A 72,089-nucleotide genomic window follows, 5' to 3' on the forward strand; every position below is an offset into this window, starting at 1 on the left:
GCACGAATCCTTGCAAACATGGAGCAGATTCAAAATTTGTAGGCACGAGTGAACCCGGTTCAACATTAGGCATGTTCACTTATACGAATGTACGAATGAGAAGATGGACATCATCCCCAATGTAGAAAAGGAAATGGAGCACAAGCTGTCCAACAAAAAGGTGTATCAACCAAGCCCAACGTGCAAAATCTTAACTAAAACTTTGTGACGTCTCGTTGGCTCAATAATTAGAGACTAAGCTAAGGTATCAAATATTCGTGGTACAACTTTTGTTATGAATCCTGAAACAATGAAGTACTTGCAGTTTTGCTGTACGGAGAATATTTCTGTGTCACTGTGCCGTTCACATTATAGTGCTTGGATTGCTTAGACACGACTTGGTTATGCGTGTGACAAAAAGGCTTGATTTGTCAATACTCAAGCCATCTTTACTCATACTGCGTACAGAATCACAACCTGCGAAAGCCTGATTGGGCAGCAAAGCCATCTTTGGCCCTTCCATTATTTGTCGCTTCTGTGAAGGTACAGAAGCGTTGGAACACTTTCTGATCAGCTGTAAGGTGGGCATCGCTGTTTGGGGCGCTCTACAGAGGGTTTTTAACCAACAACTTTATTCAAATTATTATAGCATACATTATCTCCTGCCATCGAGAAACAATGCAATGCCTGTTGACATGATCTTACTAATAGTTATGCCCGCCTTATAGGAAAACGCCGCATGCCATACAGGCATGCGGGTACAATGGTATCATCGCGGTCGCATTTCATACAAATGACTTTCCAGCCCGAAGACTTATTCAAAACCACATTTTAAACCACGTAGGTATCGAATCTTCGTAGGATCAATGCACTGCTGTAATACGCTTTTATAACGTAGTGATAACATAGTGCTATGGGAAACATATTTGTGCGTAACGCTTGTTGTATGTACAAGCAGCCTTGGATATTTTGCTCGCTGTGTTTGTTCGTCATGTAAAGAAGCACTGGTGGGGCTCTATCGCAAAAGTACTTTTTGTTACACGCTATGCTGTTCTTCGAATCCAACTCGAGCTGAAATGTTTCATTTCTTGCTGACCCGCAGTTCGCGGGATCGAATCCCGGCCGTGGGGGCAGCATTTTCAACGAAGGCGAAAATTCTCGAGGTCGCTGTACTTAAGACTTAGGTGCCCGAGGTGGTCGAAATTTCCGGAGCCCTGTCTTACGGATCCCTCATAATCGTGTCGGGGGTTTGGGACATAAAACCGGGTATATTATTGTTAATTATAGAAATGTGTCATCATTCTTTATAACTTGCACCTATACCAATTTCCAGCTCGCAGCCATCGACGCAGACAACAGAATCGAAGTGGCGCGGGTATTTAAAGGTATTTAAAGGTACATAAAACTGTCCAGATATTGACAGCGTGCTTCGGCGGCAAGCGCCATAAAGCCATGTGGATGCATTGTCACAACATGTGAGCTGAATCGGCTCTGCTGAAGAAGGTATCTTTATGTCTTCCGCCGCTGGCATACAGTGCGTTGTTCATACATACACCACAGTGTTTTTTCAGGTAGCAAATACAAGACTGTGATACGTACACCGCTGAGTATCTTGTCGAGAGTAAACGTCCAGCTAAGTTAAATTATTTGTTAGTAGTAGTAGTAGTAGCAGTAGCAATAGTAATAGTAGTAGTAGTAGTAGTAGTAGTAGAAGTAGCAGTAGTAGTAGTAGTAGTAGTAGTTGTAGTAATATTGTTGTTTAGTCAGATAAGCAAGGTGCATGGCTTTTGTTTCGTTGTCATTTTTTCCTAGTGCGCCAGTGAAGCGTGAAGCCTGTAGTGCCAATTGCAAAGCTTCTCAGCGTCTTGATCGAGACGCTATCAGCTCAACACTTAACCTTGGAACACTTAACACTCAGTTTTTTTTAGCTTGACCTTCTGACGTAGTGATAAGGTCAGTGAAGTTATGAGTGCAACAGGTTAGCTTTGTATACTTAGAATGCCGTAATCGCATTCCAGATTTAGTACTTCTTGGATTGAGGCTTAACATGCAAAAACTTGAAACCCCGCTTCAGTGTTGGAATGTAGCCGTAAAAGTACATACAGACACCGGGAGTAAGCAATCGAATAATGTTAACAAAGTACAAAATACTGCGTGCAAGCAAGACAAGTTTTAAAGTAATTGCGGTAAAGGTCCCCAAGCAACTGTCAGTATGGAAGCCAATCGACGCGAAATTACGTTACTATCGTCTTTGAGGGAGACGTAGCAATCCTCATTGCCAGCATGCCCGTAAAAGAATATGATTCACGTCAAAAATAAAATTGTTGACTTGAACGGGGCCGTACAGAATACCAGATCAAGGATGATGAATTAAGGTAAAGCTTTCAGGTAAGCGATTTAGTTTTGTCGCTAAACTTTCGAGAAGTCGCACTGCGTTTTTTTTTCTTTTCATTTGTTGAGCCATGTAGTAAAATACGCGAGTCGAAGACGTTCCTTGTATGGTATCATTGCTTAGCGGAACGAACTTACCGAAAACCACCAGCGGTCATTGACCCCACGATGCCGGACCGGGAAGAAAAAGAATGCTGTGAACTGCCAAGGTATACATATAAGATCTCTTACGCAGTACGGGCAAGCTAATCGGAGAGTAGTCTGACGGTTGACCTTCTTGCCTTTCCACGTAGCGTTTATCTCTCTCTGTGTCTTTAAAAACAAGTCGAACACCACTAGCTTCGGATTCACAGTGAGATGCGAAGCACACGAAAATTCTCTTTTGTTTTTCTCTCCTGTATTGTTTGGCCCCGAAAGTGTACCTTGATGATTCTGTAGCAGCCATAGCTCGATGCTATGTCTTCTTGAGTGATATATTGATATTCTCTAGTCATGTACCCATGTATAAAAAAAGCAACCCTGGCGTTCATTCATAATTAAGTGCTCACTATGAAATATTTACACCGTAAAAAGTGCATGTCAGGCCGGGCCTTATCTCATGTTGTTTTCTTTACCGGCATAAAATTAAACAATTTACGTAAAGTTCAACAAAGAGACTTATTTGACAGGTACAAAGTAAGTAGTTATTCTAATATGTGAGAGTGTGAAACCATGTTTCATCATGTTTCCTCTATTGAAATATATTTTAAGCCACGATAACTATTCTTCAAATATTACGTCAGTCCACTCCCACAATTTTCCAAGTCAGACCAAAAAAACAAACAAAAAAAAAACGTCTGCATTCCCCTAGACTACAGAGGTGTATGCTTTTATTAAATCCATATGCGGCGAATAATGGTTTACATCATAATAAAACAAGCTGTTCGGATGACGTAACTTTCAAACAGGTTCCCAAGACGGAACGTCCTCAGATGTTACTTTCCTAATAGCTTCAAATACTGATTACCAACATTGTGCATGGGAGGCCTGAATGGAGCCTACATTGTTGTGCAATAATTTCGTCAAATATTGCACTTCTGATATCATCGTGTGTCGTTTACCAAATATGCCGCGAAAATGACCTAAAAACTATTTATTTGATTCCAATGGCAAGCTTGGTGTAGATTTTCACAAAGTAATTTTTTTCCCAACTCAGGCTTTAGAGGTTTTCAAAAACATTTAGGCGCTTGTAGAACTCGTCGTTTTGTTTTTTGGTGACAAAAATAACTACTTTCTTAGCGGGGCTATGCGAGGAGGCTCTGCGTTTTGAAAGGGCCACCTAATTTTTAGAGACAGCGAAGAAAGAAGTGATGTATTTAAAAGCTCTTTAATAATAGCTAAATAAATGAACAAACACCGCTATTAACGAGTACTAACGACTTCCATTTCTCTCTGTCCTTAGGATTTAGTATCATTTCTCGTTCCGGCACACTTAGGGTCGTTTATACATTATTGGTTTTTTGGCCACCTGTGTTGCCGCTTTGGTCACTGCTATGATAATTTTTACTGATGCTTTGGTTCCTGAGCCAGATAAATTCTGGCGCTTCAAACGGAGGTAAGTGCGGATGGTTTACGTGTGAAGATATTAATAATATTGAGAATGATTGATTGTTATGTAGGATTTAACGTGGCAAAACCACCGTATGATTATAAGAGGTACCGTAGTGGAGGGCTGCGGAAATTTTGACCAACTGGGGTTCTTTAAATATTGAGACACGCCGTAACCACGAGCCCCAGATTAATTTAGAACATCTCTGTTTCTTCACGCTGCAGCTCAATCTATATATATAGATATGTTTGTATATCACTGCAGTTGAAGTGCCTTGGCCAGGAACCAAACCCACCGGCTCCGGCTCTGAACCAGAACTTTAGCTGATTCATTGCACCATGGTATGCAAAATGTTGGCGTTAGGGTATAGCAGAATTTTGCAAACACGTCAAGGGGAAAGTTTGATTCTTGCTCTCATATGTTATCTCCGGATTCAATCTGGAAGCTCCCAGTTATTCATCGGCCGCAATTCTTGAACATGGAAGAAAAGTGTTTACCCGAGACATGTAAACAAGTTTCAAGCCGCAACCGACATCACCCTCTTACGCACGCTACTAACAGATAACGCTGCTTCTACCTAAGAGGCACTGTGATGCCCAAGATGGCTCGTTTCCCAGCGAGGCGAGAATCCCGGAGTAAGGAGAACGAGATGACCGCGATTCTAGCTAGAATTATTCCGGAAAACAAAGAATAAATGACTGCACTCGTGTGTCAGCGGAAGGGCCAGCGTGGCGGACCAGTCGTGTGCCAGCCGCCTCTCGCCTTTCGTGGTCGCGGGCGTGGGTAATTTTTGGCCCGTTCGGCGAAAGTGGCGGTCCTTCCTTGTTGGGCAACCGTTTTTACGTTGTGCTGAACAAAGAGCACGCACGCGACGACGCCGACTGGGCAGGCGCGCCACCGCGCGTGAGAGAAGCCGGAGTATAAACAAACACAGACCGACGCAACCGCGGAGCCCTTCTCGCACAGATTCCCGCTACGTCGGTGAACGGGTTTTCCTGACGCTGACTCGTTCACTGTCTGACGCTCCGGCGACGGTCGCCGAAACGAAGCCGCTCGTCTACCCTCCTCATCCTCCTCCCGCTCTTTTGTAAATCCAGTTTTGTGGCATCGCAGCCGCCTCGTCCGCCAATCGGGAGCGTTCCTGCGTTACTGCCGTGATGTTTGATAGGGGAAAGAAACCTGTGCGCTACACCTGCCGCCTCGCCTTCTGTCAAGCACATCCTCGCCACGACGCGCGACGCAGCGCACGCACAGGCAGCTCATTCTGACGGCGCCGGGCGACAGTGTGAAAAGGGGCACGCGCTGGGTGCCGAGTATGCACCTTGGAACACCCCATGTTGTACGGGCGATGATGATGACGTCACTGACGTCTCCGACCAACCAGCGGGCTCCATGGTGTCAGACACCTCGCCCTATTGGCTCGGCAGTACGCGCGACACTACGACGCGTACGCAGGCACTTGCTACGGCTCGACTTTGTCTGACGTCAGAGAGCCAACCGAGACCGACCGTCTAAATGGCGTCGATCTCATTCGGGAATCGCCAGTGGCGGCTGAGCGCTCTACAAAAGCGGGTACACGCCACGCACTGCTATAATATACAACGCCAGTTTGACCAAACCACCCCGGCCCGCACCGTGCTACAGCCATGGCCCTGTTGGACGAAGGGTTCCGGTACATGTCCTCCCTCGCCGACCCCCGGGTCCAGGGTTGGCCATTGGTCGATAGCCCTGTCACCGTGGTTAGCATCGTGGCTGTGTACATCGCGTTCGTAACTACGGTGGGGCCACACTGGATGCGGGACCGCAAGCCCTACAGCCTGAAACCCTTGATTATGGCGTACAACTTGGCCAACGTCCTGGCTAGCGCTTACTTCGCCGTCCAGTTCTTCCGGCACACTTACCTAGGGGGTGGCTACAGCTGGGCCTGCCAGCCGGTGGACTACTCTGACAGCCCCAATGCTGTGGCCCTCACCAACCTCGCGTGGTGGTACCTGATGCTCAAGATCGCTGACCTGCTGGACACCGTCTTCTTTGTGCTCACCAAAAAGCAAGGTCACGTGACTGTGTTGCACGTTGCGCATCATGCTATGGTTGTGGGCACCGTGTGGCTGGTGCTGAAGTACGCCTGTGGAGGCAACAATATTATGACAGCGGCCGTAAACAGCTGCGTGCACGTGATCATGTACGGCTACTACTTCCTCTCTCTCATGGGTCCCTCGGTGCAGAAATATCTTTGGTGGAAGCGCTACATCACCCAGATACAGCTCATCCAGTTCGTCGGTCTCGTAGCGCATGCCATCTTGCCCTTGATCGTGCGATGTGGCTTTCCCGTTTTCTTCAGCTATCTGTGCATCGGCGAGTGCGTTTTCTTTTTCCTCATGTTCTTCCGGTTCTACCGCAAGAGTTACAAGAAACTAGTCAAGGACTGTTAGTGCCAAGTCATCGAATACTAGAATCACTTCAGCAGGGACTATTGCCAATCAGACGGCGCAGCAGGCTGTTTCCCGGCATGATCGGGTGAGCGTGCAATTCACGAGCATCGCCGGAACATCAGCTCGACGTACATTTTCTTGGACTTCTTGAGCGTTTCATCGGACAAATCATGGTGACGAGCACACTCGCGAGTATGCCTCACTTTTTCGCTAGTGTCACAGCTCGCAATGCTCGCACTGCGCAGCTATGCACAACACTTATCCATGACGGAGAGTGAATGTGGAAAGGCCATGTCAAACCCGAGTACTCTTGACAGCTGTACGCAGTACAGGAGCCATCAACATCGACGGGATCGTTCGTCTTCGCATCGAAGGTTGCAGCGTGCACGCACACATACTCCCTGACTTTTTGTATATACTACGACTACAATTCGCAAGATAAGCGTGGCAGGCCGTGAAAGCAAGAGGCGGTGGCTGAAAGGCGTATTGCACATACGACGTGCCAGGCGGAGGAAACAGCGTTGGCGGTTTTTTTTTTTCCTATTTTCGTTTGCCGATTTTCATATTTTCTCATTGGCGTGATCCGCGTCCTCATTTCGGTCTCGCTTCGCAGATGGCCTCCCGTTGTTAGCTTTCATTGCCACTGTCACAGCTTCGTCGGCGCGGACAGGCAGGATTGTGCCCTCGTGCACTTTCAGCACGCCCTTTCCTCTTCCTCCAGGCGCTTTGTGCCAATAGGTGCTCCCGTCGTCATAGGAGCCATTTGCGTAAAGGTCAAGCTGTCCTTATGCCGATTGCAATAGTAAGTTGACTCACGGTCCCAGGAGAGAAAAACAAGAATAACACTGACGTCGCCGGAAGACACAATCTCTAAGACACGCTGAACGACCCCGTTGAATGAGGTCGCGAGCGACACCCTTTCTGCTGTGGAGAGATTCGTATCGGCGCTGATCAGGAGAAAAGGTCGAGCGGTCATAGACGATTCTCTTCTCCTCGCGAGTGTATCTGCCGTTCTCCAAAACAATGCGAGGTCAATCAACAGCAAATGGGTGCCATAGTGCATCCATTCAGTACAGGGAAATTACGGAGAGCCGTATCCAGGAATGACATTTTTTTTTCCTCGTGTGTCCACATTGGAAAACAAGTACGCTTCCTCAGTGGACCACAGTGTAAGTTTGAATACTAGTGCGAAGGGCAGAAAGCAGGGACATAGTGGTGACGAATTCCTATTTGAGGGGGTCGGTTAAATGAATGGTGTAAATTGGATTGGCTTAGCTCAATGATTTCCCGCAAGACAGCGACGAATGAAAGTTGCTTTTGAATTGAACGGTCGGTGGATAGACAACCCATAGTTTCCTAAAGGTAACCAGTACTTTTGACATTGCAGCCATATGATGATAAAACCTTCCAATGGTGTAGCGAACTGTCTTCTTTCCGAGAGCAAACTGAGCATTGGGATTAGAGAGCCGGTTTAGTACTGGTCACGTCGTACTCCTGCACCGAGCCGTGCTCTGAAAATTCCGCTCAGGCTCCATGTGATATTTTTTTGACCAGGTTCGTCAACCTGAATTTATACGAACGTACCTCGAATGCTCACTTCGAGCTGCTCTGGATACGAATGCTTGTATTTTTAGTCTTCGCTTGTGTTTTAAAGCAGTCTCTCGCAAGGCCCGATTCGAGCAATGTAACCGGGACTCGAGAGAGACTCGCGTCCCATCACTCATCGAAAGTTCACTCCCGTTGGTGAACCAGCCGCACGTGCTGTCAGGTCCTGTGGTTGTGGAGAACGACTACATTCAAGAAGCGAGCTCATCACATTCCATGCGTTCTCGCTCGTATCGAATGTTTTTATTCCTGTAATTATTTATTTTCGATATTGAGCTTACTCGTCCTATCATGTGTACATAGAGCGCAACTGACTTTCTATTGTTGAATGTTTTGAACTATGAGAGAATGGAATTACCCTTGTTCGTGTTTTTTTTATCATGAAGCATGTTGACGTGACGAATTAAAGGAACGTTGATGATACGGAAACTCGTTGTTTTGGTTGTTCTCTAGAGCTTAGCGGCACGAATGCTTTATACACGCACTTTTAATGTCCACGCAGCGAGGAGCCACCGAAAAGGAACGACTATCAAGGAGGCCGAGACGATCCCAATGTGCTCGCTAAAGTCAATTGGTCTTACCAAACTCTAGTGCTGCCCATGCTCGGGTGCTAACAAACAACACTATATACTGTTTTTCGTTCGTAGGTAGCCTTGCTGTGCGTCTATACAGCTAGGCTACCTCAAGTGGTGCACGACGTGTGCAGTGCGGAATGCTCTTTAGCGGGTACCACCTCCTGACGTTTTAGGCGCACAAAAAGAAAAAAAAGAAACCATTGCATTTTTACTATGCTTGCACATTATGTATCTTTAATTGAACTGACAACAAGAACGTGCTTTTTGCAGTCGATTGCTCTTATCAAACTCTCGCGTATCCCGCTTCCGAATCATAATAAAGAACAGTGTATATGTTTGATTAAGCAAGTCAGTGAGTGGGCTAGTAATAGATACGAACTGCTATACTACATCTGTACAACTAGGCTACATCATGTGGTCCACGGAATGTGCAATGCCGATTGGTCTGTAATGGCTGCCCCAATCTAATGTTTAAGTCCGAAATATAGGAAAAGAAACGCTTGTACTTTTGCTCTGCCTCCTTGTAGAATTATATGTTTGAATGAACTAGTTTACATGTGTTTCGAGCATAATTAGGCTAGAACACATGAGTTGAGGTGAAGTAATTTTAGTTCACAGTTTTATCATACTTGCTCACTTTCACTAGCTATTTCAGTGTCTCGCCCTTCACGAACATTCCTTGAACATTTTCTGTTACTCCAAAGAGGACTTCATTAGCACGAAACAATTACCTTTGAGCCAAGCCTCTTTTCAAAGCAAGAGTCTAAGCTCTATTGTGCTTAATTTCATCTTAATTACTTCCACCTTATGTCTGACGTTTTCTTTTGGCTCGGTCAGCACACTTTTTTCTCAGCTTGATTTCAGTCGGTCCACAAGACTTCAGGCACACACCTGTTGTTTTCAATTACTACGTGAAGGACCTCTGAAAATGCGAAGGAAGAATTATCATGCGCAATCTCATTGACGAATAAAAATTAATTGGAGTACAGCACTGCACATGTGGCCGAACAAAACGTTCTCATTAAAGCGAAAATGAGTGCAGGTATACATTGCTTGTACTCGAGGTCTGAGGATATCATTAGGTGACTGTCAGTTTAAAGACTAACAAGCCCGTGCCAGCCTGTTTCATACCGTTCATGACAGCTCCCTGGTGAACGACCTGCAGTGGTGCAGTAAATTTACCTTCCCTCAACTTGATTATCCGTCGTAATTCACGACAAACACTCACTCGAGTGAGAAGTGCCACAATTGTGTTGAGGAAAAAGCAGTGAAAATAATAATAATAATAAAATAACGAGTGCACTCTTTTCATTTTGGTGGGACAACAGCACAGCGCTTCAATTTGCAAGCATACTGTTTTATTATATATATATATATATATATATATATATATATATATATATATATATATATATATATATATATATATATATATATATATAGGGAACGTCCGTTCCTACTAAATAGTTAGTTGCTGATGGGCTACATGTTTAACCTTTATATTGGACGAAGCACCTCGCAGGAAAAAATCCTATAGCACAAATGTTTGTGTGATTGCTATGCCTGCGTGATTGTTTTCTTTGTGCGCTGCTTCATCAAATACGTTTCATGGGGCAGGTTTTTTTCGTAGAGGAAAACTGAATCAGATGCTTAAACTATGGCTTAGGAATGAGTCCTGAGACTATGAGCTTTCGGAGCAAGACTCTGCGTTCGGACAACTGTGCTGCGAAGCCATGTCGAGTGATGTTTCCGGGCTTAGACCAGTATTCACAGTTTCGGTACGCTTCGCATCGCACGTTGCTATAGGGTAATAGCATTGATATCAATACATCAGCTTATGATCGTGCAGATTTCGGTTCTGCTTCCAACACTAACGAGATTCCGTGATTCATGCACGTGTCCGCTACTTGGCAGCGCACTTTCGTCTCTACGTTCCAACGCTCATTTACGTCCGAGCGGTTTCGCATCGTTCCCAAACCTTCGTCCAAAAAAAAAAAAGTGAACACCCAACACCCTTCATGTCACTCTTCCCATACATGGCAGCTCGTCAGATGGGCCTAGTACTACTTCCTTTCTTCGAACCATCTCAGGCGGCACACAGCGCAGACTTCCTGCGCAGGCTTGAGTACGTGAGATCGACGCGCTGCCAAGAGACTTTTGCCTCTTCTTACAGCTGCCGCGGTTCGAAAGACCATGACCCGTTATTTCTGCCGATTGGCTTGGCTTTTTTGGCAATGCGAGGTAGCGCCTGTCGGCGGTAGACATTCGGCAATCGCTGTTTGTAATCTCCATTCTTGTCCCTGGTTTTTTGGCAGTCTCGAAACTGATAGTGCGATGCAGAGATGGCTATCGTCGCGAGGCTGTTCTCGTTTTGAACCAACTTGACGACTCGCCAGGCAAGAATTGCGCCGTGCAGGCTTTATATGGGACGCGTTTCTGCCTTGGCTGTTTGTATAGTTTGCGTAACGCAGTGTAACACGTGGCCAGAGAAGGGGGCGGGTGGTGGTGCCAAGTTGAGCAACCTGATGCAGTTTGTATGACCGTGAAGATATATGATATGTAGGTCTGTGTCTGAGTGCCTAGTCTCTCAAGGTCGACATCGAGTGACGCTTACACGTGCATATATAAATTATGTCGTAAAATGAGTGTGCTATTTGGATAAGAAGAATCGGGCGCGAAACTTTGCCAAAAAAGTGCGAAAATGCTGAGAACATACATACGCAATGTCAAAAGTAAAGAAATAAAACTACTCAAAACGGGCCCCGCAGGATGTATCGGTCGTGTAGTCCTTCCTTTAGGCGGGACGTATGCTTCCGATTGAAGTCACAATGTGATTGGAGTCTATTTCCACATGGACATGCACGTTCATGAAGCAGGCCTTCAGTCAGCAATGCTTTTTTTTTAAGTGGAAAGGGGGTGGGGGGTCGCTTGCTGAAAAGAGCGACTGTTTGATAAATGCATGAAACTGTCGCTACAATAGCGGCGTAATAAATACATGTCATATTTTTGTCATGTACTCATGCCCAGTCGGTCTCATTATACTTGGCAGATGCACAAAATTTGTCATTCGATATAAAAAGTTTCCGAACCCTCTCGTACCGAAATTTTCTGAGAAAAGGAAAAGAGGGGTGCAGAAGTGGTGTCTCTGTACCGAAGTACATGCAGTTTTACCCTTTTGTAGAAGGAATGCTCCGGGAAGCAGTTATTTTCTTTTATATAAAATGTATCTCATAAGCAAGGTGCCTCGTAGGCATTTTCTTATCAACCCATAGTTTACTGTAGGCACAGGAGTGTCTCTTATATCTGTATCTTACATCAGTGTATCTTATAAAGCGGTTCGACTGTAATGCATGCTGTGGGGCTAAATTGATTTTGGCGAATTCTGTGTTTCGTGGGTGCGTACTCTGTGTTTAACGTGCTTTCTTCACGTAGTTAAAACATGACGCTCCATGGACGCAATAACGGCTTTATGCTATGTGTAACATTCGGCCAGCAGCGCTTGTAGCCTTCGGGAATCGCTTTTGAGTCAGAACTTAAGGCATCGTGGTACTATGTTTTCTTTTTCTGGGGTCTTTGGTGATTGTGAGGTTCCACTTTCCTTCACTTCACTTTCTCACCTGTTCGGTGTAGTGTACTACCATGACTTTACTGTACACATGTCTATGGTATGATCTGCTCGCATGCCGGGATAGCCGAGTTAGTTGTGACGTTCGTTTTCGGATCGTTAATACGGGGGCTGGTATCAAGGGAAGTCGTTTGCCACCTAGAATTCTTTTCTCTCTTCCTTTTTCTTTCTCTCCACTCGTTCTCTTACTCATCGGAGCTCAATCCCATACCGGAGAAATTGGCACGTGTGTTCTGGCAGCAATGCAGGAGATGAAGAAGACGATAGAGAGGACAAAAAGGACGAAGATAGCACGTGCTGGTTCAGGTTGATGCTAGCCTTTGCATAGCGGATTACGTCCACCGGCAGGCATTCATTAAAAACTTGGGAGGACCCTCAAGCGTAGCTTTTAAGAATTCAACACGATAGCCATACACTGTCCCTATAGTGCGTATTGCAGTTCCTTACGCATATAGTTTTTTATTGTGTGATGTTGCTCGAAAAGTTTAAATTGTAGGTTACTACATTGTAATTGATAAATTTGAAAGTGGTTCGCGTCTGTGAAGTTTTCGCATATGTCTTCATTATGTGTTATAGGTAGCATGCTTCAAACCACGAGCGATTAGGCGCCTCAAATGTTTCGGAACCTGCTATGCACCTTCTGCATGGTGTTTAGGGAATATGCGCCATAACGTGCGTGTCTTTTGTAAGGGGTCACTGGCTCTCAATAACGAAATCTTTGTGACAATCACATATTGCGACGCCCAATGACAATTTATGCCTGTAACACGCAATATTACAACAATATTGCATGTCGTATTGTGAAGCCTGCATACAGGACGAATGTGTTTGGTAAAGCATGATTATGATTTTCACTCTGTTCCCAAACAGAGGAAGTTACTTTAACTCTATTTTCAAACAGACGCGTGGTTGTGGGGTAGGACGCCTGCTTACTACGCAAACAGCGCGGGTTTGATTTTCGTTCGGACCCAGAAATTTTCATTGTTTATTTTATCTGCATGTTTTTCGATTGTTCGTTTGCGCACACGATGGTTTCTCGCTCACAACCAACTATGCCCCCACCCACACGGACGCCAACGCCAGAATTTCGGAGCAACGAGCACTGTGACGCTATCGCGTTAATCGCTCCACTGTGCAGTGCTGCTGAGCTGGCCGAACTGGTACCACCAGTTAGAGCTACAGGGTAGACGCATTTTGGAGTCATGATTCAGAAGTGACGAAGGTCTGTTCTCCATACACGGCAAAGGAGGGCATTCGCTGCACTCTATGAAATTCGTCTGAATATCAATCACATTTACTTCATGCGCGAATCAACTATTTATTGGACAGCATTGTGCGTGTCTGCCAAAACGTTTATTCTTTTTACGCTCAACCCTTCAATCTTTCTTTCTTCTTTTTTTTTTCTTCCCTTAGGTGCACTCCAAATGCTTACCCTGTTACCTCTGTAGCGGCAGTGTTCTGACTGCGTGGCGTCACATATCACCAGGCAATTACAGTAAGTTACGCCAGTCAAACTTGTGGCGTACATAGTTCCACAGGTGAAGTTTTTCTGGATTTTTGTCTATTCTAACAATAAAAAAAAATAACAAGTCACTATAACACTCCTTGAAAGGTAGGGCTGAGCGGGTATCCTATGTAATGAACTCTGCTAAACTTTTATTTTTTTGTCGAAAAAAATCCAGATGAGGATGTTTGATCTGTGCGATACAGCTTCACTGAACGTGACGTAGTCTCGTCAGAGGCGCCTGGACATGAGTAAAGTGTCAATTATATATACAAACGGGTGTTGCGCCCGTTTTTATCTAATGCATCAGAAACGCTCTAGTTTGAGAAATTTTAGGTTGCTCTTCATAATTTGCGCTCTTAAACCTTCGGGCGATGCATGAAACATGTGTGCGTTCGAATGGTACCTGCGATGAAACGTCACCAGGACCACTTCCAGCATCAAACGTGGCACAGAATGCCCCCAAATCTTCCGACTCAATGTCATGCCTGTTAAGGTAAGGTCAGCCAGTATATAACGTCTCGAACTTAGTCGTTTGTTTAGAGTATTGGCAGAGCTATAGAAATAACCAAGTTATTTTGAAGCAGGGTATCACTGAATCAAATGAATATTTTTTCTATTAGTGTAGTTTGGCTAATGAAGCACTAAGTAAAAAAGCTATGCATATATTTTGAAGTCATCCTGGCGCTTCGCGACGTAGCATATCCCTAGCGTTAGTTAGAAGTGTGTAGCTGAAATGTGCACCAGAACATCTCGCCAGGTAGACAAGGCGTCTATAGGCAGACAAGGTTGCGCCAGATCTCAGCTACGCAGCCTACGGTGCGGACGGTTACTTTCCTTCAGAGCCTGTGGAGCGGCGCCCCATGTTTGCAGAGTCTTTCGACATCACCTTCGACACTGTTGGTTGCGTCTGAACTCGTCCCCAGGGACCTGTGACGTAGAATTTACTATTACGCGAAAACGTACGTATACAAAGCAAGAGTTTAAACAGCTGAGTGACGTGCATACGTATCGGTACTTGGGATAATCAGTTTTGCGGCTTATCAGCAAAGACACTTGCTGCGGTGCGGATGCTGCCAACACTGCGTGGATTAGAAGAATGCCAAGATGACTCTAAGATGATTATCATTAAGGGACGTTCTATTTGGCTCGGACACATAAAACGTATCTCTCCCAGAGATCGCTTCAAAGCACCCGCCTCATGGGAACTGTTTTGGCAGCAGACACCCCTCGCTGCCCATGGGACCTTGAAGGCTGCGCCGTATATTGCATATCGCCACATGGGTCTCAGCGTCCCGTAAATGTGGAAGGAGAGCAGCAGAGCTGCAGTGCAAGGTCTGCCTGCATTATCCTAACCTTGCTGATGTGTCGGCCGACGAGCGCAGTACAGCCAATCTGTGCGGTTGTCCTTAGTCGGTGGAACGCTTCGGATACCGCTGAACTTCTCCGTAGCTGCGCTAACCACCATATACTGATATCCGTGATAGCTCACCCGTAGTTGTCGCAAATAATAGCATTAGGCTTTTCGGTTTGCAGCTCTAGTTTTATTGCTTTTTGGAATATATAAAAAAATAATTCTAGTTTCGGTCCGACATCCCACCTTTCTAACACCTTTCTCAAAGAAAGGAACACACAGAATGTTTGTCCCAGTTTTAGTACCATTAGTAGCGCGTATTTTAGTCAGAGCCAATCAGCCCGAATTTCGAATTAAAGCTCTACGACCCATAAAGTTCCTATCGTCCGATACTTTCATTTTTGCATCTCTTGCTTCATGGCTACCTTTTTACGGTAATAAACGTGTCTCCGTATTATGGCTGAATGAAATTTTTGGCCGTTTTGAGCCTTGGATCCCTTAAGGTTCGTGATATTTCCACTAAAATATATATTCATAGTACCAGCTACACACACCAAAAAGTATAAAGTATAGTCGTACAGATAGTAGGTCTATTTCATGAAAGGCGATCATGTGCGTTGCACATGTGCTGCACGAGGGATGAATAATTTAACACGACAACGTTTTGAAAAGCCGTAGTTTAACAACTAAAAAAAGAAAAAAAAAGTTATTGGGGTCATAATAATTTGTCGTAATTGAAGAAAAAAAAGGATGGAAACATTGTTTTAAAAGAGGATTGACGGGCAGACATAAGATCAAGACTGTACGAACGTCGGTGAAAGCTTTCCCATGTTGGTTAGCCAATAATAAACTCACGCATAACGCAAGAAACAATGACCCAGAGTCATGGCCATGAGTTCTCTTTCCTTTCCACCAGACCTTATTTATGGCGCTTTTCGTCCGTTTATTATATAAGTTTAGAAACATGTGCGTGACCGTATGAGGGCTATTGGCAGAAACAGCATAGTGGCGAAAGAGTACTCCATTCGGGTGCTATTTAGTAAAAACAAGTCAACAAAAATAAGGTGGTAGAAACTTTAAAAACCAAAAATGTGTGCCTGCCAGGGATCGAACCTGGGACCTTCCGCGTGTTAGGCGGATGTGATAACCACTACACCACAAGCACAGCTGGGACATGGTGAATGCGACGTGTATTAACGGGGCTCCCGTGTGGTGACCTCGTTTTTCAACCGGTTTTCTCACTTTGAATCCCGTCGTTCGCTTTCACGCGGCGGTCTGTAACGGATCATTCGGAAAACTAGCGCCCTCTAGCACGAGAACTTCGCAACGGCACCAAATAGCTGCTTATCCCGAGAACCATCTTACTCTCTGCGTAGGGCGTTTCGCGCATCTCCTTGCTGTTTTTATTGTGCAGTTTTTTTTCACACTCATTTTTTTCAAATCAATGAAGACAGCTCTCGCGGCAATATAGGTGATCAGCTGGCACGCTGAGCCGTTGCGAAACCATGTCGTTACCATATCTTTCGTTAAACGCACACGCAAGCAACAAACAAACAAACAATTACAGGATATTCTTTTGCCATTTCAAACTCGTTGTTTATCCTATATTTAGTCTGGAAATAATTCACAGCATATGCTGGGACGCACGTAAAGCTTCACTGCGGCACTGCGAAAATCACTTCTACCCCACGTACGTGAGCGACTAACAAGGATTGACGTTGCGCAAAATGCTATACCACATTTCAGTGGCGAAGGTTTGCGTGTATAACAGAACATTTGCAGGTACCTGCATATTTATTGGGATGAAGCGAACACGATTTTATTTTTAGTTTTTTTGTGTGTGCGTGCAAAATTAGCCGTGTCTTCAGTGTTTTGCTTTTTGTGCTATTGCACAGTTGGGAAACGTATTCTCTGGTCGTCTGCCTGCCCTCCCCCCCCCCCCCCCCCTTATCTAACTGTAGTGGAGGAAGTCATGCTCAGAAAGCTCCGAGCTGGGATGGCCCTTGCACTTGTGAATTCAACTTAGAACTGGCCGCATTGATCCCTGGGTGCTATAGGTATCCATACGGCTCCAGTGATCGGCACGCATGAGCGCCATATACTATGGGCAAGTGCTGGCTTATATAGGATTGCTTCAGTCTCCTACTGTACTGCACGCCTGCCTCCCATACAGTGTCACGACCTGCCATGTGTCCAATGAATGCGTGTCCAATCAATACGTGGTAACAGATTCGATATCATACTGCTTCAGTTTATATACCACGCGGATCTCATAACACGCATGTATTACACATATGTTGAGTACCAACCGCTGGTTAAGGAAACGCTGTGATGAGCACCTGTCATACCATGGGCCTCATAACTGCAAGTAGACATAGAAACATTGCTCGTGCACTTGTCTACCAAAAGGAATCAGAACAGTGAACCAGCAGTAGTTTTATGCAAATATAAGCCACTCTTGTTCGCAAGAATGTGACGTCCGGACATGGTGCACACGAAAGAGTTTCCTTTAACTGTGATCCCGTCTATTTATCAAGTATTATGCCTTAAGGGTGAGTCTTCATTCCAACCAAGTTAAGAAACACGGGGATTACAGCTCAAGGATTCCAACGCGGCACTTTGCCTGCTTTTCTGGCCTCCGTGTTATTTCTGACGAAGATGGATTTTGGTTAAGCCCGGAGGAATTCAAGTCATCGGCCAGGGTCATTGACGACTGGAAGTCCTGCTGCCAAGTGAACGTTGTCGTTCTCTAAGCAAGCAGACACATCATGTACATCGCTAACCACCCACAGCACAGTAGACACCTTTTAAAATCTAGTTTCTTTATTGGGAATTTATATCCGTTTAAGCCTTCAAGATCTTATTTATCCATTTTCGCCGACAGTTTAGTACGACCTTCACGGGCGCGTGGACAATAATAATCGCAGGTCTTATTGCTGTTATTGTATGTGGAAAAAGTAAACGTGTGCACAAGGGATAGACAAGATTATCGAAGTGAAGAAGGTTGACACTACAAGTGTGATGTGCGCAATTAACACCCGTTTAAACTCTCGGGGGACAAGCTGATGAAAACGGAAAAAAAGAGGAAAAATAGTAGCTTTTGTTTAAATTGTGCATTGAAACAACGGCAGGTGACAAATACTGTTTAATTAAAATGAATAAATAAACAATAAAAATAAATACATGCATGAGCTACACAGGTTCACTCGGGGTTAAACTTTACAAAGTAGAATTTCTCTATAATTATACTTTATTTTTCTTCATTTCTGTAGAAGTACGGCCTTCGTGGTCGGCAATCGGACACACGTTCTACATCTTAACAGGACGGGTTTTTACCCGCTAAGTCTTCCCTGTGAATTGACTTTGACATAGTACTACATCTTCTTTCTTAACACTTATTAAACTAGCGAAATTGCATCAGAGTTCGTCGAGCTTGTGCCACAAAAAAAAAAAGGAAAGCAAGTAACAAAACTAAAATGGCCTGAGCGCCGACTCTGTCATCACACGATGCAATTGGCATGCTGCCCAAACGTCGTCCTTGCGCCAGAGCTGAGCTTAGCCTTCCATGAGCCATTTTTTTCTTTTTCTTTTTCTCAAAAGCTTCCTGTCTCGATTACGGTGCTCGTTCTGTTGACCGTCTGAACTAAAATTAGGTGCACATAGAGTAAAAAAGGCAACAGCAAATGAGGACAGTTCGAGGAGAGTATTGATGCATCGGTTGATTGACCGGGGATCGATGCACGTGCAGGCGTTAACAACCAATGGCTGCAAAAACTCGCCGTTTTTTTTTTACGCATTTGTCTCGTACGAGTGGTACTATCACCGCGTTTTTCGTTTGTGTTTTTAGTTCCAGGTCTCGCCACAAAGACAATGTCACGGAACGGAGCAAGTGGGAACGTAACAAAACGAAGCAAAGAATAAGACATGACACGTTAATGCGCATTTAAAACTGAACGTTGTTGAAGGGAACATGGTAACTTATTCTAAAAACACCCACCATGTTCATCATTTATATGGGTATAGCGCACCAGGACAAGGACACAAAAAGACACACGCACGCATGCACGCGCGCGCGCGCGCACACGCGCACACACACGCACTCACTCACACACACACGCACACACACACACACACACACACACACACACACACACACACACACACACACACACACACGCACACGCACACACACACGCACACGCACCACACACCACACACCACACTCCACACACACACGCGCGCGCGCACGCGTGTGTGTGTGTGGGCTAGTTTGCAACTGATGTTGCAACTGATGTTAACGCGTGTGTGTGCGCGTGGGCTAGTTTGCAACTGATGTTTTATCTGCAATCACACATGCTATTTATACAATACCACTAATTGATAAACCCTGAAAAAGATTATGTTAAGACACAGCAGAGCTCATGCACGCGTCATCACCGACTGCGACAATCTGCACTCGCCAACGTCACAGTGAAAATTCTAGATACTTCTTTTCTTTAGCTGACAAACCTATGGAAGCCACAGTCACACATTTTCTTTCATTTTCAGGAGCTTTAGTCTTGAAGGCCTGGTTAAATTGATTGAGAAGACAAAAAAAAGTGGACTTGATATATTTTTATTGCAAAAACACATAAAGTTAACTGCCCCTTCAGATTGATCATCTCGGAAAATGAATCCTGGCAAAAGTGCATTGCGTTCGTTTTACAAACGAATGTGAAGTTGTTATCTGTTGACGACATATTTTTGGTGAAAAAGTCAAAATGAGTGCTAGATTTTTTTTCCACGCAATGAAAACGTGATTTTTTTAGCAATTTCTATCGAAGTTAAAGATCTGTATTACACTCTCCCTCGGTATGAGTTCATAATGTGTGTGTCGCAAGGTATCGACGGAGTAGGAGCGGTTCAATTTCAAAATATTACCGGTGTGTCGAGTGAACACTTTTTAGAGCTCCTTTACTTTTACTTTAACTCGGCCTATGCGACGTGGAATAAGAACACTGTGAAATAAAAGAACGGGATACGTACAGGTTCTTGCGTAGCCCCGTACTTGAGCAACCTAATTTTAGCAAAACGTAATAAAGTTCTTCACGAGCGTGTGAAGCACACTGATATGACTGCTGTTTTTAGGTTTATCGACGACTATCTGGTGGCTGCCAATAATGGTCATCACCAGTTTGACACGGTTGTTACAGAAACTCTAACTCTAACCATGTTTTTGACAGTGCTATCTCCCCTGGTGCTGACGCATGAAGTACCAAATGACAATTTCATAAGATTCCTTGACCGCTGGCTGTATTTTTCGCCAGCAGGAGTATGCTGGAGCTATGAACCGCGAGCAAATAAACTGGTTTTTCTGTTCACACCCACCCACTCAAGAGAGAGAGAATAAAATGAGGGAAAGGCAGAGAAGTTAACCAAAAATCGGAGCATCCGGTATGCTAACCTGCACTAAGGGAAGGGAGAATGGGGAAGGCAGATGGGAAGAAAGCGAAACGCCAAATAGACGCGCGAAAAAAGAAAAAAAAAAAGTGAGCTGAGGTGCTATAGCCTATACAGTAGGCCACTACCACGCAAAAAGTTTAATAAGACTGCTGAGGAAAGGACGAGCCGCTGTGCCCATGGCGAAGCCCACCCATTGGCCTCTTCTTTATTCCGAATTCAGAACTAATCTTTTTGGTGATGCTGCCCTCTTTCTCGTTTACATTAATTGTTTGACATCCTCCGTGCCCCCTTGATGACGCATGACGACGAAGAACACTAAACACACACCCATGTTCTTAGCACATAATACTAGTCAGTAGTTATACGAGTTCCAAGCCAGTCCATATAGGATAATCTAAGTTTTTTCCTGTGCCGGCTCTTCCAGTGGTGTTTTCGATGCTTGTTCCAAATGGGTGCTTTTGAACGTGTTCCCCCTGGTGGATTTTCGATGAGCACTATTAGTTCACATGAACAACGATGAAGCAGTCTCTTCCACGATGTTTTTTGTAGCCCGCTTTGGACAAGCTGTTCATTCTAGCGTGTGCATATCTCCACTTTGTCATCTTCGATAGTCTGGCCCGCTCCAAGAGAATATTCTGCAACATCCTCCCAGGGGGTCCTAGACTACTCGCACGCATCGATTAAGTCTGAACCACTGTAGGTTGTTCCAATCCGGATTGTTATTCAACATCATCCAAGAAGGGCCAAGGGGAATCATACACACCGAGAGCGCAGTTTGTCTTGAAATGCACTTGCTTTGCTACCGTGAGTGCCTGTGCACTACGGCCGTTGAATCGTGGCTGTCACACCCCTTGCCGTCTCCGGAACCGATGCTGATGAGATGGAGGGTGTTCTTGACGTGCGTTAGGCTGACGTGCTTGGCATGCAGAAAAACGAAGACGCGATGCCTGTCGTGGTGTTCGCCCAAGAGGTAGCTGGTCTGAGACTAGTTGTCCAAGTACGGTGTCACCATGTACACTCTGGCGCTAACGACGTCGACGCACACGGCAGTAACAAGCATCGACGTGCTTCGGCGTTTGGTGTTCGGCGGCTCCGCTTCTTCCAAGATCCTGCCGCCAGCAACCGCATAGTCATGCCGATGGCACTTTTCTGGGGAGATACCGCGCTCTCACACAGATAGATCGTGGTGCTTGTTTGAGGTTCGTGAAGGCACTTTATCTCTTCTGATGGCACCAAAACGCCACAACGAAGCTATGTCTGTGTGCGTTGCAGAAGTATTGTGGCTCAGACAAACAGTGCACTAAACGCGTGTTGTGTGCTGTCAGATGACAAAGGTCCTTGTACTATTCAGCCAAACATTGTCTCTATCGCTCTTAGCGTTTTGGTTACGCGGTCGATTTTGTCGGTGGTGACCTTCCAATAGGCGGCGGATCCTATGATGACGTTGATCTCGTCTGATTTCCACGTATTTGGTTGAAAGCTTTCAGCTGCGTTGTACCCCGGTTTGTCGAGTCGGTGCAAAATGTTGGGTTCGAGTGGTGGGCTTGTGACAGTGCACATTTCCGGAATCGTTAATGCTTCTACAGTTATTGCGGAGTCATTGAACTGACTGCGCAGTCGCACGTTAACAAGCTCTGCGCAGATTTGTCTCGATGACCTTGAGTCGCCAAACGTAACGAGACATAGCTCTTCTTTTCCTGCGACAGAACACTGAAAAAATTTTGACAGGTCTGCACGAATGTATGAGCGCTGACTGCCGCTATCCAACAGTAATCGCACAACACAAGGAGTCGTCGGTCTCCAAACTCTGCCCGAATTCGGCATCTCTGCAATAATGCAAAAGTACATTCGATCTGGCTGTTTCGGGTGGTCGTGACGGTTCGCATGATATCTGACGGGGTTTTGTGAGACCCGGGTGGCTCATCCTTTGGCCGTGGATGTCCTGCTGGCCTAGATAACTCGCAGAGAATCGCCAGGTGACGTCGCTGGCAGGTACCACACCTTAGCTTGAATCATTTCCTGCACATTCTGGCGATGTGGTTTCGTGTTTCACTTCAAAAGCAACAATTGGTGTACTGTAGTCTTGCCCTCTTCTTTTCAGTAGATATGTTGGCGTTGCGGGCAGCGGTCATGTGATCCTTGCTGTGGCAGAGTGGGCACGCCGATCTAACAGGCAAGGTAAATCCCGTTAGGGCGGACGCTGACGGTATATTTTCTGTGGCATATATTTCTTCGGATATGTGGGTTTCGGGTTCACCTTGCGACGCACGACGAGACTGTAAGCGGCACTCCTCCCGGATTTTTACTTGAAAGCGGAGAAACGTTGGTAAATCCTTGGCTAGCCACGTTCGGTATTTAGGCGTATGGGCGATGCTGGAGGCGCAGCTCGATTCTTTTGATTTATGCCTGTACATAATATCGAGATCGCCCGGCAGACATCGCATCAGGACACGATTTAAGACCACAGTGTACCGGTCGGGTGCAACTCTTAGGCCTTCCAAGGCACTAACGTGGAACTGCACACTATCTTGCAGCAGACGAAGCCTTAGGACGTCTGACGAGCTTTTCACGCGGCTTAGTGGAAGCAGATGGTCAACATGCTCGTTCAAAAGCATATCCTGGCGTCCAAAACGATCCGTGAGGGTCGTGATTGCAAAGTCGTAATTTTGCTCTGCTAAACAGATGCCTTCGACAGCTCGCTTCGCACTTCCTGTTAAGTAATTGAGGAGGTACTTAAATTTTTCGATGCGCGGCAGCTCGGTATTCTTGTGGATGGTCACGTCGAAATGGTCCCAAAAACGCTGCCATCTAGGGAGACTACCATCGGAAGTGGGAATCTGTAGCATCGGCAGTTGAAGTGAACACTGGCGGGGCTTTCTCACCTGACCTGCTACGTCGGCGGAGTTCAGAGATCCGAGGTAACATGGCCCGGGCTGAGTTGCTTGAGCCTGCGTTCTGACCAACCTTTCACGAATTTTTGAAGCCAGAACTTGGCACGTGACACCACGTAGAGAATTTTCTCGTTGTATTCTTACGCCATTCCCACTTCGTGGTTGAGGATTTCTTCATCTCTACTCGTAGGGATGATGTCGTCGAGCATCGATACTACTGCCTCCTTGTCCTTGAGGTAAACTATGCGGCCATTAATCTGGGAAACATCAGGATCCGGTTGCTGCAACAAATGCGATAACAGTGCTAGGGCTCGGCTAACACCAGCTCTGATCGAGCAGCGCTTCTTCCGGAAATGGTCAGTGGTCGCCATGGTCGTGACGTTCAGGGAAGTCTCCGAAGGGGTGGATTCCGGGTTTCGGCAACAAATGTAACAAAATAACCGGTCCGCAGACGTTAGACAGACACGACCCATTTAACCAGCATGGAGCCAAACCTGTCCCTTCTAGTGCGTGCCTATCTCCACTTCGTCCTCTTCGATAGCCTGGCCCGATCCAAGAAAATATTCTGCAACAAAGACCTTCACTGATTTTCTGTGTGAAGACAGATCATGTCACCTTTCAAGCACTGATTGTTCTCACAAAGGTCTGTCGTCAAGGCGAGCGAATGCAGCAGCTAACTGCCGTCTTTGCGCGCTGTTACGAGGGCAGTGACAAAGAACGTGCTCTATCGTTTCATCACTGCCGCAATCATCGCAAGCAGCACCGTCTTCCATGCCGATTCGGAAGGCGAAAGCTTTGGTGAAAGCGACACGAAGCCGCAGTCGGCAAAGCACCGTTGTCTCAAGTCGAGAGAGTCTGTACGGAGGCCGAAGTCGACGAGACGTGTCCAGCCTATGCACTCGCGTGTGCCGTAAGCACTCAGCGTTCCACAGGGATTTCACTTCTCCATTAGCCATTTTGCGGATTTTCATTCCAGCATCAGTTCTTAAAGATGGCATAGATTCTTTTTCACCATCTTCGTGTGATCGAGTAGCTGCACCGGCATGTTCGTTGCCCAATATTCCGCAGTGACTTGGAAGCAACTGAAACGTAATTTCATGTCCTTCATCGAAGAGGTGGTAAAGCAGGTCTATAATTTACAGAACCATAGCTGTTCATGAGGTACCCAGCGTAAGGTGAATACTAAACATGCCTTTGACGCTGTTAACATGCACTATTTCTTATCTTCTTGGTGTTTATTGACGCTAACTGCACTACGTAGAGCCGCAAGTTCCGTAGCTGTCGATGACGTCTTGTGGGATAACTGAATCTTCGTCGTAGTCGCTGTTGCAGGAAAGATCACCGACCCTGCAGACCCATCCAATTTAGTTGAAGCGCCAGTATATAATAGTTACGCTCACTGTACTTCCCATACAACAAAAGAAGAGAGAGCTGCTTTAGCGCTAGCGATGAATGCCAAGCTTCTGACCGTATGCCTGGAACCGTGAGTTCAGCATGTGAATGAGTCATACACCATTGGGGAGTTGCAATTCTGGAGTTGTATATCGCGTGGGTATGAGTGTACGATATGTCAGGACTGTCGTGCATAATGAGGCACGAGGTTGGTCTTCTGGCAGTGAGGCTAGATGATGTATGTATGTATGTATGTATGTATGTATGTATGTATGTATGTATGTATGTATGTATGTATGTATGTATGTATGTATGTATGTATGTATGTATGTATGTATGTATGTATGTATGTATGTATGTATGTATGTATGTATGTATGTATGTATGTATGTATGTATGTATGTATGTATGTATGTATGTATGTATGTATGTATGTATGTATGTATGTATGTATGATGATGATATGTGGTGTTTAACGTCCCAAAACCACCATATAATTATGAGAGACGCCGTAGTGGAGGCCTCCGGAAATTTTGACCACCTGGGGTTCTTTAACGTGCACCCTAATCAGTGCACACTGGCTTGCAGCATTTTCGTCTCAAGAGCAAATGCAGCCACCGCTGCTGGGATTAAATCCTGCGACCTGCAGGTCAGCAGCTGAGTACCTTAGCCACTAGACCACCGTGGCGAGACAATGTCGCAATGATGTAAAACAAATGTGAAGTGTTTTTTGATATGAAAGCTTATGAAAATTGCCATGTTCGCTATCTTTAAAGCTATAAAAAGAACTTTTTTCCCAATAGAAAAAAATGAAAACCTACTATGTCTGTGAACCTGGGACCTTGCGCGTGCAAGGCGGATGTGATAACCACTACACCAGAAGTATAGCTGCACACGCGTTAACATTCTAGCAGGATATGGATAATTTCTGCAGTTTTGGCGTATATTAGCACAGTTATATATGATTGACCCTTGTAGTTCTGTCTCGATTCTTAAGGTATCACACACTTGACGAAACTGTTAACGCACTTTCGAGAAAGAAAGAATGCAATCCAGTGTATCAAAACAGAAAAGTTATCATTAAATTAAAATTTCACGCAGCGTTTTTGTTTAGGTGAATATACGTGCGCACAATCGAAGCGCAGAGAAGGTAAGTTTCACAAATACGGGCCGAGAAAAGAAAAAGAAAAAAAAACTAGTGTGCCTGCCAGGGATCGAACCTGGGACCTTCCGCGTGTTAGGCGGATGTGATAACCACTACACCACAAGCACAGACGTTACGGTGATCCCCCCCCCCCCCCTCCTTCCGAAGAGCATAGCAATGGACTCACTGCGGCGACGGTGACCCACTTTACAGACCGGTCGTGCCGTCCGCTGCCATGATCTTTGAAACACATGCGGACGTGTAGAACGAATTGTTCCCAACGCTTGCATTACGTAAAGATCGATGCAACGTTAGCGCAGCTGTACTGGCGGGAGCGGCACACAATGACAATTTTTTCTTAGTGGTTCAGAAAGTGTGACTGCTGCAGCTATTGCTTATTGTATCTGTGCGTGTGTGTGAGTATGCTAAAGAGATAGATAAACAGAGAAAGAAAGGGAACTGCAAATGCCGCGTAGAACTGAAGTGAAACCCAAGCGCAATGAAACTTACATGAGAAGGCCCGCCTTGTGCGTATTTATTTAAGGTGTTGTGTGTTGTTGTGAGTGGAAGTACGTGACTGCAATCAAAAGGTCATTTTATTATTCCTTTAGTGAGTTAGTACTATTAGCTCTAAATTCAATCACCAGCACTAGAGCGTGCCCTACATACGTAACTTGTACTGCAAGTCTATGCAGGGACAGACAGACAGACAGACGAACGGACGGACGGATGGACGAACGGACAGACGAACGGACGGACGAACGGACGGACAGACAGACAGACAGACGGACGGACGGAAGGACGAACGTACAGACAGACAGACAGACAGACAGACAGACAGACAGACAGACGGACGGACGGACGAACGGATGGACGAACGGACGGACAGACAGACAGACAGACGGACGGACGGACGGACGGACGGACGGACGGACGGACAGACAGACAGACAGACAGACAGACAGTGCACTTTAAAGAGTCTATACAAGGAAAAATGAAAAAGTCTCAGGGACATTAAGCATTCACTTAAAGTGGCTCGGAGGCACAGTCTATCTTCTTCACCGTAGTTGCTGCGTTTGAAATGAAAGCCTACATTTAGGCGAACATCAGCGCGGAAAATAGAGAGAGCAAAGGGCAAGCAGCCTAAACCGTACACTGATAGCAGCGATAACAGCAAGGGCCGTTGAGCGATATGCGGTGAGCCGCGTCGGCATTTGTGCACGTTCGAGGCTTATCACTGGTTCTCGCATAACGTCTCGAATTTTCGACAACTCGTGCACTCCGTATAAGCTTTTCTTTTTTTCAAATAAAAAAAAAACGCCTTATTTGGTTGTACAGCGAGCACTGCATACCGAGAAAATGGGTGAAGGTGCGTCAATACACCTGACGAGAGTCCAACTTCTCTTCGGTTGCTCAAGGGTATGTTGCAACATTTATTTCACAATAGTGTTGCGCAGTAATGACATAGCGTTATACAATGTGTCAGCAATGCAATGTATGAAGTCACCCCAGGTGGTCGAAATTTCCGGAGCCCTCCACTATGGCGCCTCTCATAATCATACGGTAGTTTTTGGACGTTCAACCTCACATATCTATCTAATGTATGAAGACACTGCAATTAATCAAGGTCATTCTAAACGCAACAATAACAAATACAAAATAAAGTTCATCCAGAACAACCTCGAACAATCGCGAAGCTTCCCGAGCATTGCAGCGCCATCTGTGCTGAGCATTAACAACAGTTTTTTGGGCTGAAACATGAATGCATTAAGATCATGCAATGAACGCGCACAACCATGCGATTTTTCAGCTGAATTTTATGAATCGTATTAACTCAGATAACATGCGAAGGACATTTACACTGTGTGTGTTTTTATGTTCTTTTTGTTTTTTTGCCAAACAATTAATTTTCTGTGTTAGTGCGCTGACGCTTCAATCTTGTTATTGAGAACGTTATTCTCAAAGGCAACGGAGTATTCGTTACCACGTCGGTTTTGGAACTATACGACTGTTCTTTTTTATTTATTTATTTTTTTGAACTTACGGAATGATGCCGCTCAAGGGGGCCCGAAATTGTGCCCGTGACTTTCTGAAAAGTATAGAAATGCCATTTGAACTGAACTAGTGTGAAGGATAAAATGTTTTTAAGTCCTCGCTTTGTAAGGTTATATATTCAATAAAAGGAACACTCTAAACTGCTGACAATTCAATCAGGCGTGCTTTTACGAGTGTAGAAAGATATATAAAGAGCATTCTTAGTTGTTTTTACGTCGCTGCTAAAACACAAAAGCACAAGGTGCAAGCGCTCATGAATCACAAGCGTCTGTGGTGGGGGTTACCGCATCTGCCTGACAAAAAAAAACAAAGCTCTTCAGACTTGTTATAGAGCTGATCTGGTAAGAAGACAAAGCTCGAGTTATAAGTAGTGTGAAGTAGCCATGCTATCAAACTTTTTGCGCATAAATTATAGTGAAGTAGAACGGTAGTGGTACTACGACGAAAATTTTTATTAATGAACAATAGCTATAGCATTTTGAACAAGACAGACATATTTTCCCTCATGCTTGGTCTTCAAGCCACAACAGCATATAAATGAATACATTGTTATGGAGAACATGCACGCACAACAACTGACACAACTGAAAACCTTAGAAACACTTGACATAGTCTTTAGGCTGGCTTGTTAATTTATCTGCAAATACTACAAAGTTCAAAGCAGCCAAAAAATAGCCACGGAGCCAACTTGAAATTTTCATCACTGGACCAGGTCGTTAAGAAACCACGCAATTCATCGCAAACTAGCCACCAGTGGCAACACTGCAGTAATACTCCAAGCACATCAATAGCATACAGACTTACGTTGACAGTTTTGCTGCTAGATGAATACTTGAAAACTAGCCCTTCTAAAATATTAAAAAGAAATCATGTGCCTGCCAGGGATCGAACCTGGGACCTTCCGCGTGTTAGGCGGATGTGATAACCACTACACCACAAGCACAGCTGGCGAAGTATTTCACGTAGGAGACCGCAACGGGGCTAAGGCACACGTGATTGCCTACTTCCTGCGACCAGCCGCGGCGTGTTTTACCGATGCCGTGCAAAACATATTGGATGGTTCGACCTTGTGGCGCCCTGTGAGACAGAAAAACGGCGAGTTTAGTAATCATGCGCGGGATATCTGAACCAACCACTCTTGTAATACGATGTCCTTTAAGTTTCCTTGAATGCGCTAGTCATTTTTTATAGTGTTGCAGTTAAGACAAAACTCCCCGCAAAAGCTTACGGAGAAAGTGACCTCGTGCTAATCTGGAGTTACTGTATGCGCTACCGTTAGGTTCAAAAAAAGAAAACTTTAACGACGCATGAGCTTCGCGATCAAGGACGTGGAACTGCAATGAGGCCTCCTGCGCATTTCCTTGCGCATTGCAGGTACATATACCTCAACCATGCCTTAAGAAAACGGCCTACTGTTCGAGGAACATTGCTGGTTTCAAACCATCCTAGAATGTCTACTGCAAGTACAGTTGTTAAATGCTCAATGCGCCATATATAATTTTTTTCGCTATTCGAATAAGCGAACGATTCACTATACGTGCTTGTAAGACATGCACGCGGTCCTCTTCCGACTTTGTTAATACTTCGTTGAAATTCGTTGAACAGAGTGGGGCACAGCTAAAAGAGACTTTGCACGTTTTGCTACTCGTTCATTATGCCTTGGACGTGCGTGTACAGGTGTGCGCATACGCGAACGGCCCGTGCAAAGTCACAATACGGCATACGCCTCCACCCGTCGAAGCAACCGTGACGGTGACTGTCACACAAAATTTCATTGATATGTAGCGTTTAACGTCCCAAAACCAGCATATGATTATGAGTGACGCAGTAGTGGAGGGCTTTGAAAATTTCGACCACCTGGGGTTCTTTAACGTGCACCCAAAACGCAGCACACGGGCCTACAACATTTCCGCCTCCATCGAAAATGCAGCCGCCGCAGCCGGGATTCGATCCCGCAACCTGCGGGTCAGCAGCCGAGTACCTTAGCCACTAGACCACCGCGGCGGGGCTGTCGCACAAAATTTAGCTTAGATCAGGTGTTTCATTTCGCGGCAACATAATCAGGTGGCTTGCCCGTCATAGTATTCGCCGGCATCCGTTAATCAAATTGACGGCTTAGGAGTACGAACTTCTACACAGTCGCTGTGCATCCCGCATGTTACGCAATTACTCTCGCATTCTTCAGTTGTAAGCAATGGCGTATTGTGACAAAGTGTTGACATTCTCAGCACACGTTTGCCGGCGCCAGTGCAAGTGAACGTGTCCATTAAGCCTACGCTTGTATCTCAGCCATGGCCCTACTACAGTGGATTCAGCATCCACATTAATACGATATACGTAAAGCTTCGTGTGGTTCCTTAGGGAATTTGAAACACGTGACAATCCTGCAGTGCTTTCAAACATCTGAAAGAGACCCTTCGACGTAAAAACCGGGGGACAGGGAAGTGACTATCCTTCTACATGAATTTATTATGTAAGGTTGTTTGGGAGGTATTCCTCAGTGCAGATGGTTAACCAGCCAAGCTGAAGTGCGCGCGGCCTACGTGTTTATCAATGGGTTAATCCCGATGGTACATTCAAGTCTATCTAAATTTTCGTTACGTCTGTCGAAAAAGGCTCAATGGGGTTTGCCGCCCTCATAATGCTTTTTTTTTCATTGTTAGTAGGCCAGTGAAGAATAACAGGGCTCGGTGAATTTCTGTCTCCCATATGCGTTAGGAATTTCCGCGCACTTCGAAGATATCGATTTTCGTTTAGCGTAGCCACATACAGATTTTCTATATAATGCTACTTGGGAGACCTCCACGGAGATCTTAAGATGGCGCAGGAGCAAGTGACACACGCGATCGCGGCTGCATATCTGGTTGTTCTGTAGTTAGGTGTTTGCAATAACGACTACATTAATGTCTGTACTTAACTACGTATGCTTGTTAAACATACAATCGTTAGTAACCTATACGCTGTCAGTTAGTTAGCCATCTAGCCGAAGGTCGCGGGTTCGAACCCGACGGGGACGGTTGCATTTCAATGGAATCAAAATGGTGGCGGACTGTCAACTGTGCGATGTCACTGCACGTTAAAGAACACGAGAAGGTCGAAATTTCCGGAGCCCTTCGCTACGGCATTTCTGATAGTCATATCGTGGTTTTGCCATGTTAGGCCCCATATATCATTAGCTAGCCATGCTGTCATCCTCAATGCACTCCACTTTACTAACTCGTTACTGTGTCACTACAGATGTTATCCATGTTAGTACATTGACGTGCCTCCCATTCGGCATGCTAAATATGCACATAAGATACTGAATTAAACACCTTTAAATCTAGAAAAGATTTTAAAGAAATCTTCTAAGACACCTTTCTTTTTTCAATCACGGATAAGATCCAAATGAAAGCACGACGACTATTTTTTTGTTCATTTGCTGTCTTAATTGTATTCTGCGTCCCGATCTCGTTATTCTTTGATCTACAGCGTATAAAATCTTAAGGTCTTGTTTCTTTGAGTAACCAACGTACTTTTTTATGTAAAAACAGTGCAAAAATAGAAACGAGCACTGAAGAAGAGACGATACAGGCTCTCGCGTCATCTCTTTTTCAATCCTTGTTACTACTTTTGCTTTTTTTTACACGCCCAGCATGAACCACCAGCTAACCTAACTTTCTCTTCTAGTGCAGCTTCCTTTTTCTTCGTAATGTTTTCGTAATTCTCAGTCATCCATTCATATTGTTTTAGCAAGCAAATTACGGCAGCCATAACACAGTTCTTTAACGTGCCTTGATTTTATTTCATCATCCCGTGGTCACTACCGAGGTTGTCACGTGGCTGATCTCACCCGTTTGCAACCTGTGAAGGTCTCGTCTAACGCATGTCGCGTCTATAGCAAAAGTGAACGACATCCGACTTAAACAGGTGCGCACATTTCAAAAATGACTATACACAGCGATCTTGTAGGTTGATCAGCAGGTCAGACCACGTCAGCGCTTACATATTCTTAGCGACGTTGCACCTGCTATAGGCTTCGATAATAACAATGCAATTTCAGGTTTTGACGTCCCAACATTACGATATGATTGTGGGAGATGCCGCGATAAAGGGCTCCGGAAATTTCGACTACCTGAGGTTCTTTAACGTGCACACGCATCTAAGTACACGGCTGTCAAGCACTTTAGCCTCCATCGAAACGTGGCTGCATGTACATCGACGCCGTATGCAACGAATAACTTAAGAGTGTGACATCTCTCCCCTCTTATTTCAGCGTTAAGCATCAGCGAAGACTGTATACGAAGTAGCTGCTTATATTTTATGAGCAGCGTTTGAGCGCGTGGGATGTTCCACTCCAAACTTTCACGATTTGTACATCTGAGGATGCTTGATGCGAGCCTCAAGAGAAACACCGTTACCCTGTCAAGTATACTGAAATAATGTTGTTTTCAAATAGTATTCACAGTCTTTAAAACGCCATAAGGTGGTTTATTTTTGAAGAAACTGGTCATTATTTTTATTTAGGCTATGAACGATGAATCAAAACAGAAACAGAAAGCTGCTCTGTTTTTCATGGTTGGTATCTGATGATGTCACGAAATACGCTACGAATCACCACGGCTTGCCAGGGTATAAACATAGGTTACGTGCCTCTTCTGACACGCCAAAAGCAAGTTGGTTATTGTCATCCGACGCGGAATCAAGCTGTTACAGCTCGTCTGAATTTACCAGTGAGAAGCTCAGCGAGGATCGCAGCTTCTATTTGAGCGCGGAAACATAGCCTTATGATTTCGACTTGCCGGCGCGTGGATCATCTGACTCGCCCCAAATGTACGTCAACGATGACATACATGCTGTAAGCTGACAGAAGTGGACGGTGGTGGCGTCGTCGTCGCCTCTTGAAATAAAGCGCGTGCTGTGTCCTTTTGCTGGCCAAGACGAGTTTCTGAAAAAAAAAAAGAGTAGGCCCTTACGTCGTATACAGTGGGTGGTCCTCGTTTTCAAGTGATTCCAGAATCGGAAATCAATTTTAAAATTGGCTGCAGATTGAGAGCCTCAAACAGTCTTGGATTCCCCCCAGCACAGACTCCAGTCGAAATTCGACGTCTTGAAGGGACGTAAAATCAGTGCAAACAGAGAAATTATTTTGAAAAACCTCTACTGTCATTATTCTTGCTATTGTAGAACAATTGATAGAACAGCATAAAATTTTAATTCTCGAATTTCGCTTGGACAACCTTGTATTGTCACGAATTTCAGTCTGCTTCTATATTGAGGCCACAGTGGCTTTGAGGTCATCCGAAACTTGTTGTTCGGACTTTTGGTGTCGCCATGTAAGCAGTTTTTACTGATAAACAAGTGCATCGGCCCTAGCTGATGCTTTCTAAATCTAAGGGATCAAGGTGAGCTGTTGTGGCAGTTTTGAGGCAGCGTCACCACTCGCTGTTTCTTTCTAGTGGTTTCTCGCTTACTTCTCGTAGTAAGTGACCTATACGTCGTATACAGAGGGTGGCCATCGTTTTCAAGTTGTTCCACAATCGGAAGTCAATTTTAAAATTGGTTTAATAAAGAAATAAACAACTTACCGCTGTATAATTTGACATATATCACAATTGTACCGACGAGAACAAATGTTCAAAGTTTTATTGAAATACACCTAAAGTGAAAAACCGGCACCCGAGAAAACACGAGAAAAAGCGAAATATACGCACCGTGCAAGCATTTTCCAAGAACGGGTTTTATTACCGTGGAAATAAATTCTTTTGCCTATTCAGAGCGGCGCAAAGCACTTGCACCTTATCATCGCACTTATCGGAACACGCGAAATTATATAAATAACAAAAACGCTGACTGTAGCGACATCGCTTCGTCTGATAGGACAATGAAAGGATCACTTACACCAGCACCTTTGTTCTGTGAAACCGCAAATGCTTCAACGATTTTCTTTGATGCTTGGTTATTATGTCTAAAAAAGTGTCAGTGTTATCTACGCAGAAATTGCCCTCACATTTGTAGTAGTTAAAGACTAGGTTGAATGTGTTGACGTCCTTTTAAACTGCTCTTATAATAATAATATGAGATCCTTTATTTTTCCCCAAGACGATGAGGGAGGGCGGGAGAAAAAGCTGATAATTAGCTTGACTGGCTCCGGGCTTCCGTATGTACACTTTAGAGCGTTTTCAACAAACTGTCCTATACACATGAAAGAATAAAAAAAATAAAACTTCCAGAGATGTAGTGAATTAAAGGACACAATATTTAAGAATATGATAAAATGGGACAAGTAATGAAAAAAAATAAAAGTAAGTAAACTGCCAAATAAACCTTTATCACTAACAGTAAGATGTATTTTCCCTGAAAATATGAAATGACCCATCAGCACACATCATGAAAATGCACACTCCAAACTAGAGGATCTAGTATGGTATTTAAACAGCGGAAAAAAAGATGTTAAAAAACAAGTAAAAAAATAAGGAAACTGTATAGGCACTATGCTTGAGATATATGCAGAAGAATATTCTAAAAGGACAATATGCAATGTGTCAGAACACGCAAGAAAGTGTGATTTAATTTATATAGCTAATAAAACAAAAATAGTTGTCAAATACTTGAGAAGAAAATAAGCAGATGTTCGGTTGATGACCTTTCTGAAGCAATGTTTCTGCAAGTACACAAGTTTAGCAGCCCCCGAACCTTATGTTTTAGCATTTGTGTCCCGTAATTGGTGCGACGTAGAGGTACTTTCTGGGTCTCCGCATGGCGAACTGAATATGTCTGCATCCTCCCTAAGCAAGCTAATTAAGCTAGAAAATGGCAATTAGTTTTTATTTCTGGTTTGTATGCTATGAGGAGGTGGCAAGAATACAAACATGAAATTTAAACTACGATGTTTACGGAAAAGCAATGATGAAGGATAATTGAAAGCCACGTTATAAAGGTGATCGAACACCTTTTTTTTTTTCCAAAGTGAGTGTAGTATTCGTAAATTTGTGAAAGTAGTTGATCCCCATACGAGAGTGCAGAATTGTTACATGTGAGTTAGAAATGAGAAATTTAACATACGTGGGGAGAGTTTGTCTATTAAGATAAGTTATACCTACATTACTAGATAATTTATGTGCTACATGGTCATGCATCCAACTAAGATGGTCATCCCAAGACATCGTTTCCGAAAAGATTACCCCAAGTATTCTAAAGGATTTAATTATGCCTATTTTTGCGCTATTATATACCTAAGCTGCATCGGTAACCATATTCCTGCCTTTTGGCCGGGAAATAACAGCTTTAGTTTCGGTGGTATTGATGTTTAATGCGTTGTAATCGGTCCACTTACCCAATTGCGCTGTTTGGTTTGCCTTATCGATTATGGTGAATGATAATGCTTCAGAAAATAGCAAGCAAAGTCATGCCGCATGCGTTGATTACAAATATGGTGGTTTCGTCAATATTCACAATGTCATTTACATACAGACACTATAGAAACGAACGAAAGGTATTTCCCTGTGGAACGTCTGACAAAAATTGTACTCTTAATCCTGCGTTCACACACTTTCCAGTGTGAATAAGAAACAAAAGCAGATAAAGTCGTGATATACCTGTGCAGCTGAGTGTAGCATACTTTTTCATATTTATTACTTTCATTTGCACATTATACTGTAATACTGAAGTGTATACACAGCGGGGACAGAGGTGGCAAGCAGGATGGTGTACATAGTCATTAAGATGCCTTTATGTGCATAGGTGGCTCAAGTTTCCCAAACCTCTCTGCATACCGTGGCAAAATGAAACAAAATGTACGAAAAAAAAAGTGTGTGCCTGCCAGGGATCGAACCTGGGACCTTCCGCGTGTTAGGCGGATGTGATAACCACTACACCACAAGCACAGCTGCACCGCTTCTGTATCGGAAAAAACTGCAAGGTACTTCAGTTCGAGTAGGTGACCTATTTCAGCGGCCGATTGCTTCATCTACGCTCGCCCCGCTGCCGCATGTTGCGCAACGCTCACAACACTCATCGTACCTTTGGCACAGCTCAAGATAAAAACTTCGCAACGACGCACAACAATTAGGACAACGATTGTTAAAGAAGGCTCCTCTTCCCCAATCTTTCCTGCAGTCTGCAAGGCCAAAATGTTCGACGGATATCAACTTGTCTTACTTTATTCCATTTGTATTTACACCGTAGGTACTAGCAATATTTTAAGGCTACTGCAAGCAATGATAGTAGTCTAACCTTTTTGAGAAAACTAAAAAGACCACTATGCTGCTACTTCCAGCACTTTTTTTTTTTGACTGGATTGTTTGACACAACATTGTGAGTCCGTGCAGTACCAAACAAACAGAGAGAAAGAGCAAGGAAAAAGCTGTCACTATACTTCATTTACACTTTCTTCGACAGCATGCACTGTGTACACACTTTGGCCCTTTTTTTATGCACATATTGTTTTTATTTTTTTTGCCTGTGATTGTCTTTCCTGGACCGACCAGTTGGTGTTTGCCATTTCGACATCCATGGCACTGGAATTTTTGCCATTTCACAGCCACTCTTACGCTGGAAACGTGCGTGAGCGTGTACCTTTTAAAGAATCATTGGGGCTGCTTTTGTTCTTTAGGAAAACGACTTTGTTTGTTTCGTACATCACATAAAAGAAAAAGAGCAGGAAGGAGTCGGATGATAGGCAGGAGTTTCAACCAGCTGAAAATAGCTAGCATGCTACCATTCACAGAGAATATAGGATCAGGGAAGTTGAACAAAAAAAAAATGTCGACAGGAAGAGGGAGCACACATCTAGCTATTACAGCAATCTATAGCAAAGAGGTGTTAAAACAAATGAAAACAAAACACTCTATCAGAAAATTATTATAATTATCGCAAATTTGCAATGGTGCGCTGTCGACTTGCTCGCTTGTGGAAGCGAGGATCTTTTATTAGTTTTAGTGACAATATACCTTTAGTGACAATATACTAGATAGATGCAGTTTAGTGTCTAGAAAACTACTGTGTTGTTTTACTACGCATTTCAGTTTCAGTTCACTATGATTTTACCTATAATGCAGTGGTACAATAGTCTGCCAAGTGTTTTAAAGTAAATGTCACCCTTGTTTTTAATGATAGTGAAAAAAAAGACGTCAATGCAACATAAAGAACTTATGCAGCAGTTCAAATAGCAGTAGTGAATTTCTGACAGCGAGCTGTCAGTAATTACAGCGTTGAAAAAAAAACAAAAAAAAGAAGTTCTGTCAGAACAGTTAATTGTGAACGTAAGGTATTATTCTTTTTTTTTGTGTTTACACGTTAGCAGCAAGGTCATGTATACTCTTACACAAGCTTGTACAGACTTAGGCCTAATGTAAATCATCAAAACTAAGTAAAGAGGAGAAATGTAAAATTGTGAATAAGAGATATATAGTTGTTTTACCGCAGCTGGAATTACGATGATTTTTGCCGCACTATAGGTGGGGAAAACAGTTTGAGGGTCACGCAAGCCCTTAAACCACAACCTTTCCTTGAGTTTGTTAACGCGATATGTATCTTTATCGAGCACACTGCACGCAAACCGGGAAAGGTGACCCTGGCATCATTTGTCACACGCTTGCGAATCTGCAAGCGACAACCTCAAAACTACCACTTTGCATCCAGTAGCTGTGTCTACTCCAGACATCCCTTGAGGCTGTGCTTTGATGCCAAGGATAATGTACTTCTACTGGGTGCGCAGGAGAGATCAACTAAATTGACATCTAATAGCAGTGAACATGCAAATGGAAAAATTACACGTATCCTCTTGCGTTTTCATTGTGAGATACCTGCCGTTCTTCATATAAGCCTTACTGTCTGCACCACTCTAAAACAATCTAAGCGGAATGCATTCGGCATCGACTTAAATATCGGAACACTTACACTTCGCAAAGAAGCAAGAATGCCAAAAGAGCATTCTGCGGTCACTGAAGTAACCTGGACTGGAGATCCACGTATGACTCATGGCTTATTGTCTTGATACGCTGTCGGCTCTAATGCACTCATCGCTTTAATCCATTCTCTTAGTTTACATCAGGGTGGTGTTATATGGCGGCTACGATGGTCAGCTGCTGACCCGAAGATCTCGAGTTCGATTCCGGTTGTGGTGTTCGCATTTCCCTACAAAGGAAATGCTTGAAGCCGCGTTCTTTGCGATGTCAGTGCGCTTCAAAGAACACCAGATGGTCGAAATTTTGCGAAGCTTCCCACTGCGGTGTGCCTCGCCTTAAAGCATGGTTTTAGCACGTAACCTAGATACTATTTCATGCCAATCTTTTACTGTTATGCTCCTATTCTTCTTCTTTCACGAAAGGGTATATTAGCTCACTCATTCTTTACTTTGCCTTGTTTGCGCTTGTATTTGTTTGTGAGTACAGCAAAAATTAATAATGTCACGTGGCCGGTTGTGCGATAGCGTGTTCCGGCGGGCCCTTTAAGTGTGACGCAGTGAGCGCAAACAAAACTATCCCGCCGAAAACCCGGTGATTACAGTGTGAGTGAGCGCTTTCCGGCGTGGTGTAAATGATCTCATAACAGTGTCTTGTCCTGAAAATTGTGTGCTCAGAAACCCGCACCTGTAGCCTTTTCGTTCGTTTGTGCGTTGTTGACGTACACGCTAGTGACATTTAGGTGAAGCTGAGATCCCCCGATCTCTTCAGTGAAAAAAAAAAGTTTGTGGTGCAGCTTTTTTGTACGAATGAAAACCGGCCAGCCCAGTCAATGTTGCTACAGAACATGGAGTAGATTTTTTTTTCTTCTTCCTTCGACATTTCATGCTTAGCTCATTTTGCCTGCCGCGAAAGCGACTCGGCTAGTTCTGCTGTGACTTAACATTAGCCACTGCATTGCGCTACGTAGCACGGATTTTCCTATTGTAGAAAACCATATTCAGCGCGACGATGACTCTAACTACCTAAACTCCAGCTGTCAAGCTAGTGAATACTTCGTTTTGAAGTGACCGCATGTCTTATTTATTACTGCACTGTATATTGCACAATTAGAGAAGAGTATACCGCATAGACGACGTTCTTTGCCGGTCATATACATTATTTCGCTTCGAGCCCTCATACTTTTTAAGCCATCACACGCATCGTATGGAGAAATTCGGCCCACTATAGTCGAGCCCATAAACAGGCAAACCTGTATGAGGAAGCCTATTAAAAGGTTTGGTACTAATGACATGTTTATGATCCGTTTGGGTACGTATTGTGACGAAATTAAACATTAACACAGCGGACACAATACCCAGTGCAGCGGAAGCACGAATATATGTGTATGCATTATAGAAACGTTTGGAAACTCCGTAACTGTTTATGGCCGATTGCAGGTTCATGCAGCGGTAGTTATGTTTTTTTGCTGTAGCAGTTGTCTTTGTCGACCTAAGCTTACCAAGAGGCTTCGCTCTAATCTTGTCAGATGTTGAGTATATTTTTACGCATTTCTCACTTTCTCGTTGTTAGTAGTAAGCCAATGTTTTAACGCATCCATACATGACCACCTCACAGATGTTATCAACACATTTAGGAAATGGATGGTTTGCTGAATTTTAAAGCAAAAAAAAGAAGCAACCATTGTTACCCGAGTATGGCTTTGTATTGCGGTTGTATCAATTTCATTCACCCCCTCCCCCCCAAAAAAAAGAAACATATGGCCAAACGCGCATTTCGTGACCTGTGCTAGAGGGCTAATTGACATAACTCTCCATGATTCGGCTCCCTCCCAGTGCACTGACCAACTGTGGTTGTAATGTACTGTCGCTCAATATTTGAGGAGAAAATGAGGTTGCGTTAACCCTGTTTATGCAGGTCAACAAACAGAGCAAGGAGCAGGCACTTCTATTGGGCTCTTCCATTTGCTTGCCTAGGTTCTGAGCGCGAATATATATGAATCATTTCTTGCAATCTTTCGTTATTTTTACTGAATTTTAGCTTCATTAGATAACTAAAAAAAGAACGCCCTTTGTAATCAGAAAATATAAAATGTGAAAAAGAAAGCCCAGAACGACGCCATTTGCGCAGTAATCATGAGATACTCGTAGCACGCGTGATTTCCAAGGTTCAATGCTTGCCACCCTCTGGTAGTTTGCTCAGATATTTTTTAAGGCCTTTCACTTTGTTTACTTCACTTGCATTCGTAATAAATATTGCTAAAAGTCAGAAACTTAAAATTTATTCAATATTTAGTATGCAATATTTATTATACATTTTAGTACAGAAGAAGATGCCATAGTCTAAAAACGATAGGTGGGCATTTCGGTTTGTGAAAAAAAAAAAAAAACACCAATACTACCTCAACGTAAAAAGAAAGCAGGAAAAAAAGGGGGAAATGAAAAACACGGCCGATTCAGATACTTAGCAAACAATATTACAATGGAAAAGCCATAACGACACAGTTACCAAAACTAGAAATTTGGCGAGATGGTGCATAGGTTTTGGGAACAGTAGAGAACAAAACCAGAAATTCGCAAGAACGAAAAAGAGAATTCACAAGAAGGAACATTCACAATAACTAGAGATCCCGGTGCTGTTCCTCTCGTTCTTGTCAATGTCTATTTCGCTCTTCAATATATTCAAAAGAGCATGAATGTATTTTATGTTGCGCCCTGCGTACGAAAAATTAAGTATTGGTAATTAACCTCGGGTGGTTCCAATTTTCAAAACCCTCTCTACGGTGTGTCTCATAACCATATAATGGGTTAGGAATGTAATGCCCAAAGTTAAATATTGTATTGGTACTAACTAAAACATACAATTACCTTGAACAAAAAACACGTACGACCCTCCACGCAACTAATCTGATTCCGCCCAAGAATGATCTCACTAGATCAGTGGCTCGACACTTAGAAGCACCGTGCGAAACATGTGGGCCTAAAGGGACTGCAACTCCCATTTTTCGCTTATATCTGCTGCACTACATGCATGCGTTCCACTTAGTAACGATCACTGCGTGAGATACGTTCTACGAGTTGTTTCTTTTGCGTGTACTGCAAGAGTGACTCTATCGTACACGTTGAAATCTACTACGAACACAGCTGCAAGTTGTGCTTGTGGTGTAGTGGTTATCACATCCGCCTAACACGCGGAAGGTCCCAGGTTCGATCCCTGGCAGGCACACTTTTTTTTTCTTCCTGGAAGCTACGTGTTTCTGTATTGAGGCAAATCGTTCGTCTCCTGATTCTTATAAACGAGCGTGTCGACATTTCCATGAATACTCCGGGAAATGACCTTCCCTCATATGGGGCGACTGGAGGCTTTGTTGAGAACTGAATGGGCTATTTTCTAAAATAGCGCCTGAGGTGTTTTTTTTTGTTTCGGGCCTTGCAGACATGGTTATTTTTATATTCCCTACTGTATCTCTGACTCTATATGCACTCACCTCTAAAGTACTGTCATCATTCACGACGCAATATGGTTAGGCGAGACCAACGTGCCGTAATTGTGCTGTAGTATTTTGCACAGCTGCCTAACACGCCGAATTAAGGTCGGTTCAGCCGCATCATCATCATAATCATCATCACCATCATCACCATCACCACCACCATCATCATTATCATCACCATCATCATCACCACCATCACCACCACCACCACCACCACCATCATCATCATCATCAGCCTGAATACGTGCACTGCAGGACAAAGGCATCTCCCATGTTCCGTCAGTTAACCCGGTCCTGTGTTGCTGCGGCGAATTTATACCCGCAAACTTTTTAATCTCATCTGCCCACCTAACCTTCTTTCTCCCCCTAACTCGCTTACCTTCTCTGGGAATCCAGTTAGTTACCCTTAATGACCAGCGGTTATCATGTCTACGCGCTACATGCCCGGCCTATGCCCATTTTCTCTTCTTGATTTCAACTATGATATCCTTAACCCCCGTTTGTTCCCTAATCCACTCTGCTCTCTCCTTGTCTCTTATGGTTACACTTACCATTTTTGTTTCTATTACTCGCTGCGTCGTCCTCCATTTATTTGCCAGGTTCTGTGCAGCCGCATAGACCCTGGCAAATAAAAGTCGCATCTTGTTTTTTCCCATGATTATTTACTCCGCGCCGTATTAATTATGTTATTATTGATAAAACAACTCTTGTGACGTTTTCCCACTAATCACTTATGAGGACGGAGAACAATATTCCTAAAAGGCTCGTTTGCAAAACGACAATCAAATTTTCAAAGCGACAACAGCGGAAATTTGTCCGCTTCGTTCCTGCAGTGACTAAACCTTGTTCGGTGTTGCGATATCGTTCAACATCTGTTGCTTCTGTGAAAGAAAAAGAAACGAGAGAAAACGAGCCAATCTGCAAATAACCGTGGAGCGTATATGTGTGTCAGCTGGAATGTCTCCCAAGGCCGGCGTTAAGTGCCAACCACTGGCACGCGTATGCTTGCGCCTACGCGTCAAAAGCGTCTAGTCGCGCCTGTGGAGGAAAAGGGCGTGCAACTACTGGCACGCGTCGACCACGTTGACGCCCACGCGTCCAAGGCCGATGCGCAATGTTGCTTGATCTTTTGGCTTGGAACTGTCCAAGTTCAGCACAGAACGGCACGTTCTCAACTGGAGCGGGAATGTATGTTTCAGAGGATATGAGAACACGTTAACAAGTTGATAGTGCTTCAACCACCACAGTTTAGACTATTTTAGAGGTAATTGACATTTCAGTGCCCAAAGTAACTACAGCGGTAGCACCAGAAATCAACATCGGTGCGTGTGCCGCTCCCGCGAATGAACATTCGCGTCTAGCATACTGTACGGCTATCATAGGCGTGTGCAGGGCTCTCCTTAAGGGGGGGGGCAAAAGTTTGTCCCAATGCTCCTCCCCAGGGCTGACTTAGCACCCCCTCCCTATTATGTTAATATATGGAATTGACATTGAGCTCCCCCCCCCCCCCTCCTCTCTGCGGTGAATGAGGCGTGGCTGCCTTCCTGATCAGGTTTACAAACCACCAGGTTTCTATACCTGCACTACCAAAGTTACTAACAATATCTTGTATATGCTGGTACCTTCAGTATATTTACACAACATATTTTATATCAGTCAACTTAATAATCACGCCTGCAACTTCATGATCTGAGAGATTTAAGTCAGTCATAAGACTACAATTGAGGCCAGAGTAGCAGGCTTTCGGTTGATGTGTGTGTTCGAAATATCCTCTAATGCAACAAAGCACACCCGGTTCTTATTGACACAAGAGATATTGGTCATAAGATAGGAACCAAATACTGCGTAGAATGCCTTCGGGCATTTTCCATAGCTGAAATGTGCTCTAATGCAACTAACTGTGCCTGACACTTCATGATGTGACAGATATTGGTCAGAATATTTCAACTGAACCTTGCACTGGAAGACTTCTGGACGTTGTCTTTAGTCAAAGTATTCTCTAAAACGACAGACGACACCCAACTGTTCATGAAGTGACAAATATCGGTCATAATATTAGAACTGAAACCTCAATACAAGACTTCTGGACGTTGTCTTTAGTCAAAGTATTCTCTAGAACGACAGATGACACCCAACTGTTCATGAAGTGACAGATATCGGTCATAATATTATAACTGAAACCTCAATACAAGACTTCTGGACGTTGTCTTTAGTCAAAGTATTCTCTAGAACGACAGACGACACCCAACTGTTCATGAAATGACAGATATCGGTCATAATACTATAACTGAAACCTTAATACAAGACTTCTGGACGTTGTCTTTAGTCAAAGTATTCTCTTGAACGACAGACGACACACAACTGTTCATGAAGTGACAGATATCGGTCATAATACTATAACTGAAACCTCAATACAAGACTTCTGGACGTTGTCTTTAGTCAAAGTATTCTCTAGAACGACAGACGACAATCAACTGTTCATGAAGTCACAAATATCGGTCATAACATTAGAACTGAAACCTTAATGCAAGACTTCTGGACGTTGTCTTTAGTCAAAGTATTCTCTAAAACGACAGACGACACCCAACTGTTCATGAAGTGACAGATATCGGTCATAATATTAGAACTGAAACCTCAATACAAGACTTCTGAACGTTGTCTTTAGTCAAAGTATTCTCTAGAACGACAGACGACACCCAACTGTTCATGAAGTGACAGATATCGGTCATAATATTCATAATATTAGAACTAAAACCTCAATACAAGACTTCTGAACGTTGTCTTTAGTCAAAGTATTCTCTAGAACGACAGACGACACCCAACTGTTCATGAAGTGACAGATATCGGTCATAATATTAGAACTAAAACCTCAATACAAGACTTCTGGACGTTGTCTTTAGTCAAAGTATTCTCTAAAACGACAAACGACACCCAGTTGTTCATGAATTCACAGATATCGGTCATAATTATAGAACTGAAACCTGTAAGGAAGACTTCTGAATGTTATCTTTAGTCAAAGTATTCTCTAAAACGACAAACGACACCGAACTGTTCATGAAGTCACAGATATCAGTCATAATATTGGAACGGAACCCTGTATGGAAGACTTCTGCACGTTCTCTTTAGTCAAATTATTCTCTAAAATGACAAACCGCACCCAACTGTTCATAAAGTCAATGTTATCAGTCATAATATTGGAAGTGAACCCTGTATAGAAGGCTTTTGAACGTTGTTTGCAGCCGAAATGGCCTGCAGCCAAAATGAACGTTGTCTGCAGCCGAAACAACGCACACCCTACTCTTCATGATGTGACGGATTTAGGTCATGAGGCTGTAATTGTGCCCTGTTCAGAGGGCTTTGAATGATAAGCGTATTGGAAATATCCTGTCATGCAAGAAACCGCATCTGGCTCTTAATGATACAACAGATACTGCCATAAGAATGGAACCAAGCACTACGTAGAATGCCTCTGGGCATTTTTTGTAGTCAAAATATGCTCTAATGCAACTAACTGTACTTGAAGTTTTCATAATAAGACAGATATTGGCCATAGGGCTGCAACTGAACCTTGTAGGAAAGACTTCTGGATGTTGTCTGTAGTTAAAGTATTCTCTAAAACGACAGACGACACCCAACTGTTCATGAAGTGACAGATATCGGTCATAATATTAGAACTGAAACCTCAATACAAGACTTCTGAACGTTGTCTTTAGTCAAAGTATTCTCTAGAACGACAGACGACACCCAACTGTTCATGAAGTGACAGATATCGGTCATAATATTAAAACTAAAACGTTAATACAAGACTTCTGGAGGTTGTCTTTAGTCGAAGTATTCTCTAGAACGACAGACGACACCCAACTATTCATGAAGTGACAGATATCGGTCATAATATTAGAACTGAAAGCTCAATACAAGACTTCTGGACGTTGTCTTTAGTCAAAGTATTCTCTAGAACGACAGACGACACCCAACTGTTCATGAAGTGACAGATATCGGTCATAATATTAGAATTGAAACCTTAATACAAGACTTCTAGACGTTGTCTTTAGTCAAAGTATTCTCTAAAACGACAAACAACACCCAATTGTTCATGAAGTCACAGATATCGGTCATAATTATAGAACTGAAACCTGTAAGGAAGACTTCTGAATGTTATCTTTAGTCAAAGTATTCTCTAAAACGACAAACGACACCGAACTGTTCATGAAGTCACAGATATCAGTCATAATATTGGAACGGAACCCTGTATGGAAGACTTCTAGACGTTCTCTTTAGTCAAATTATTCTCTAAAATGACAAACCGCACCCAACTGTTCATAAAGTCAATGTTATCAGTCATAATATTGGAAGTGAACCTTGTATAGAAGGCTTTTGAACGTTGTCTGCAGCCGAAATGGCCTGCAGCCAAAATGAACGTTGTCTGCAGCCGAAACAACGCACACCCTACTCTTCATGATGTGACGGATTTAGGTCATGAGGCTGTAATTGTGCCCTGTTCAGAGGGCTTTGAATGATAAGCGTATTGGAAATATCCTGTCATGCAAGAAACCGCATCTGGCTCTTAATGATACAATAGATACTGTCATAAGAATGGAACCAAGCACTACGTAGAATGCCTCTGGGCATTTTTTGTAGTCAAAATATGCTCTAATGCAACTAACTGTACTTGAAGTTTTCATAATAAGACAGATATTGGCCATAGGGCTGCAACTGAACCTTGTAGGAAAGACTTCTGGATGTTGTCTGTAGTTAAAGTATTCTCTAAAACGACAAACCGCGTCTAACTCTTCATGAAGTCATAGATATCAGTCATAATACTGGAACTGAACCCTGCATGGAAGGCAGCCAAAATGTTCTCCAATGCAATAAATATACCCGACACATCACGATGCAACAGATATTAGCGACTAGATTGGAACCGAGCACAGCGTTGAACACTTTCGGATGGTATATTTATTTATTTTCAAATACAGCTGCTCACTGTGAGGCTACTGCAAAAGTGGCATACATATATACAAAATGAAAGAATATAAACAGTAATATCACATTAAGTGTGCCAAGGTAAACAAATATCACTACCCTTGAGTGCACCCCTGTAATAAATGAGAGAAATAGGACATTATTATAATACAAGTGCCTCCAAAAAGTCCGACACACTGGGATTAGGAATCAAACCAAGTAGATCAATCCAGTGTTTGATAACTTTATTTGAACGTGTTAGAGAACTCTACAAATGACTTCTAAGCTGGGTGGTGATTGCGGATCAGTGCTGTGTTGAAGACTTCAGCACTTTGCTGGTAGTTTAAATATCCTTTAACATCTACAAAATGCATCTGACACTTCTTGATGAGACAGACATTGGTTTTGAGATTACAGCCAAGCACTGTGGCTTTAGCATGTCATTAATTGTCAAAATACACTATAATGCAATAAAGCATGCCAAAAATTTTTGATGGGACAGATACTGATCAAAGGATTGCACCAGAGCACCGTACAGAAGTTTTGGCAAGTTTTCCAACAGAACTACACAGAATATGCTTAAGTGAATGCGTATATATAATCCAAGTTAATGCATATACTAAAAAACCGAACAGAAATGAAGGACTCCTTGGAAACACATACAAATATTCAATGTTCAGAACCATCGAATATATTGAGCTCATTACAGTCTGGAGGCACAGATAAATACAAGCACAGCTCTGAAAGGACTTATAAGTCACATGAGGTACTTTTTGCATTTCTTCTACACAAAGTGCAGTACCATACTAGTGTACCTTCATTCATTCTGTGCATACATGTGGTGATCTTCTCTTCCCACAATCGTGTCATCGAACAGCTGATTTCAAATCAGGTGCTTCTCACAAGGTTTTCAGTTATCTGTCCAGCTGTAAACAGATCGCGCGTTATGTTATAGTAAACTGTAAAATGACGGAGAAGCGCCATTGTATGCCTATAGCTATGAGTATCAGAATGAACTACAAATTAAGAATGTGTGTGTTAGAATGCCTCCAAACAACGTATGTGCTACTGAGCGTAGCACAGAAGCAGAAAAAGCGAGAAGTGAAATAGCAGGCAATACCAGCAGCACTTAATCATGCAACTTTCTTTTTCGATCACCACGGCGACGCACGCTCGAGTTTCTGTCTTGTACGTGAATGGAAATGAGACCGCTGACAGCCCAGTGTGTCAGCGTCGCTGGTACCCGACACGAAGTTGCACCTCACTGCTACCAACCAGCGCACGCTTATGATTAGCTTGGCAACACACAAAAACGATTAGCACCGAAGCCAACGAATGTTTCCGCGTCATACAATTCGCGAATACACTTATATAAGTACGTACGTTTTCACATCACGGAAATGTGTAGGCTAGTGCGAGGTTCGCTTTCAGCGATGATGAATATTGATGTTGAAAACAAACACAAACACAGTGCAGATAAAAACTCCTCCGTATGACCTACGCGATATTTCGGTCGTCATATATGGTGTCTATGTTGCGACGGAAACTACCGTAGAGTTTTTTTCAGCCGATGTGCCTCGCATGTGCTGGTTCATACGAACTAGATGGTAGAGGCCTGCGCTGGATGCAGATGACACCGATCTGAATTGCCTCCGCGGTAGGCGAGGGCTCACGCTCAAACCTTCGAACCTCCGAAGTATGTTCGCACTCGTTTTTAGCACAGAAAGTCACAGATGAAAGCACAAGAACACCGACATGCTCCTTTCGCTCGGCCGACGATCGCACAGGGGTCCGGCGCTAGCATAGCCGGCCGGCATTCGCTGGATTTGTCGGCGTCGCTCGAACTCGGCACGAAACCGCGTCACGCTGGTAGCACTCGCAGTCGTTCGTCGTTTCGTTGTCGTTCTAGATTACGAAGCGGTCATTCAGGAACGTTAGGAGTAGTTTTCATGCTTGCTTTCAGCACTCGGCTGTGCCTTCGAAGCGGCAGCCATTAGGCACAGCATTCGGAGTCATCGCGGCCTCTGGTTGGTTGGCGCGCGGCCTCTGGTTGGTTGGCGCCGCTGTACGCGTGGTGACGTAGCGTACGCGAGGCGAAATATCAAGCCCGGCTTGATCCCTCGCGCCTGCTCGCGTATTCCCCTCCGAAGCCGACGCCGAGAGGCGCATTTGACGCTTTTGACGCGTAGGCGCGAGCGAACGCGTGCCAGTGGTTGGCACTTTACGGTGTGGTCGGATTTTCTTCTCGCAACAAAACTGGTGGCGGCATCTACACATTAAGTGAAGAAATAAACAAGGAGAGAGCGGTGATTGCTTTCGTCTCCTTTCCCGTATTACCTTGGCGTCCTCTCATAACGAGTTTCTCCGTGCAACGCGCACGTTCTATCGCTGTTTCTTGCGGGGCTCTCTGCGGCCCGCAAGGGTACAAATGTGCCGATACGTATGCTTCGGTTAAAGGCACGAATTGTATTTCTATTCAATTCAATGTTCAGGCTTCTCAAGTGATTGAATCTATTACTTAGTGTCACTACTGCCACTAAAATTAATTAGTAACATTAGTCCGTCTACATAACGTATGCTCAAGTGGTCGTGGCGTTGTCGGAGGCTGTAGTGGAGGCTTTGTACGGAAAATGACCAGACAAACTACTAGCAACGATCATTGAAGGGTCACTCACCACTGTGCGTTTGAAGACGAGGGGGTGCTTTTCTTCTTTCCTTCATTCACACGATGAATCCTCCAGCGCTTGGAGTTGTAGTCACTGAACCCCAAGCGCCGCCACTTGAGTTCCGCGTGTACTATTGTGGCAGCATTCATGACAACACATTTTGTCAAAGAACGCTAGCAGGTCGTTTGATGTGCCGGCGTGGTTTCACGTTGTGGTTGAAGGCAACCAAGAAAGTTTGTCCCGGTTTTCTACCAGCGACGATTAAAAACGTACGAAGAAAAAAAGGACTTCCAGATAAAAGCCCGCATCAGACAGCTTTTCGGAAAGTGTTCGAAATAACCGCTCAACTAGCATCTTACCAAGTGTATACCACTTGACAAAACACCGCAGCAACAACAACGGCGGAAAGAAGGACGATTGTGAGGGCGACACCGCCAAGAGAAATCGCGAGCTTCAGAGCCGAACGAGCAGTCACCCCTGAAGAAGGGACCGAATTGGTCCCGAAACGTCGGGTCAGTGCACAGTCTATTTTTTGTTGAACTATAACATGGCCGGAACATTTATTTTATTAGTATTAGATATATATTACGCGGTGTCTATGCCGCCGGACCAAATTGAGGAAGAAAACAAAAGTTATGTTTACACGAATCGATAGGCGCTCCATTAGGCGCGCACTTTTCTAGGGTAGCCTGCAATTACGCAGCTATTGCGAACGAACGCGGAAGACTGAGGGAGATGTATGTATGTATGTATGTATGTATGTATGTATGTATGTATGTATGTATGTATGTATGTATGTATGTATGTATGTATGTATGTATGTATGTATGTATGTATGTATGTATGTATGTATGTATATATATATATATATATATATGTGTGTGTGTGTGTGTGTGTGTGTGTGTGTGTGTGTGTGTGTATGTACGTACGGCAACCGGATCACTTGTTTTCTTTCTCGATTTTTTTTCTTCGGATCATTTACAGATTGTGCAGCCAGCTGTCCTGTATTTTGTAATGAAATGGATTTTAATGCATTCCCTCCATACAAAATCAACTTTCGTTATGTTAATCATTATGCAGTAAATATTATCGTGGTGGCGTTAAATCGCACACTTCACTGCACTTTCTGCCTCAGAGTCGGTGTCGTCAGTTGTGAGCAAAAAAAGGTCATCTTGTGCGTCACCAAAAAATCGGCAAAAATGCAAATAAATAATAAAGAGTTGTGGGAAGAGTAGGGATCGCAACTGGGTTGTTTGAGGGATAATTATATAAGCGGGTGTTTGCCTGGAAATAAAGTGAAAATAACTTCATCTGTTTAGAAATGCAGTGAAAGTAACTTGCATGCTTTAGAAACATGCGCGTCCTGTACACAAGCTTCAGAATAAAACATGAAGTATTTCTGTAGTAATGCTGGCACAAGCGTAAATCACCATTGGTCGTCAGAACATAGAATCACCCTAATTACTTCGTAGTATATAGCCAGTCACGCACTACAAAAGGCACACACACGCTACTGCACCCTTATAAGACACAGTAATGGGTGCATATCAAGTTTGAAAATATTTCATACAATTAGTGCTTAAAGTGAGCACAAGGAACACAACATCTCTATTGCGGGAACTCTTAAAGGCGAAGCTTAAGGGTCGCCCAATTTTTTCGCTCATCGCAAACATGTATAAACAAATAATTATTCTCACTATAGTGGCTGTTATAAAAAAATGTGTCCAAAATCCTCAGTAATCTCAGAAATGCGATATTTTTTGGATGTCTTCGCTATTACAAGTCACGTAGCCGCGGGAATAATAAAAAAGTGGAAAAGATCATTTCAGACAGTAATTAAAGAGTTGAAATGATTAACCGTTTTTGTGGAGTTCGGTGGTCAAGTCATGTAGTAGAATTGAAGTTTTTCGTGTGAAAACGCATCACAGATTTGAGATATAGGAGATGCGCTGTTTGGTAATTGTCTCGAACTAATAAAGTTCAACCACATTCAATGGTGAAGCTGAAACTGAAGGACCAATAAGCGTAATAAGCAGATGACGAGAATGGTGGAAATTTTCAGCGCAACGGTTGCAGAGGTGCAGTTCTTTTTTACGTTCATGCATGTGCGCCATCATGCGTGCTATTACTGGCACTGCAGCCTGGGCACCCACACAACGAAGTCGCTGGATGGTTGATATGACGATGCCCACACACTCCGGACGTATCAGAAGATTATGTAAATTACGCTCTTTCGCGTTTTAGTTCAAGTTTTGCCGCTGAATTAGAGTGAAATTTATTATTTTGCAATAATTGCTGCAAGCCGTTTTTTTTCCAATCTCAAAGCTCTTATTGGTTCTTCACGCGACAGCCCTCAGTTATCTCGTTTGCAATAACGACGTAACGGCTTTAAATAAAAGTTATTTATTTAATTTTTTTGGTTACCCTGTTCTTCTCGCACTGGGGGAGGAGGATAAGTTAGCTTCTATAAGCGGCCTCGAAGCAAAGGGCCTAAATTGACGTTTGATAAAGGTGAGGGAAACAGTGTCTTCACTGAGGGCGTTTTCAAAGTCAATAGTAGATTCGCTGTTTGGTGTGTCAGTTTAGATTTCGCCCGATAAGGTAGCCAGACGTCATCGCACTGCAGTGATTACCAGTGGCCACCTTTAAAATTTTCGAAGTCACTCTGCGCTATTCGCAGAAAGGACTCGAATTCGCTCGTTGGACTCGATCGGCTATTACCACTGGTTAAAGAAGTTAGATGTTTTAATTTCTGGAATTACTGCCGTAATAAATGTGTGCGCACAACTAAAGATACCCTCTTCCGCACCAAGGGGAACGCTGCGGGTATAGCACGCAAATGCCTCCTTTCAGTAACTTTTATTATTGAACTGATTTCTTGAAACACCCTGTATGGATTTGCAAAATGAATAAATATGGCGTAGTGGGCTCTTAATAATTTTGCTTGCAGTAGGCATTCAACGATACTTAGATTTGATTGATATGTGGCGTTGAACGTCCCAAAACCACTATATGATTATGAGAGACGCCGTAGTGGAGGGCTCCGAAAATTTCGGCCACCTGGGGTTCTTTAACGTGCACCCAAATCTGAACACACGGGCCTACATCATTTTAGTCTCCATCGAAAATGCAGCCGCCGCAGCCGGTATTTGATTCCGCGACCTGCCACAGCCACTAGACCACCGCGGCGGGACTTCAGTGATACTTTGAAACGGCCAACGTTCCGTGCACATTCCATCGTTTCCTTGCGGTATGGTTGAGGCATGCACCGAGAGCCGACCCGGGTTAGAATCTTGTCAATGGGAATTCGATGCGCACGTGGCTCATTACGCTATCACGATCGACTCTTGGGGGCGAAGCTCAAGCGTCTGCAATTTTTTCCCATCATTACGAAAAAAAACAGGGGTGTCCCTTAGTGTCACTGCTTTGTGAGATAGTATAAGTGGGATTTTATATATGTCAATTTTTGGTTTTGTATTGTGGTAAAAAGAGAGGTAACTTAAGAACAGAAACATTGTTTGTGTTGGTACGTTACCATTCGGTCTCTTTCCTCAAGAGTACAAATTCGTGAAAATTGCATTAGACATGCGTACATGACCAAAGATGTGTGCACAATCCCTCTGAACGTCGTAGAACTGGCAGAGAAATCATGAGCTTAAAGTTAATCACACAGCGTGACGTAACTGCTGTGTTAAAAAAACAATGATGTTTTGCTAAGATGGGTTATGCGCAAAGACGCGAGAGTTTGCGGCCTGTCATCATATACGACACATTGACTTTCGTATGGTTTCATACCCTAAATATCTTATCAGTCGTACTTCCGGACACCGTAGCATGAACAGAAACATTCTGTATGACGTCACCCGACCGCGAAAATTCGATTGAACAAAAAAGATACTGCCTGGTGGGCTATAAGTATCCCTATTCTGCCAGTGTCAACGGTTGACCCTCTTCCCTTCATTGCTAAGGTGTCAATAGCCTACGCCAGGGGCGTATGCAGAAATTTATTTGAGGGAGGTTGGGGGGGGCAACCCCATTTTGAAATGGTAAATTCTGTTATGTATGCCATGATGAAGCAAAATTTCGGGAAGACGGGGGGCATTTTCCAGCCGCGCCAACCCCTGGCTACTCCACTGGCCTACAAGCGGTTGTACTTCGTGGTTATCCCTCTTTTGCCAGGATTCATATAACCAGAACAGGGTCAACGACCTCCCGCTGTATCAATGACGTTATACGTGACGTTCCTACTTAGGTCATGCGACTAGTCGGCACGTGGCGGGGACGTCAGGTTGCGCTATACTGTGCTTTTTTATTGTATGGAAACGCGCTTGACTTACGAGAAAATCAAGTACCTGGCAGCTCCAGAAATACATGGCTGCCTCTGTTTGAGTTCTTGCTTAAACTGACAGCTCTACCTTGAGCAGCCTTATCTCTCAGCCATACGTGTGTAGACGAGAGAGAGACAAGGGGGAGGAGGGTAAAGTCGGCCTCACTCTGTAATGTTCTAATGAGGTGCTGCAATAGTGCCACATGACATTTCTGAGTCGGACTTTTCGCGCCATGTGTGACTGCGCACGGTTAGGCCTACTTCTAATGCTTGACGATAATGCTGACGAAGAACCACTTATGCTGCGTACAAGACCTCCCCCGTTTCTCTCGGAAAGCTGAGGACCAATTGCAGGTCTTTGTCAAAAGCACGTCATCACTTCTTCTTCTTTTTTTCCCTCATTGTGGAACTTGCTCTCTTTCAAGCTCGACCGAAAAGAGAGGGATTGGTTGGGACTATATGATGCACCCCCCTTTCCCTTCAATGGAGATCCCTGCGTAATCTTACGCCCGTAGCGCAGCTGGCCGCAGCTTCATGTCGTGACAGACGTGGCGTCGGTGGCAAGATCGACCAAGCCTGGAGTATTCGTGATTGGCGTGCCACTTCATTTTGCAAAAGGAAAATCCTTTCGGGCTAACTCGTAGCAGCCGAGCCTTGCTTAATCGGTGATCATCGACGGTGTGCGCGGAAGAAACGCACGACAACCGCGCATCAAGTATCGTTCGCGTTTGCAGAAAGTGACGAGGAAAAGAAAACAGACACTTGCGTAATTTTGTTTTTTGTGATAGACAAAGACGAGCAGCTGGCGGCTTTACCCAGAAGCCGATACTGGTTGTTCTTCCTTGATAGCCAAGCTTCGAATCTGCAAGAGATCCACACTGCAACGAAAAGTCATAAAACCTACACAGACGACCTGCTGACGCAGGAGGTGCCAATTACCCACGTAATTCGGCAATCATGGAAGCCGACATGCTTTGTGTTCTTTGAACCATCAGAACGAGCGGGAAATTCTTTGGTTAACGAGAAAGACAGTTCTTATGGAACCTACCCTTAAGTATTAAACTGGTGTCTCTATTAATTTTTTTTTTTGAGGAAGGGAGGAGGCAGAGGTTGCAGGGGGTTCTCGTAATTCTAGAATATAGCTCATCATGTAGTTTGGCTTAGTGAAACGTCTATAATTTGTTAACTGAATTTTTAATTAGGTTAGCACCCCACAATTTCCTTTCTTTTTCTAGCTACCACAAAACGGTGCCTTTTTTACTTGAAAAATGATTCTGTGCGGCACTGCATAAGCGGCCTAAATATTGTTGTAATGACGGTCTGAATGTATACTATGTACTATGTTTGGACGAATTCGCTATCAAAAAAGGTTTTTTTTTTTAAATAAACGTTTTGGAATGAAGAATGCCTTGGAAGGATAGTGTTTGGAGGAATAAACTTGCTGTCTCATCTATTACCACCAGTTGAAAACCCCATATTCAAATAGTGGCAGACATTTACGGTTGATTAGGGCACAAAACGACAAATTTTAAGCCAGAAACTGCAGCGTATATACACTAAGAATTTCCTGTGTAAGACGTCAAAGAGGGACAGTGTTCTATTATACTATCTTGAGAAGATGTTCAACAAAACTTGAAAACTTCTTTCCTGCTCTACAAAAAATGTGACGCTCCCCGTAAGGAATTGGGGCATGTTTCAGGGACGTATCGGCAGAAGTTATTTAGGGGAGGTGGGGGGGGCACTCCTTGTAATGGCCATTTTTCGCCATTTATGTATGTCATGGCGAAAAAATGGCAGCATATCCACGGAGTAAATGATGGGGAGTGGGGCGAAGCATTCGTCCGTCCATTCGTTCTTGCTTCCGTCCGTTCCTGCGTACGTCTGTGTAACCATCCATGCGTCCATCCACCCGTCCGCGCTTGCGTCTGTTCGTGCGTCCGTCCTTGCGTTCGTCCATGCATCCGCGCCTGCGTCCGTTCATGCGTCTATCCATGCATCTGTCTGTGTGTTCGTTCGTCCATCTATTCAGCCCTCCAAGTACCACCATATCGCATCTTTTCCTCATATATTCTCCATATAGAAGCACCGTCATCCAGCGGACATTCCAAGGACTAAACGGGAGGTGGCACACGCACACTTTCTTACGGCTTGCGCTTCGGGTTTACTTCCCACCTTTAACCACCTCGAGTTCATGGTATATACTAGTTCACTGTATTCATGGCTTTGCAGCCCAACGCTCGCTAAACCTTTCTAAAACCAAGGAGGTTAGGCCCAGCGAGTATAACGTAGCAACCCTTTCTTCTCAGATAGTGCTCAATGTACATGCCAATAGCTGCTAATGGGGATCGCAGCGTGCGCGTTACCTAAAGGCCGAATGGTCCTGTCTCTCATTCCCCCTTAGCAGCCATTAACATGTGCATTGAGCACTATCTTTTATTGTTCAACAACGCACAGAAGAAATCTCTCATCGGAACCACCTTGGGGGTCAAAATCGTAAGGACCGCTATTTCGGGTGTGTGCCACTGGTGGTTACGTACTACGAGGGACGCACAAGGAGCTTCGCCCCTAAAACAAATCTGGCGGGATTAGGCACAGGCTCGGTGTGCCAACCCCAGCCTGCGCCACTGACATGTCTTCACGTTTCAAACGTACGGCTACTATCGTTAGAAAAAAAATGATTTGATGGGCAAGGTGTGTCCCGCAATGGCCAAAGCAAACCAATATAAAACATATTTTACAATAATATATTATTCGTTGAATACATTCTGACTATTGTTCTTTTGGTACGTCAGGTGTTGCTGGGTATTTCCTGGTATTTACTCGTTTATGTGACAATTGCGTCATAGCACGTGATTGTTGTACTGAGAGTGTGGCGTTAACAGGATACCTTGTTTGCCAGTGCCCGAAATCTTATGTGTTGACATCTCTGTTTTGGGAACCAATATATAGCACTGAGTCTCACTATGTGCATGTTTGTCTACGTGTTTATTGGTCTAGTTTTACCAGTTTAAACAACATTGCAGCTACAACTATCATATAAGAAAGGCGCAGCAGTCGGCGCCATACTTATTTGGCAACTTATTCTAAAGGTGCTCCCCAACAGCCTCCGAAAAATCAGAGCTTTCGTATATGGGCCTCATAAGTTTAGGACCCCAAAGCCATTTGCGTGTGCTCGCTTTGGGTCAAGCAGGAGCGAACAGTTTTCTGGCACTCCCCCTATTGTATAGGTCAAGATATATCCTCGGCCGATGGCCGTCTTTTCAGTGGGTGCCGTCACGTTTGTTTGACGCAAAGGTTTTTGGGCCCCGACACAATGGCCTGGTGACTAAGGTACTCTGCTGCTGACCCTCAGGTCACGGGATCAAATCCCGGCTGCGGTAGCTGCATTTTCGATGGAGGCGGAAATGCTGTAGGCCCGTGTGCTCAGATTTGGGTGCGCGTTAAAGAACCCCAGGTGGTCGAAATTTTCAGAATCCTCCGATAAGGCGTCTTTCATAATCATATGGTGGTTTTGGGACGTTAAACCCCACATGTCAATCAATCAATCATCAATCAATCAATACTCAAACAAAGGTTTTGGTGCAGGCTTCAGACCTCCTGCTAAATTAGAGAAATAGCGTCCCGAAAGCAAAACACAAATCTCGTTGGGGTCTCGCACATGCGCAGTAGCCTCCACACTATTTCTTTGATGCCTTGAAACGATTGGGGCCCATATTCGAAAACGTTCTATAAGACAAGGAACCAGCGTGTTATTTTTTCCTGGAGTTTCTGTCTCTTCGGAACAATTCGTTGCGGCGGCAGTCTGTTCAGGTGGAGACATATGAAAACAAACTCTCGATTGGTCCATAAATATCAGCTCTGAATTGCCGACACCTCGCTTTGACAGGCAGTCACGCACCCGTCTTGTCTTTCATGAACAGAGCTTTAGAATAGGGCACGCGAAGATTTGTGTTAGCGTTTGTCGTCACTGCACATGCGTCCTACGCTACACTCCGGCGGTCATCCGTTAAGTGGCGAAAATGTTATGTGCACGCGCAACGATGGCTACCTTTGGTTACGCTATTCTGCGACAGCTTACTATCGAGCGAGCTCAACCAGCGTTGGCTCTACTCCTTTGACTTCGTTCAGCCCGTTTTAGACAGCGGGAGGAGACATAACTGTGAGTAGCTGGAAAGGTGGAAATTCTGATATACTTTTTAGTGCACGCCGGCATTGTCCATGCCCTTCATGAAGAAATGCGTGGTGATGAGGGGACAGCACGTGTAGGAAAGGTAGTGAAGTACAAAAAGAAAGAACATAAAAATTGTTAGGGTTTACCGTTTAAAGCAACAACACCATCATGGATGAATACCATCAGACAAAATGCCGCGGCGTTTAAAGTCGCGTTCTGCGTGCCGCCAAACAGGCGAAAAAGAATAATGGCAACAGGTGGCACTGACCCACTCTCTCACGTTTAAATGAACATATATACCCTATCGAGTGGGGGGAGAGATGAACGCAGACATTACTCAGAGTGAGAGCATCGGACGTGTTATTCGAAGGTTACGAACTAGGATACTGCTAGTGGGAAGTTATCTTTTCGTCCACCTTTATTTCTTCTCGCAATTCCTTCTAATAACGTCCGCTATATACTCTGCTTGGCATTAGTACCTGTTATTTTTTATGATATTATGTCTAACATGGAAAGCGAGCCCTTAAGTGTACAATTTTCTAATACATCTATGAGGGACGCCGCAGTATAAGCATCTGAAAAGGCCGACCACTGGGGTTCTTTATAACACGCACCTAAACTAATGTATGCTGGCCTAGCCTTTCGCTTCCGTTGAAATGCAGATGCCGTGTCCGGGATTTCACCCGAGGACCTTCGAAAACGGTAGAATTCACTTTCTTGTCTTCAAACTCACCGTAATTAGCGGGTCCTTCAATTACATAATTTTAAGGGAAACGTGCGACGAACCTTTGCGGTAGTCGACCTAACATATTCTGCACCAGTTCAGACGAAAAGCCTATAGAGTGAGGTAAGCCGTTAGATAGCGGTGGTCGCCTTGTTTCCTGGATAATAAAATATGAGAAAAAAAAAACGCAAGGACGCTGTCTGCTTCTTGTGTGCAGAGACAACTGAAACGTCGTGACTCCTCGCGTTTCCTTTCCGTCGAGTGTAGTTTTCCCACTTGTCGAGAGCCAACTCGAAAACAGGAGGCCGCGTGTCACTGCCGCGTAACCTGTTTTGTCCAATTTTCGTGACACATTTGGTCGTGGACAAGACGAGGAAGCAATTATGCTCGTTTAATATCGTATTCTGGTGACTGCTTTGCGTGTTTTTCCTCATTTGAAAATTGCCGTGACTCAAAAAAATTCAGCTTGAAATGAAAAAATAAAGTATGGTAATGACGAAAACGTACTGTCTGCAAGTGTCGAGCTCTAAATAGAGCTCTCATAAAAAAAAAAAATTACATTGGCTAGTACGGTTCACTTAAGCAACCAAAGTAGACTGCTAATGCGAGAAAAAAAAAACAAGGGAAAGAGGGAACAAAACATACACAGTAAACAATGTGACCAGCACGTGGTTTGTGTTCTACAAACTACCTGTATTGACATGCTTTGCATTTTTTTATACAGTAAATGATCGTTAATGTGAACTCGAAGGGGTCTATAAATTTTTTTCAAAATAAACAGAGTTATATTTACAAGGTTGATTGATTGATATGTAGGGTTTAACGTCTCAAAACCATCATGTGATTATGAGAGAGGGAATTTCGACCTCTTGCGGTTCTGTAACGTGCACCAAGATCTGGGCACACGGGCCTACAGCATCTTCGCCTCTATTGAAAATTCAGCCACCGCTGCCACCGCCGCCGGGACTAGACAACCGCGGCGGGGCTAGAATTAGAAGGTGGACTCTAGGATGAATGTACATCGCGCCACACTGACGTGCCAAACCCAACGTGTCCACCCAGGGACCCGTTATAGAGAATTAGGTGCTGTGACACGTTTGTGACAATAACATTGGTAAATTCATTTCATGGAGCTCTAGCAGCGAAGTCAGCTAATTGATCCGTCAGTGAATCACTGGAAACAGGCACCAACATGCATTAGTGCTAGCAGTTTGTCTTAATGTTCCCACGAAGCCTTCATGTGGTACCGTGAATATTATCACGAACAAGTGCTTGTAGATTAGCCGGTTACATAAATAATAAATCGGTATAAGCCTTTCCGTGGAGTATTTGTTTTTTTTACAAAAATGTTGGCTTTCTTTTTTACATTTGCTTCTTTGGTTTTGCGTGTCTCCAAGCACCAGAAAGTTATTAAAATGTGCTTCAATCGCAAGATACGCGGAAAATGTCTAAATACATATTTTTGAAAACGTGGAAAGGATTGGTTAGACTGCACCATCGAAAGTGCCGAAACCTCTCCAGTTTTCAGCGAAGAAAATATTTTTTTGGAATTAACTGAATGAAGCACAGGAATACAAGCCCGTAAAAGCAAAGCTTGGGCATTCTGTTGGCGGTTTATTTACATCGGTCAGTGCCCACTGCCGATTCGTCAAGAGGTGGTCGTAGTCAAAATTCGATGATTTAAAGAAACTGTGCTGCTATGTACGTATATTCGCTGGCACACTCGTGGGAGAGTTGAAATTGTTCAGTTCATGAAAGTTCGGCGAACGATTGCGTTTCAAGGCACTTCGAAATTTTGGTAAAGCATTTTTCTATTTTTCTGGCACTTTGGCACTATGATAATTTTTTTTCACAATTTCGACGTGCGCTCAGCGCTCACACAGCGAGGAAGAAGCAATTTTCTAACGCAAATTTAATTTTTTTACCTACACTCTCAGTTAATACTAAGTAATACATCGCAATATATGTCAGCAATATGAATCAAGCGATATAATCTAACAATTAGCAATCAATTCATATGAATCAGTAATATAAATAAAATACCTTGACTGCTGCGCCCTCAAACGCTTTTTTCGTAGGGGACGAGTTCAGCTCAATTCTCTGCAGAGAAATGGTTCAGTTGAGTGGCGCAAGCTAAGTGAATTTGCTTTTTCAACGAACTACGTTAACGTAATGATACGCTGCGAATAGTACTGAAGCGCGTTCTGTAAGCATTTTTTTGTTTTTTCCGGGAGCCATGGTCGCTAAACTTTTGCTCGCTACTGTACATGCGTATTGCTTTACTGCAATGCCAAAATGGTATTGTTTGCTGCAAATAATGTGCTCCGATGACGCTAATTCTAGGCTTAAAGGTGCCATAATTTAACACCAAATCATTTGTATGCTCGTTAGTAATGATGCGTCTATTGAGTCGGTAGCGTTTGCGTGCATGAAGTATTCAATATCTTTTTGCACTTTAGCCCGTGAGCATGAGAACTTTGAAATAAATCAGTAAGAATAAAAGTGGTTGTGTGTATAAAAACCATTATGCTCTTAAGGTGAAAAACAAACAAAACCTAACAAACAATAAACGTTGCACTGAGTGGCAACCGCCTGACATAGTAAAATAAACGCGGCTTGAACGAGAACTGCACTCAATACTTCATGCCCCGAAATCCTGGGTGACGCGTATAAACTAGACGACAAAAACTTAATTTGCACGATACGTTAGCAGGTGCTATTTAAGACATGTATAGCACGAGCTGACATATAGGTATAATGGGCAATGGTATTTCCGTAGCTTTGTACGAATCGAAAAGTCACGGATAAGAACGACTACTCAGTCCCGGGTCACTCTCCGTACAATAGGGGGGGGGGGGGGCGACTCACGCAGTGTGCCCGAGAACGCCACCGCTGAGGAAACGAGGAAGAATTCTTCCAAGGATTGGCGTCTGCACATAAAGAAGGCAAGCAAATCGCCGCCGCCTCGGCCAGCCGCACAGCACGCAAAGCGCGTCTTTCGGTGACGCACTTTCGTCTCGTGCCGAGGCTTCTTTGCGCTAGGCAAACAAGGGAGAGACCAGCGTTATGGTTTAACCTTGACGCCCGTGCCGTACAGTTCAGGCACACGCCCAAGGATGCGTCTTTCGCGTGCGTCGGGACTCGGCGTAGAAAGCTGTCGACCGCGCTCCCAAGAAATTGAGGGTGGAAATGCGGCCGAAACGTTTACAGAGCGTGATTTGTGGTGGTATCTAAAATTTTCGTGGCGTACTACACCACAGCTTGAGAATCGTCGGAGGGAGGCATTCCAAATATAAGCGTGAGGTTCCTCTTGTATCGATGATGCGTCAGTGTCTCTCTCGCAGGCGGAGAGAAAGTTCTAGTATCACCGCTTGTTATTAGGGTGATGTGCTATCGATGCTCGCCTAGCTTGCTGCGCATATCTGTGCATAAAAATTTTTATGCTGGATCTGATGAATAAAAAGTCGAAAGTTTGCGCTACCCTTGGTTCCTTTTCTCATTTTTTTGTAGCGCGAAAGAGCCACATCTTAGTCGCTTGTACAGGATCAGAGATACGGGTATACGCTGGGGAATTCGCATAGCGATTCTCCAGCTCGCTAATGCCTTCAGCTTTTCTCATGGATGCTTTGACATTTCGTAAGTTCACTCTAAAGAAAAAAGAAGGGTATATGTTGCAGCTCTCGGTTAGTTCTGATTTGTCACGCATGTGACTCTCGCTCAACAGACGCACTAACTCTCTTGCCAGTGACACGACTCCCAGACGAGAGTCTGATCATTTCCGAAGAGAGTTCACGCATCTCTTTATATAGAGTGTCTCATACGCAGCGAGTGAGGACCTACAGAAGAGTAAATAAACTCTTTATTCTTCGGATTGTTTGATGCGGACGCTTCTTCCACTGTGCTAAAGGAGAAAGAATTTCACACCTACTATGGTGCCTCGGACCACTTCCATGAGGCTTCTGCTTTTATGGTGCTGATAGGCCAGTATATCGGTTACCACAGCGAATATAACACATTGTGCCCTACGCTTACACTCGTATTCTAAACCTGTTCACTGCAGCCCTTTCCGAGCGAAAACAGCGAATAACAGTTGCAAAGACCAACAACGACGCACGAAGAGAGGAGGCATGAGGTAACAAACCCAAGTGAAGCTTCCCAATGGTCTTGCCAATGAAGCACGGCAGAGCGCTGATTTTTTTTTGTAAACCTGATAAAGTAAAGCGTGTTCTTCTTTATTACTTTGCTCTATACAATAAATAAAATTTGTGGGGTTTTGCATGCCAAAACTACAATACCATTATGACGAACGCCGTATAGTGTAAAGCTTCGCATATTTCGACAACCTGCAGTTCTTTAACGTGCACTTTTATCGCACTGCAGCCTCTACTTTCGCCTCCTTCGAAATGCGACCACAGCAGCAGTGATAGAATCTCTGACGTTCGAGTCAGTAGTAGAACAGTGTACCACCACGATGCACTGTTACTGAAGAGTGAAGTGAGTAAAGTGCCGAACAAAGTTTGCGCTTGCGTTTAAAACTCGACGTTAATTGCACCACATGCATTAGAAATGAAATATATGCCCGAACCAATACTACCTGCCGATGAATTGAGCAAGGTACATCACTTGGCATTGGTGTCATTTCAATTCGAAAGGTGACAATTTAAATAACTCGCATATGTAACAGCCTGTACTCCTGTGCCATTGTTGCTAACGCAGGTGAGAACTGGTTCCTCTGGTTCGTCCTTCAGCATATAATTGATAGGGTTCTCCATGGTACCGTTCACTAGTGTACAATATTCTTTACTTTCTTCCCCGTTGCTGCGTCATCCTCCGCAGGGGTGCAATAGTTACGGAGATTGATTGCTGACCCGAAGGTGGGTAGTTTGATTCTGGCATGGCAGTTATATTTGAACGGAGTTCAAGTGATAAAGGTTCGTCAACTAGACGATGTGAGCGCACAATATGAAAACACTAGGAGGTCGATGTGCCTTGGCTCTGACAGGTAGGAAACCCAGAAATTTGTCTTATTAGAGCTGCGCTGTCATTTTCAGAGCAATGCGTAACACTTTCCCTTGTCGCGATAAAGTGCAGTCATATACTATAGTGTTACGTATAAAGTGGTTATTTAGCAAAAAGTGTTCAGTTGTTACAACTGCAAAGACAGAAAGCTAGCGTAAAAAAGCGAGATGAAACTTCCGTTCTACGATGTCACTGTTCACTGTGAATTCAAGTGTAGTGTGGTTCTAGGAGCACTTAATTTCAATTCTGCAATATGAAGCATACACAGTAATTATACGACCCGTAGTAGAGAACTGCGGAATCATTCTGGCTCCCTGATCACCTCAAACGCGCACCATAAGTGGGTGTGTGCATGTGTTTTGGCACCTCGTCCCCACAAAAATGCGGCCGCCACAGCCTGTATTCAACCCGTAACCTCGAGCCTCATGCTGCTGGTAGAGCTCAACTAATAATAATAATAATAATAATAATAATAATAATAATAATAATAATAATAATAATAATAATAATAATAATAATAATAATAATAATAATAATAATAATAATAATAATAATAATAATAATAATAATAATAATAATATTAATAATAATTTTACATACCAAAACCACAATATGATTATGAGAGGCGCCGTAGTGAAGGGCTCCAGAAATTTTGACCATCTGGTGTTCTGCAACGTGCACTAACATAGAGCTTGAATCGTGGCCTTTGCGGAACTGCCTTAACCGAAGAGACATAAACCAGCCTACTGTTCCTCCACGCTCTACAAGTGGTGTGTTATGTAACATCGTACCAACGTCGTGCATTCTTTTTAAGGTGTGGGTGGCAGCTCGAGTAAGCGGAAAGTTTCACCTCAATGTCAGGTTCTTTTTGAAAGTCCGACAAACCTAAGTACGCCGAGATGCACCGCAATAGGTTGAGCATGGTGGAATCACACTTGAACGCACGTTTAAAATGACCGCTGAACGGTTATGAAATGGAGCGAAGAAAGGGCAAGGTACACGTAAACCAATAGCGTAACTTCCATAGGAACCCATGTATCCAGTCGTTGGCGGCTCGTTGGCACAATCGTCATCTACGTATGGAGAGGACAACTAAAAGCGAACAAAAAATATAAACAATAAAATATGTCACGACCAGAAGCGACAGCGGCATAGTGCATTTGCATGCCTTACATGGCGCCAAACTGAAGTGTTTTTTAATTGCTAATATTTCATGTGCCATTATAAATAATCAATTATATAGCACCCTATGGCTCGCTACTTACTCGTGCGAGAGAAAAGAAAGACCAACTAAAAAGGTTGAGGGGTCAAAATTGTTTCTTCAGCGTATTGGTGTACTTGCAATATACACCGAAAACTTCGCAGATGAAATTGTGACCCAACTGTTCACGAGCACAAGAAGCCTAATAGTTCGAAAACTCACTTTGCCTAATCGTTGAAAATCACTGAATCGAGACAGCACTCTTGAGAATATTGCTTTGGCAAACTTGAAGTACAGCGTCTCGTTGCTTTTTTTTATTAAACTTCAGCGAAAGTAGCTCTATACACGTAAACGCACACGCAAACACCCCCGCCCCTCAATGCCCGGACGACCTCTGCTACGGTGTGTGTATACTGATTGTGTACACAGCGTCTGGGCTTCCGTCTGCACAGTTTGAAGCGGGAAAAAAAAAACATTTCGAAGGAAATTTATTGCTGAATCTCTTCGCATGCTTTCCCGACATGTGTGGCACGATGTAAAGTAAACACAGATAATACAATATATTTTAGTTATACACAGACACATACTGTTTTTAGTGCGTTTAAAATTTCAGATAATGTGGCAAAACTCCTCTTTATACATACTCATCACCATCATCAGTGTCACTACGCCCATTGCAGGACAAAGGCCTCTCCCATGATCTGCAATCAGCCCGTTCTTGTGCCTTCTACTGACACGTTATACCTGCGAACTATTTATTCTTATCGGCCAACCTAACTTTCTGTGTCTCCTTCCAGCGTTTGCCTTCTCTTGGTACCCTGTCAGTTACCCTTATTGACTAGCGGTTATCCTGCCTACGTGCTACGTGCCCAGCCCATGCACATTTCTTCTTCTTGATTTCAAATACGACATCCTAAATCTCGGCTTGTTCCCTGACCCACTCTGCTCTCTTCTTGTCTCTTAAGGTCACACCTATCATAATCCTTCTATCGCTTGCTTCGTCGTCCTCAACTTAACCTGAATCCTTTTTGTAAGTATCTAGGTTTCTGCTCCGTAAGTAAGTACCGGCAAGATGCCGCTGTTATAAACTATCCTCTCGACGGTTATTTGTGGATTACCATACACTATTTGAGAATGGTTGCCGAATGTGATCCACCCCATTCTTATTCTTCTAGTTATTTCACTCTCATGGTTCGGCTCCGTGGTTACTTCCTGTCCTAACTAGAGATATTCTTTTACAACTTCCAGCGTCTCTCCACCTATTGCAAAGTGCTGTTTTCTGCCGAGACTGTTGCACATTACTTCAATTCTATGCATACATTTTTATTTTAATAATAACAATATTTTATCACACACTCATAGAAAAAAGGTTGGTATATTCACTAAGTATTAGCCCGTTACTTGTCACAGAATCCACTAACCAGCTAGTAAATGCAGCTAGTAAAAGTAACCCTTGTGAACGGCACTACCTCGTTGGGATCGTAACCAACACTAGCCCAAATACTAACAGGCAGGGTAAAAGCACTACCTCGTTGGGTAGCTAAAAATTACTACCTGGTTAGTAAGTGAATAGTGCTGACACGAGTGGTTAGTCCATTACTAAATTGTTAGTAAACCCCGCAAATAGAGGTTCAAGTCTTTTTTGTAAATGTTCATGTGCATAACCATATTAATATGATTCTATAACAAAAGCATAGGATGAAAAAACAAATTTACATGGCCCTCGTAAATATAAATGGCTCTTAATTACGTCATGTAACTATACTGGGGTAAGTACGCAGCATAGCAACATACTTATAGAAAATTGACGACATGATCATATGATCAAATGAGATTCACATATGTATGATCATGTGTGAATCTCATATACTCATATGAACTCATATAAGCATATGATATGCTCATGTGAGTCCATATGAGCATATGATTCTCATACTCACATGATTATGTGCTCATATGAGTATGAGAACTCATATGAGCGAATCACGAGCCTCACGCATGCAAATGCGTGCACAATTAAATCAAGACTTGGACATGGCAGAATTCGACTGCAGCAGCAGTTTGAAGAATATATACGCCCCAGCTTTAGGACCGCACACCGCGTACTGGTTAGCAGTACCAGAATTTATAAGATAACTGTTGTTTTCTATGCATCATCATGTCCCCTTCTATTTACTTATGTGTGTGCTATTACGTAACACGAAACCTATATTCCAAGGTAGTCAATAAAATTAGAGCTTGCCTGAATTTTGCTCATGATGACACTATTACGGCCAAATCTACAGCGACATTTACGAATGATCTGGCAACGTAGGTGGCTTAGTAGTTGCTTAGTTAGAAATACTAAGAAAGGTTCCCTGGTTATTACTAGCTCTACGAGCTGGTAGCTAATAAAAGTACGCCGTTAAGGTAGTAAAATGCTACGTAAAGTAGTAAACACACGCGTTTACTAACTGATTACTAACTTATTTTTTTAAGAGTGCCCTGTATAAAAGAAGCGCAAGAAAGGGAGATGCAAACAGCTGCCAATATTGGAATAAATTTATTACGGGAATGTCATGGTTACCGCAAAAATAAGAAGGTAGTAAGAAGGTAGTACTTTTAGAACACAAAGCGGCGCTTTGTACAACAAAGGCGAAACGCAACCACCAGAATTCAAGTATGGCCACATCAGTGAGAAATATGCAATATACAAGCACAATAAAGCAGACGCTCTGACACGCAAACAACTGCAATTTTCTTATTGAGATGCGTGCGAAATGCGTGTAATATTATCGAGAAAAACCATTTCACTAACTTGAACAAGTTAGTTGAACTTCTATGATATTTACAAAAGACTTGAATGATTAAAATCACAATATTTGCACAGGCATGCCAATATTTTCTTGATTGGTTACGTTGGTTAGAGCTATTCATGTGACGTAATACAATGTATATTATACAAAAACATATGTAAAATATTACTGTATTTATCATGATTTTTAAAAAAGTCCTATTTGAAAGTGAGCAACAAGCCTACATTGATTGTAGGACTTGGCTTTTGTTAGACACAGGCACATAAAATAAGCATTGAATAAGTGATGAAAAACATATCAATCACTATTTGTTCTTTATTAGTTGTGCTGCAGTAAGTTAAGGTGTAGCGAAATGATGGCAATCAAACCGTTTCCTCCATGCATGACACCTCTGTGTTGTCTAGACCGGAAAAATAACAAAACATTGTTTTGGCAGTGTTGTCCTCAGGCGCAAAGCTCACGGAATATCCAAAACGATGGAGCAGTTGTGAATCTCGAATATTACTAAATTACTGAGTTCCGACATTTGATCGTGGTGTTTTGATGTGGGGCATTATTAGGCATTAGTAAAATTATCGTCGAATACAAGTTCGCCTTCTTCTGCGCTGTCTTCCTTTTTACGCCCTTCTTAAAGCACACGTGCGCAACATTAGTCTACCGCGATATTTTGTTTGCTAGCATCCTCTGGAGTAGATCGTTGGTGATCATCGCTATCTCCTCTCTGCAACTGGCGGCCGGCCAAGAACGGGCCCACTGGTTTGGAAGCCGGCAAACACGTTTACACTAGCTGGCGTTTTCTTTCTTGGTCAGCTGCTCAAACTAGCATGTTAAGCTAATGGTCACTGCCCAATCAGTATATGTGGATGTAACAAGCCGATGCATTTTCACCGTGAAACAGGAAATAGTAATTCCTTCGTAGCAGGGAGCTGTGATGAAGAGGTTTTCAGTTGACTCGAAAATTCGTTCCATTCAAGTATTTGTGCCCGAGAAGAGTGCCGGACACCAACACCGGGGCGACCACTTTACCATCTGGGATAGCCAGAAGGGAAGCTTCAAAAGAGCAAGAAGAAATGGCGTGAAAACGAAACGATCAGCGACTTGCCCCACAATGACACCAAACAAAGCCAGTCAGCTTACATCTGATTTACCTCGTTTTTCTACCAAGGCCTTCCAATAGGTATTCGACACTTCTGAATTCCGAATGTGGAAGGCTCATTGTAGAACTTGTTGGCTGTCTTTAATAAGGCGAGAATAATGGCCGTTGGCTTCGGTGAAGTCGGCAAAAGTGATGCATATATATATATATATATATATATATATATATATATATATATATATATATATATATAATATCTAACAGACAATAATGCCAAGCAATGTATAGGGAAAGTTATTAGAGCCAATATAATGTAAATAAGAAGAAAAAAAGTGGGTGAAAAAATAACTTGCCGTGAGCAGGAATCGAACCTACGACCTTGAATATCCTGCTCAATAACCTGGTCCTGCTCACGGTGAGTTGTTTTTTTACCCACTTTTCTTTCTTCTTATTTACATTACATTGGTTCTAATAACTTCCCCTATACATTCTTTGGCATTATTGTCTGTTAGATATTATTATATTGTGTCAAAACATGGAAAAACGAGCCCTTAGGTATACACTTCTTTCCCTTATTTATTAACGAGGGTCTCGTACTGGCAGACTTGGTGCCGTTAGGTTGTATACGAGGGACTATTAGTCAGCTGCCCACTCGTAATGAGTTCACGTCCTACGTGACGCCACACAGGCTCATAGAAGAGTGTTCTACACTCGCCTCTATGGCGACAAATGGCGCTGACTGACACTTCCACGTTTAAATTCACATATAAATCCAATAAAGTGGCTGGGGGGATAGCCGCCGTAATAGCTCAGTGGATAGAGCATCGAACGCATCATTCGAAGGTCGTAGGTTCGATTCCCGCTCATGGCAAGTTACTTTTTCACCCACTTTTCTTTCTTCTTATTTACATAACATTGGCTGTAATAACTTCCCCTATACATTCCTTGGCATTATTGTGTGTTAGATGTTATTAATATTGTGTAAAAACTCGTGAAAAAGAGCCTTTAGGTATGCACTTCTTTCCCTTATATATATATATATATATATATATATATATATATATATATATATATATATATATATTGACTGATGATGTTATTGTGACGTCACATGATGAGGTAATTACGTGACAGGAGTGAGAGAGTACAACATTATTATAGTCCAGTGAAGATGCTAAGGTTGCCCCCAACGAAGATTAAAGAAAAAGTGCTGGAGTGAAAGCTCCTGCAATGCCTTGCCAGCAGAAGTGAAGCCACCTTTTGCCACTGCCAAGATGTCGGAAACATACTCTTCTCTGATAGTGTCCACTTGAAGATGAAGTGGCTTTGATATGTTATGTAAATTCTACGTTCTATATTAAAATAAAGTTGTTCTCGACGAAACAACACACAAAAACGAGTATGGGTGACTGAATCTTCAAAGAACTATGCCTCCGATTAGAGGCTCACTAAGGAAAAGTAGTAACTGTAAAACGCACTTGGAGCACTATGTGACCCGATGAAGTTCACACATTAAACACGGTGGGCGTGTGAGGGAAACGCTTCGTTTTTCATCGCTAACTGATTACACTTTATCATGCCCCTAGTAAGATGGTCGCCACAGCCGCCATCTTGCCAAAGGAACGACTGATGATTGATTGATATGTGGGGTTTAACGTCCCAAAACCACCATATGATTATGAGAGACGCCGTAGTGGAGGGCTCCGGAAATTTCGACCACCTGGTGTTCTTTATCGTGCACCCAAATCTGAGCACACGGGCCTACAACATTTCCGCCTCCATCGGAAATGCAGCCGCCGCAGCCGGGATTCGACCCCGCGACCTGCGGGTCAGCAGCCGAGTACCCACGGGTCAGCAGCCGAGAACAAAAAATTCGTGTGACACCGTCTCTTGACTGCGCAGGTGGGCTGATATCGGAGGCCGTAAGGTGCAGAAAGATTTCGAATGTGTGGCTGAGAAGGATCGACTGAGAGGAAAGATAAAGTGGAATTTCACCTTCATGTCGCCTTAGTTCATTCATTCGCCTTCGGCCTGCAATGTTCTCGCGAAAAATCGCTGGTCTTGGGCTCAACTGTCAGGCAGTTTTATTTCTTAGTTTTATTTCCACGAAATTTGTGCTGGGTTTCCCATGTAGGTTAGTGCCATAAACAGGTGGATCGTCTTACCACCGCCTTGCGGCTTTTCGCCGAAGTTGTTCGCGATTGTCAAGTACTTTGCACTCATCAACGCCGGCCGTCGGGAAAACGTTGAATCACCATATTTTTTGCACATAAATCAACTACACCTGCAACCTATGCTGACTAATTCCCTGAACCATACTTGTTTTTCTTACCGTATAAAAACTGATCCACATTAAATTCTTCGCAAATGACCATTGGGACTTAGCAGTAATGGTACCAAATTTTAGTACGTTCTTTATGGCAGTTTAAGTATTCTTATTGATCGTTTTAATTGGTCACAAAATTAAAATTCAGTACTACATGCACCTGCGCCTAAACATCAACGCTCCACCTGCACTGGTAATTCGTAAGAGAGCAGTGGCAACAAAATATCTGTTAAATCCAAAGTGTTCTCGCTATGCTAATTAGCGCACTTGCTTCGTTCGAATATGAAAGTTCTAGGTTTCTATATGAAATAACCGTTTTTGACCGAGTAACAATATCAGAGTCTTCCGTAAAATTTTCCAGAACGTGCAGTTTAACATTTACACAAACCTCTATATTTATGGGGAAGTCGACTATCGTAACATTAGAAAGCACTGTGACGTCATCTAAGCATGGCTACACAACTCACTGGCACGTAGGCGCATATTCTCTTGAGGAGGGACAGCGGTATTCTTGATGCTGTGTATCTAGATCGTATATTCTTGGGTGAAATAAGCAAAAAAGTAACCACAATAAACTTTATCATCATCGTAGAGTAAAATATTTACCTGACGACCTTCACCGGTATTGTAGTAGCGAATATTACCATAAGGCAATGCAATATCATCGTAGCGGTGAATACTTACATAATGAACTCCATCGTCATCGTAGCCGTGAATTTTTACGTAAAGCGATTTAACGTTTGCGCTGCCGATGCTCTGTTCGTGAACCTTGTAAGTGAGCCTGGTATGAAATGAGCAGCATTCTCACGCCCCGAACCACTCATACGCCTAACGAGGGAACACCGATATAGTCTTAAAGGAGCATGACGACGCTTGCGCATTACACACACACGCACACACATAAACACACGCATGCACAAAAACACATGCATGCACACACAAACACACGCACACGCCCTCACGCATGAGTATGTGCTCACAAACGCAAAAGCGCGCGCACACACACACACACACACACACACACACACACACACACACACACACACACACACACACACACACACACACACACACACACACACACACACACACACACCAGTGAAAGAAACCGCTTTTACCGATAGAAACTATAGTCTAACGACTAGAGTGAGGCTTTACTTCAAAACAAAAGAACCATCCCATTCTGTAGTGGCAGTGCCCCCAAAAAGTAAACTTTCAAGATTGATACAGCGTGGCCTTCACACAGAGAGAACTTCCTTGTTAAAGGGAGGGGCTTTTCTTAGTTTTCCGCTGAGTTAGTCCTATAGGGAAGCTTGGCTTGGCGTAACAAGCACTCATTTCCTGTCCAGGTGTCATTGCGTTTGTTGCTATTTACTTTCTGAAGTTGTTCTTGAATGCTATCCTCGTGTGATTTGCATAGGCCAGCGAAGCTGATAGGCGGCTGTGTAAGT

At 43.6% G+C, this 72,089-nt stretch overlaps 1 protein-coding gene and 5 non-coding genes across 6 annotated transcripts; 2 read left to right on the forward strand and 4 right to left on the reverse strand.

Moving 5' to 3' along the window:
- Window positions 1–5,257: 5,257 nt before the first annotated feature.
- Window positions 5,258–8,424, forward strand: LOC119170483 (very long chain fatty acid elongase 4). The gene has a single exon (XM_037421662.2). The coding sequence runs from the start codon at window positions 5,605–5,607 to the stop codon at window positions 6,388–6,390; it is 786 nt and encodes a 261-aa protein (XP_037277559.2). The 5' UTR covers window positions 5,258–5,604; the 3' UTR covers window positions 6,391–8,424.
- A 7,721-nt stretch (window positions 8,425–16,145) lies between these two features.
- On the reverse strand, window positions 16,146–16,218 carry TRNAV-AAC (transfer RNA valine (anticodon AAC)). Its single transcript has one exon. It is a non-coding gene; the product is annotated as a tRNA-Val (tRNA).
- Window positions 16,219–25,977: 9,759 nt separating this feature from the next.
- Window positions 25,978–26,050, reverse strand: TRNAV-AAC (transfer RNA valine (anticodon AAC)). Its single transcript has one exon. It is a non-coding gene; the product is annotated as a tRNA-Val (tRNA).
- A 2,797-nt stretch (window positions 26,051–28,847) lies between these two features.
- TRNAV-AAC (transfer RNA valine (anticodon AAC)) lies at window positions 28,848–28,920 on the reverse strand. Its single transcript has one exon. It is a non-coding gene; the product is annotated as a tRNA-Val (tRNA).
- A 6,849-nt stretch (window positions 28,921–35,769) lies between these two features.
- TRNAV-AAC (transfer RNA valine (anticodon AAC)) lies at window positions 35,770–35,842 on the reverse strand. Its single transcript has one exon. It is a non-coding gene; the product is annotated as a tRNA-Val (tRNA).
- A 5,171-nt stretch (window positions 35,843–41,013) lies between these two features.
- TRNAV-AAC (transfer RNA valine (anticodon AAC)) lies at window positions 41,014–41,086 on the forward strand. Its single transcript has one exon. It is a non-coding gene; the product is annotated as a tRNA-Val (tRNA).
- Window positions 41,087–72,089: the final 31,003 nt, after the last annotated feature.

The sequence above is a fragment of the Rhipicephalus microplus genome, chromosome 2 (genome assembly GCF_043290135.1).
Source record: "Rhipicephalus microplus isolate Deutch F79 chromosome 2, USDA_Rmic, whole genome shotgun sequence".
Classification (NCBI taxonomy): domain Eukaryota; kingdom Metazoa; phylum Arthropoda; class Arachnida; order Ixodida; family Ixodidae; genus Rhipicephalus; species Rhipicephalus microplus.

What these genes read in the sequence shown, in the direction of transcription:
- LOC119170483 (XM_037421662.2), top strand. Translation starts at nt 5,605, where the DNA reads ATGGCCCTGTTGGACGAAGGGTTCCGGTACATGTCCTCCCTCGCCGAC.